Source organism: Myotis yumanensis, unplaced genomic scaffold (assembly GCF_028538775.1).
Source record: "Myotis yumanensis isolate MYYU_CA2020_CCGP unplaced genomic scaffold, mMyoYum1.0.hap1 SCAF_4, whole genome shotgun sequence".
Classification (NCBI taxonomy): Eukaryota; Metazoa; Chordata; class Mammalia; order Chiroptera; family Vespertilionidae; genus Myotis; species Myotis yumanensis.
Window position 1 is genome coordinate 106,754,150 of NW_027223755.1, and position 61,293 is coordinate 106,815,442.

General features: G+C 56.3%; 5 protein-coding genes across 10 annotated transcripts in view; 4 read left to right on the forward strand and 1 right to left on the reverse strand.

Moving 5' to 3' along the window:
* FBXL19 (F-box and leucine rich repeat protein 19) overlaps positions 1-5,026 on the forward strand; it is a 21,177-nt gene extending 16,151 nt beyond the window's left edge. For 2 of the 5 annotated variants that reach the window (XM_070413595.1, XM_070413597.1), the window contains 2 exons: positions 4,191-4,409; positions 4,518-5,025. In XM_070413595.1, coding sequence (XP_070269696.1) covers positions 4,191-4,409; positions 4,518-4,696 — 398 coding nt within the window. In that variant the 3' untranslated portion in view covers positions 4,697-5,025. Of the gene's footprint in view, positions 1-4,190; positions 4,410-4,517 lie in introns of all 5 variants that reach the window. The other 3 variants (XM_070413596.1, XM_070413598.1, XM_070413599.1) reach the window with 2 other exon arrangements.
* Positions 5,027-6,645: 1,619 nt separating this feature from the next.
* Positions 6,646-12,173, forward strand: ORAI3 (ORAI calcium release-activated calcium modulator 3). The gene is made up of 2 exons (XM_070413600.1): positions 6,646-7,070; positions 10,420-12,173. The coding sequence occupies exons 1-2, from the start codon at positions 6,843-6,845 to the stop codon at positions 11,077-11,079; spliced, it is 888 nt and encodes a 295-aa protein (XP_070269701.1). The 5' UTR covers positions 6,646-6,842; the 3' UTR covers positions 11,080-12,173.
* A 2,687-nt stretch (positions 12,174-14,860) lies between these two features.
* On the forward strand, positions 14,861-34,770 carry SETD1A (SET domain containing 1A, histone lysine methyltransferase). Its single transcript, XM_070413601.1, is given in 19 exon segments — positions 14,861-15,214; positions 15,425-15,520; positions 17,233-17,503; positions 18,791-18,912; positions 19,144-19,373; positions 19,650-20,496; positions 20,649-21,428; positions 21,879-22,055; positions 22,164-22,251; positions 22,921-23,078; positions 23,233-23,320; positions 25,130-25,468; positions 30,076-30,905; positions 30,907-31,096; positions 31,513-31,685; positions 31,775-31,885; positions 32,060-32,179; positions 33,746-33,883; positions 33,956-34,770. Coding segments are annotated over 19 exon segments (5,082 nt in total). The 5' UTR covers positions 14,861-15,064; the 3' UTR covers positions 34,130-34,770.
* A 516-nt stretch (positions 34,771-35,286) lies between these two features.
* On the forward strand, positions 35,287-38,434 carry HSD3B7 (hydroxy-delta-5-steroid dehydrogenase, 3 beta- and steroid delta-isomerase 7). 2 transcript variants are annotated; one of them, XM_070413604.1, is made up of 7 exons: positions 35,287-35,387; positions 35,743-35,911; positions 36,116-36,271; positions 36,556-36,664; positions 36,740-36,839; positions 36,955-37,117; positions 37,426-38,434. In XM_070413604.1, exons 2-7 carry the CDS (start codon positions 35,746-35,748, stop codon positions 37,839-37,841), a joined length of 1,110 nt encoding a protein of 369 aa, XP_070269705.1. In that variant the 5' UTR covers positions 35,287-35,387; positions 35,743-35,745; the 3' UTR covers positions 37,842-38,434. The 2 variants fall into 2 exon arrangements, with proteins under 2 accessions (XP_070269705.1, XP_070269703.1); XM_070413602.1 differs by having other exon boundaries at positions 35,289-35,387; positions 35,740-35,911.
* A 105-nt stretch (positions 38,435-38,539) lies between these two features.
* On the reverse strand, positions 38,540-60,059 carry STX1B (syntaxin 1B). Its single transcript, XM_070413605.1, has 10 exons — positions 59,637-60,059; positions 49,250-49,324; positions 48,951-49,050; positions 48,797-48,871; positions 46,369-46,442; positions 45,023-45,131; positions 44,765-44,838; positions 42,308-42,445; positions 42,099-42,209; positions 38,540-41,843 (listed from the first exon to the last, which is right to left on the reverse strand). Exons 1-10 carry the CDS (start codon positions 59,664-59,666, stop codon positions 41,763-41,765), a joined length of 867 nt encoding a protein of 288 aa, XP_070269706.1. The 5' UTR covers positions 59,667-60,059; the 3' UTR covers positions 38,540-41,762.
* Between the last annotated feature and the right edge of the window lie 1,234 nt (positions 60,060-61,293).

Here is a 61,293-nt window from a genome sequence, read left to right on the forward strand (position 1 = left end):
CACCTCTTCACTGGGGTCAGGCCCAGGTACCCTGCCCAATAATAAAGTCAGCTTTTATTGTTGAACACATTTTGGGCCTGGGCCTGGGCCTGGGCCTGGGCCTATATAGCACCCTGGAGACCTCAGCCTGAATCAGCCTCATTCCCCACCCTGGTGGAACCCCAGTCATGCAGAGAGAGAGGGGCTCAGAAGTAGAAGGTTATATAGCATGATGTGGTAGGCTAAGGGCTGTGGTGGGGGTGAAGGAGCAATGCAAGAAGCCCTCCTTAAAGGAGCTAAACTGAGTCCTGAAAGGGACAGGGTTTTTCCAGGGAGTTTGAGGCAGAATAAGTAGTTTTGTGGGGCAGGAGGCCTATATTGACTGAGGGGGATGCTGGGAGCTGAGGCTGGTCAGGTGAGCAGAGGTCTGGTCACCTTGGGGGTCATACGAGGTGTGGGGTCCTGAAGCCTGGGGCCTCCTTGTCTAGCCAAGAAATAGGATGCTTACAGTAGCATCCTCTCTGGTCTGCACCAGTCTGTTCTTCACTCCGAAGTCAGGGGAACCATCCAGAAAGACAAATGTATCCATTTCACTCCTTGCTGTAAACTCTTTTTTTGTTGCTTCCTGGTGTTCTTTGGATAAAGATCAGTGTTTTACTGTATTCACTAAGGCCTGCCATAGTCTGGTTCCTGCTCACCCATGAGGTTCCTACATTTTAGCCACCTCAACCTCCTTGCCAAGTTCCCTCCAGCCCCAGGGCCTTTGCCTACTCTTCTTTGCCTAGAATGCTCTTATCTTCCTTCATCTAATTAACACCTAATCCCCTTTCAGGCTGCAAGGTAAATGCCACTTCTTCCTAGAAGCCCTCCATGATTCTCTTCCCCATTGAACTCAGGTCCCTCTTCAACTTTGAGAGAGTTCCCTCCCAGTATAGAAATGATTTGATTAAAATCTTTCCTCTCACTAGGTTCTTAAGCTCTGTGAGGGCAAGGACTAGCTTTCACAGCTCTTTCATGGCTCCCTTCTTCCTACCCTCCTCCACCGCACCCCTTCACAGCAGCCCTGGAAAAGAGGTAGAGAAGCAACTAGGATTCTTTGCATTTTCTGGATGAGGTACCAGAGGTCCAGAGGGGTTGAGTGCTGCAGGTCACACAGGCAAAGCCAGACCAGAGCACTCACCCATCGCCTACTCTTACTGGAACTGGACCGAGCCAGGAAGATGTGGGCTCATGGAAGGGTGGGCATTGGGAGCAGTGCATTCCATGAGGCGAGGAAGTGCCGGTTGGCTGGCAGACTGACCCCATCTCCTTCTGCCTGAATTCATTTCAGTTTAAGCACCTTTATCAGGAGTTTGCAAAGATGAGCCTTCTGGGCCCTCGAGGCCTATTGTGCATGTTGGAACTCTACACCTACTTTTCTGATCTTGGCCGCCTGGTTTGTACAGCATTCCTGGAGCAAAACTTAAAGTTCTACTTCTTGCTTTTGCCCCTGCTATTTTCTGCCTGGCATACTCTTCTCCCACCTCTCCACAGGGTTAGTCCTTGAAGGCCCAGCTTAAATGCTGCCACCTCAGTGAAACCCTCACTGATGCCTCCTTTTCCCTGTCCAAGCCAGGGGGCCTCTTTCCTCTGCTTTCCTCTAATGGCTTAAGCTGCGGCCCAAGGTTGATGGCATCTGTAATGTATTCCCTCTCTAAGCTCTCAGCTCCTCGAATGAAAAAAAGGAGCGGCTAGAATTCAGAGCTTGCCAAGTCAGGTACTCACAGAGGCAGCAAGTGATGAGATTGGTGCAGGACATTAGGAAGTAGCCTCTAGCAACCCATTCCCAGCCAATTGTCAGGTGAAAGGGTAGCCCAGTGATGTCAGATCTTACAATTTTCAAGGAAAAGCTCAATATCTAAATCTGTATATATAAAAGCCAAGCGACCAGAAATACTGGCACTGCAGCCAGCCAGCCAGCCCAATGGGGAGGAGGGGGGAAGGCCCCCCACCCCCCACCGGCCCTGCCCACCCCCAGCCCTGCACCCACCCCATCAGGGACGGGGTGGCCAGCCAGCCAACCAGCCAACCTCCCTCGGCCCCAGCCAGCCCCGCGCCTGATTGCCCCCTTACCCCCACCAAGGGCGGGGCTGGCCGGCCAACCTGCCATGTCCCCTTCCCCACCCCCCATATCCCCCGTCCCTGCCAATTGGGCCCCGATGGGGGCGCCAGCTGGACCCCACCTGTGCATAAATTCGTGCACTGGGCCTCTAGTTTCTTTATAAAAATGTCCTTTGCCCTAGCTGGTTTGGCTCAGTGGATAGAGCATCGGCCTGTGGACTGAAGGGTCCTGGGTTCAATTCTGGTAAGGGCAGGTGCCCGGGTTGCAGGCCTGATCTCCAGTAGGGGGTGTGCAGGAGGCAGTCAATCAGTGACTCTCTCTCACCATTGATGTTTCTCTCCCTCTCCCTCTGTGAAATCAATAAAAAAACATTTAAAAATAAATAAAAATGTCCTGTAGGCCCGGCCCTTGTGGCTTAGTGGTTGAGCATTGACCTGTAAACCAGGAGGTCATGGTTTGATTCCCAGTTGGCACATGCCCGGGTTGCAGGCTCAATCCCCAGTGGTGGTGTTGGGGGGTGGGGGGGGCGGGCATGCAGCCGATCAGTGATTCTCTCTCATTGATGTTTCTATCTCTCCCTCTCACTTCCTCTCAAATCAACAAGAAAAAAATATGTATTTTTTAAATGTCCTTTTGGTAGGCTTAGTCACTTAGAAAATTTTTAGCATATGCAGATTCCATAAAACACTTGTGTAGGCTAGGTTCATGAGTTTGTGGCATCTGATCTCGTTTATCTAAGGGCTAGGCTGGTGCCCAGGAGGTATACAGCATGGTGGTAGATGTTTGGACTTGGAGCCACCAGGCCTGCTGTCCTAGCTTTGTTACTTCATAGTCATGTGACTTTGGACAGATTGCTTAATGGTTTGAGCCTCCATTTTCTCTTCAGTAAACAGGAATGATTATCAGAGAGCTTATCTCCCAAGGCTGTGCTTCTTAAAGCATGATCTCCAAACCAGCAGCTTCAACATCACTTGCTAGAAAAATAAACTCTTGAGGCCCCAACTTAGAGCACCTAAACTCTGGGGGCAGGGCCAGCAATCCCTTTTAACTAGCCTTCCAAGGGACATCGTTTGAGAGCCACTGGCCTAGGGGCAGGCAGCCATTTAGCCTGTGTCTGGCGCACAGTGAGTGCTCAATTAGTGGCTGCTGGTGCACCATAGGCGTTTAGTTTTTTAAAAAACAGAGAAACTGTAATGCCAGGAATATGGTAAATTCAATAAAAGGGAAGCAGACCATGCGCTTGGGGTGCAGAGTGGAGCAGTGTAAGCTCATGTACCCCGGAGATAAAGGAAAAGGCTGAGTTAGACCTGAAAGCCAGTGACACTGGCCAGCAGCGGACTGAGCACGGGGCCACAGGAGAGCCTCAGGGCATGGTCACCTGTGGAACTGGGTCCAAGTGTTTGGGGGTGAGGGAGAGGAGTGAAGAGCTGAGAAAGTGGTAAGACCTTGTAGGAGCTGCAGTGTTCCACCAAGGAGATTGAACATCTTTGAGGTGCTCTCAGAGTTTTTAGCACAGAAGGGGTGTGGGCCCACCTGTATTTGAGAATGGCTCTCTTTGGATTCCGTAAAGCAGAGGCGAGACTAGAGTGAGTGAGGAAGCTGGGGCAGGAGTTGACTCAGAGTGGTGACAGGGGGAATGGAGAGAAAGGGATCCAGTTGGTGACTTTACTGATCATGGAAGGAGAGGAAAGTGGGAGAGCAGCCTACAATGGCAGTCCTGGTAGGGATGTCATTTGTTAGATGAATGACTATGTATTGAGCACCTATGTCCCAATTGTTGGGGTTAAAGCAAGAACAAGACAAACAAAGATTCTTGCCTTCATGGAACCGACACGAGTGGAAGGAGAGGGGGAAAAATATATGCCAGATGGTGGGAAAGCAGGGAAAAATAATCTTGTGGAATATTACAGTTTCAAGTGGAGTAATCATGGCAGGCCTCACTGAGGAGGCAGTGTGAGCAATGAACAGATGAGATGAGGACAAGAGCAAGCTACGCAGAGAGCACCAGTCGGGGCTCACACAGTGGCAGCAGATTTAGGGGTGGTGAGGAATATGGTCTAGGGGCCTAGGTGCAGGAATGGAAGTGCTGACCTTTGATCTGCCTGCCCAGGGCAAACGGAGAGCCGTGGGCGGCTGCAGGGGGTAGCAGAGCTGCGCTTGGCAGGCCTAGAGCTGACAGATGCCTCCCTGCGACTCCTGCTGCGCCACGCACCCCAGCTGAGCGCCCTGGACCTCAGCCACTGCGCCCATGTCGGGGACCCCAGTGTTCATCTCCTCACGGCCCCCACCTCCCCACTTCGAGAGACCCTGGTACACCTCAATCTTGCTGGTAAGCATGGTCCCCTGTCTGTCTATCCTGCTAGCCTGTTGATTCCCATGACCAGTGCCCATGCCCTACTCACTCTCCTGGTGTTGGCTACCATTACCCTGTCCCCAGGTTGCCACCGCCTCACTGACCATTGCCTTCCGCTGTTCCGCCGCTGCCCTCGCCTACGCCGCCTAGACCTGCGCTCCTGCCGCCAGCTCTCACCTGAAGCTTGTGCCCGGCTGGCAGCTGCCGGGCCCCCTGGCCCCTTCCGCTGCCCAGAGGAGAAGTTGCTTCTCAAGGACAGCTAGTTGGGTGCCTCCCCCTGCCCCCAACTCTTCAGGAGCCTGGACCTCCGGCCTTCATTTCACTCCTGCCAGGAGGCCAGGTTACCCACCTCATGACTTGGGATTCCTGAGTTTTCCGACTTGGGATTCCTGCCCAGGGACTTGAGCCAGCCTCCCCACTCTGCCCCCTGCACTGATATTTCTGGGGGTCTCTTTCCCATCCCCTCCCCCTTCCACCTGCTTCATTGTCCATCCCCTGGGGGGAGTGGGTCAGAGGTACTGGGGTTGCTGAGCCAAAGGGATGGTGGGCGGGGGGTAAGGTGCAAGTTTGAGGGAGGGAGAATGGGGGAAACACATCTGCATACAGGATACTGGGAGCCAGGGGCTGGGGGAGGTGGAGGATGGGCTGGGGGAGGGGGGCAGAAAGCAGACCACCAAGGGTGCAGGGAACAGACCAGATACTTGGAGTTGGGGGGTGGAGGGGCAAAAAGGGAAACCAGAGGAGCAATTGGGAGTCCAGGTGTCAGAGGTGGGGATACTCGGGGAACCAGGGAAAGCCAGGGCTAAGGAAGGGGTGAGGGGCGAGAGCAGGTGTGGGGGCAGTAGCACCCCCCTCGGGGGGTTACTCCTCCTCTTACTCCCCAGTTTCAGTTCCTTCCCCCAACCTTGACTCCTTGAAAGTCACTGACAATGGCAGCTATTGCGAGGAGTGGGGGCCAGCTGGCCTATCTGCTGTTCAGCGTGGCCCAGGGGAGTGGTGAGGGGTACCCCAGCCCCCTACCTGCCTCCCCGTTCAATACTTGAACATTCATCTGTACTGAAGTGTTACTTGAACCTGGGGAATCTCGGACTCGGGGGAGCTGGAGTGTGAGGGCCGGACCGCTTGGACTGAGACTGGACCGGTGGGCGCTGTGCCACCACCAGGCTCTTTCTTGCTTTACTGTATTGAGCAGTTCCACCCCTCCTGACCTGAGGTGGAGTGGGGTGCCATCCCAGCGATGGGGAAGATGAGACTCCTTCAGTTTGGCTCTTCCCACTCATCGTCATGGAAACTTGTATCCCATTTGCCCAGGGAACTGCCACTCCTGGTTGCCATGGAAATAGCAGCCAATGGACACGTCCCAAAGCCAGGGCTAAGGCTGGTAATGGCCCCTCTTGGTTGCCGTGGGAACTTAGTAACAGTCTTGGCCCACCCCTGCCCCTTCCTCCAGTGTGGGGGCGGGGTTAGGGGAGCCGGGGCCCGCCCCTCAGCCCAGGCCTCGGGGTAGCTGGGTTGTACCATGTAGGGGAGGGGGGAATTTATCCACATACCTCAGGTAACAGGGAGGTGCGCGGGTGGGGGGAGGGACTGGGCGGATCAGAGGTCGACGGGAGGGGGTCCTGGGGGTCGCGCAGGCTTGAGGTTGGGGCCGCTTTGGGGGAGGGGAAAGAGGCAGCCCGGCGAGGGGCACGTGGGGGACCCAGCCGGGGCTGGGCCCCGGGTCTGTACTATATGGTTTGCTATAAAACTCAAAATCTTCCAGCTGGGGTGACTGAGTTCCTGTGTCTGTGCGGCGTCGGGAGAGGGAGGTAGGGCAGGGAGGACCTGCGTGCTTACCCTTGGGGGCTCTCGGAGGCAGGGCTGTTGGGGTGCACCTGGGAGTCTTGGACACCCCTGACTTCCCGGAACTGAGTTCACAAGGCCCCCTCCAGCAGATGGGCTCACCTTTCCCGAGTTTACAGTTTAGGTGGAGGACCGGAGCTCTGGGTAGTCCCGATGTACTAGGAGTGGTCCAGGGGCTGGGAACTCCCAGGCGCAGGCGGGGTTGGTAACCTCAGTGGAGCTAGGGCGCCTGCATGACATTCTAGCTGGACTCGTGTCACAGGGGTCCCTGGAGATCTCTGCGGACGCCCCCGGGCTCCACCCCATCATGTGGCCGCCCCGGCTCCGCCTCTGCCCCAGTTCCTGTTTCGGCCCTGCTGTCCCGCTTCGCCCCGAGGGCTCCCGGCAGACGCCTACTCTTTCTGCTCAGTCCCGCCTGCCTCTTCCTGGGCACCTGCCGCCCACATCTCGGCTCGCCCCGCAGGGGGATGGGGTCTCTTCCCGGCCTGGACCGACCCTCCTGGACGCCCCGAGGCTACTCGACCCCGCCCTGACTGCCCAGGCCCCCTGGTGCTGCGGCCCCCCAGGATGAAGGGCGGCCAGGGGGACGCGGGCGAACAGGCCCCGCTGAACCCAGAGGCCGAGTGCCCCACGGGCTCCGCCACGTACCGGGAGTTCGTGCACCGCGGCTACTTGGACCTCATGGGGGCCAGTCAGCACTCGCTGCGGGCGCTCAGCTGGCGCCGCCTCTACCTCAGCCGGGCCAAGCTCAAAGCCTCCAGCCGCACGTCTGCCCTGCTCTCGGGCTTCGCCATGGTGAGGGGAGGGGTGGGGCGCTCGGGGTGGGGGTGAGGAAGGGGCCATAGGCAAAGTGAACGGGTACCCAAGGGAGGCTGGGCAAAGGAAAAGGGATGACTGGGTTTTCAGAGGTAAAAGAGGGGAACGAACAAGTTCCCAAGGGATGACAAATCCTTTTATAATGGGGGGGGGGGGGGGCGGGGGGTGTGAACAGACCCCTGGCATAAACTGGGCCACAGGGAGGATAAACAAGTGCTAAAAATGTCATGGAGGATACAAATCACGTCGTGGGGACAGATAATCCACCAAGGGGGCTGCATATGCAGGGGTGGGACAAAGGTCCAAAAGCCTGGCCGGCAGAAGTGATTACTAGACACCACTCCCACCCGGGCCATGAGAGGTTCAAAGGCAAATCAGAGCTGGGGAGGGACTGTATCAACGGGGGGGGGGGGGGGGGGGGGGGGGGAGGGGCGGGTTAGAGAAAACAAACAGATGGGATGGTCACCCAACTGAAAGTGGGGCCCATCCCAAGGAAGGCATCTACCCAGCAGGTACAAAGGCTGCTGAGTGTAGCCCAGGAAGTTTTGAGAGGAGAGGATGCCTGTGAGGAAGTCTGTGGGGGAAGAAGCTGATAAGGAAACTGATTACATGATTCCCGAGCTGATAAACTGGTGTTGTGGGAAGATGATGTCAGCTAACGGTCCCAGAGGAGGCCTCGGGAAGTGGGACTGAGGGAGGTCCCCGGGTGAGGAGTCAGCTCGTTCCTGCTCGTGGCCGGAGACCCTAGGCAGGTCTCCCCCACTTTGTGGGTCAGTGGGAAATTGGGAGATGGTGGAGGGTGTGCCCTCTGTAGTCTGCCAAGTGCCTGCCCTAGGATGAGCTGATTCTTGTCCTCAAACCCTAGATCTAAGCATGTTAGAGTAGAGCAAGATACACATCAAAGATGGCTTAGACGACCTGTTAATTGGCTGGCAGGAGAGAAGTGTGTGTGTGTGGGGGGGGGGGGGGGCAGGCATCCTTATAGGAACCTGTTTTGGGGGGCAAATTGAGATGGGGATAGAAGGGTCAGAGCACTAGGTGATTTGGGTTAGTCCCTACCCTCAGTGCCACAGCCTCTGTATTTAAAATGATCAGAGGGAAAGTCTCTATCCCCAAGGCTCATTCTAGGCCTATGATTTTTTTTTTTTTTATGTGGGGGCCCAGGATCCACAGGCCAGTCTACCCTTCCTAACGTGGAATCATCTAGGGACAGGGAGTTGGCTCTCCTTCCCCTGTGCAGACTGGAGAGGAAGAGGCAGTCTCATGGACCCATCTAAGGGAGGTCCCCACCCCCATCCACCCCATGGTTCAGTCTGGCCTGCTGCTGGACTTGCATGTTGCTGGGGTGACAGCTTAAAGGCCAGGATCTTCTCTGCAGGATCCAGAGGCCAGATGAGTAGGTTCTGGGGGCAGGACTGGCTCCAGTCGTGCCCGGAGAAAACAAGCCTGCGTCAGGCCATGGAGAAAGCAGGAGTAGGCCTGGCCCAGGTGCCGGTCTGTGGGCGACACCTGCTAATACCCTTCATGGCCCAGTTTCCCAAAACACTCATCCTTGTCTTTCTACCACCACTCTCCAGGCTCTTCACCTTCCTCCTTCCCTCAGCCCCAGAGCAACCTAATGGGTCCTGCAAGAATTATTGGGAAAAGATCCAGATTCTGGAATTCAGGTGGCCTGGGTGAAAATAACATGCAAGTAGTATTAATCTGTCATTAAGTACCAGGCACTGTGCTTAGGGCTTTCATGAGTATTACCTACTATCCTACGAAATAGGTACCACTATTAATGGCGATTTTGCAGATGAGAAAACAGGATCAGAGATGTTATATCACCTGCCCAGAGTCCCACAGCAAGCAAGTGGCAGGATTTGAACGTTGACAGTCTAGTTCTAGAGTCCAGATTTATACCCACCGTGAACAGGACCCAGGCAGGTAATATGGAAGCCAAGTTGGTTTTGTGGGGACTGTGGCTATAAAGAGACCCTGCCCTGGTCAAAGGCAGCAGCCACGACTCAACTCTAGCTGATAGTTGTCATGGAAGAATGTGGACCGGGTGTAACCAGATCCTCCAAATTTTTAAGAGGATCTGGAAATTGGGATATTTCTATGAAATATCTTGGGTTTTATTTATTTTTTTATCCTCACCCGAGGATTTTTTTTTCATTGATTTTTAGAGAGAGTGGAAGGGAGGGATGAGAGAGAGAGAAGGAGAGAAAGAAATATCGACATGAGAGAGACACATTGGTTGATTGCCTCCCTCCTGGATGAGGTCCCTTTCCGGACCCAGGGGATGGAACCTGCAACTGAGGTATGTGCCCTTGACCCTTGACCAAGAATTGGGAATCGAACCTGCGACCTTTGGGTCTCTCTAACCACTGAGCATCCTGCCAGGGCAAAATCTCTTGAGTTTTAAAAATTGGCAACTTAATTCTTGGGTTCATGGTGTGCCAATTTGCAAACTGGCCTTGGACTTTAGTGTTAACTCTAATAATAACAGCAAACACTTAGTGCTTACTATGTGCCTTGCACTATTCTTATCATTTGATGTCTATTAATTCAATTTTCACAATTTTATAAAGCAGATAGGTGCTATTATCAATCCCCATTTTCCAGATGAGGCAATTGAGGCACAGAGAGACTAACTCACTTGCTCAAGACTACACAGCTTGTAGATCTGAGAATGACCCCAGGCAGCCCAGCTCCAGAATCTGCTTTTTAACCCCTATGTTTATAACGAGGTAAGATTGTCAGAAAAATGTCATCCAGCTGTTTTAATAGCGAGGTGGGGGAACTAAGGCCCAGACAGGCCAGAGCCTTCCCAAGGCTGCCCATTCGTTCACTCGACAAAGACTGAGAGTCTTTTTTTTTTTTTCAATCTTCATCCAAGGATATGTTTTTATTGCTTTTTAGAGAGAAGAAGTCTATGGCCATACCACCTGGAATGGGTCCGATCTCATCTAATCTCGGAAACTAAGCAAGGTTGGGCCTGGTTAGTACTTGGATGGGAGGAAGATGGGGGAGAGAGAGAGAGAGAGAGAGAGAGAGAGAGAGAGAGAGAGAGAGAGATTGATTTGAGACACTGCTATTGCTATTGGTTGCCTCCCGTATGCACCCCAACCAGGGATCAAACCCAAACCTAGGTATGTGCCCTGACCAGGAATCAAACCTGCAACCTTTTGGTGTATGGGACGACACTCTAACCAACTGAGCTACCTGGCCAGGGCAAGACTGAGAGTCTTTCTGCCAGGCACTGTTCTAGGTCCTAAGGATACAGCCTTGCTACTGCTCAGGAAGTTATAGGCACTGAATCCATCCCCTCTTGTCCCCACAGGTGGCCATGGTGGAAGTACAACTGGAGAACAACTACGAATACCCACCAGGCCTACTGGTGGCCTTTAGTGCCTGCACCACTGTACTAGTGGCTGTGCACCTCTTTGCACTCATGGTCTCCACCTGTCTGCTGCCCCACATTGAAGCTGTTAGCAACATCCACAACCTCAACTCTGTCCACCAGTCTCCACACCAGCGACTCCACCGCTACGTGGAGCTGGCCTGGGGCTTCTCCACTGCCTTAGGCACCTTCCTCTTCCTCGCTGAAGTTGTCCTTGTTGGCTGGGTCAAGTTTGTGCCCATTGGGGCCCCCATGGGCAAGCCAGCACCTGTGGTACCTGCCTCCCAGGTGCCTGGGACTCTGCCACCAATGGCCACTTCCCTGAGTCCAGCTTCTAATCCACCCTCTGCTTCAGTAGCCCCTCCACAGGCTGCGCCATCTGAGGCCTGCCCACCCCAGCAAGCATGTGGTGGTGGTGGGGTCCATGGGCCAGGATGGCAAGCAGCCATGGCCTCCACAGCAATCATGGTACCCGTGGGGCTGGTGTTTGTGGCCTTTGCCCTGCATTTTTACCGCTCCTTGGTGGCACACAAAACAGACCGCCACAAGCAGGAGTTAGAGGAGCTGAGTCGCCTGCAGGGGGAGCTACAGGCTGTGTGACGGGTGTGTTAGCCACCAGTTAGAAGCACTGCCTTCTTCAGGGGTCAGCTGGAGGCGCCTGGTCTAGACCACTGTTCCCTGACTGCCTGGAGGCACTTCTTGTGGCCACTCTTAGGTAGAGACCAGATTCCTGACCTCAGGGTCCTTTGGGCTGGGCCTGGGGGCAGCTCCCACATTCCCCGGGATTCTCCTTGTTAGCCTGTCCCGTGAGTTTTGTTCTACACCTGGGAGGAGCAAGGGAGAAAGTGGAAGGTCTTCAGTCTAAGGTTCATACACAAAGTGGAAGAAAGGCAGGGAGACCCTGGTCAGACCTGTGGTGCTGACCCCTAGCCACTTGCCCCTATACAGGATGTGGAGGTCAGATTACACGCCCACCCAACTGCCCTAGAAGGCAGCCAACCCTTCCCTTATTTTTATTTGTTAATTTTTAAAATCCTCACCTGAGGGTATTTTTTCATTGCTTTCTAGAGAGAATGAAAGAAAGGGAGGGAGGGCGAGAGAGAGACATCCATGTGAGACAGACACATTGACTGCTTGCCTCCCACATTTGCCCCAATTAGTCCGGGATGAACCTGCAAGCGGTACATGCTCTTTTTTTTTCTCTTCCTTTTGATTTCAGAGAGGAAGGGAGAGGGAGAGAGAGCTAGAAACACCAATGATGAGAGGATCATTGATCAGCTGCCTCCTGCAAGACCCATGATCTCCTGGTTCATAGGCTGATGCTCAACCGCTGAGCCACTCTGGCCACACCTATCAGTCTTGATGGGTTTCACACTCTTGCTTTAGTTGTTCTAGAGAGGGATTGGGTGTTCCGCCCGGGCATAGGTCCAGCCTGTTCTAGAAGGAGCCTCCCTATTTTTGGAGGTTCAAGTGCCTGTCCAACTCCCCAGACCCACAATTAATGCTTCTATATCTGCTGTGCCAGTCTTGGGGGTCTTTGGAGACTGAGGGCCTGTGTTCCCAGCTTGACTCCCTGGCATGGGATGGGGTGAGGAGGTTTTAAGGGGGGTCCAGTCCCTAACCCTTGGGATACAGAGCTATTCTGACGCTGAGTTTTTGATGCACCTTGTTTATATAATAAATTGTGTTTCACAGATGCGTCTGTGGCTGTGAATGAGGGAAGGGGAGGCTTTCTTAGAATCGGGCGCCTTGTTCCTAAGAGACCTGTAGAGACTGGGTGCTGGGCAAGGGTGTGGGAGAGTAGGTTCCAAGTGTGGCCCCCTTCTGGCCAGTAGCCTCTGAATGTAGAGCCTGAGTCATTCCAAGGCAAAGGGCTTTTGCGCTCTTGTTCCTGAGCCCAGGGTCTCTCTTTCACTGAGGATTTAGTATGTTTCTTTTACTCAAGTTTTTTCCTTTGTGTGACTATTACATAGTAGGGGCTTTTCACAGGTTATCTCATTTCACCCTCATAACCACCTAAAGAGACAAGTCTTCCTTATTTCCATTTCAGAGGTAAGGGACCTGGGGTCCAAGAGGCTGAGGATCTTGCCAGAACCACACCGCTCGTCAGTGAAAACTTGGGTTACCTTTGCCATCACATGGGGAATCTCTTTCTGTTTGACTTGAGAAAAGGAGCCAATACCTTTCAACTCGGACGAGAAAGCAGTATGATCTCATCACCCATGCTTCCATGTGAATTCATTTTTTCAGCCTCGTTTTCCTCGCAAATTTAAAAGGTCCCAGTCCTTTCTCTTCTATTCTTATGGTGTGACATCTTGAACAAGTACCCCCCTTTCTCTTTTCGTACTGCTTAAAATGATAAATGTGCATGGACAAGGCTTCAAGGGCCTTTCCTATGCTTTTTTTTATGCCTACATTAATCCTGCGTGACATCAATATCCATTTCAGAGTAAGGATCTGAAGCTCTGAGAGGTCAATGATTTGCCCAAGGTAATGCAGCGAGAGATGTAGACAGAGATGTCTGGGACCTAGCGCACCCTCAGCTCAGGCAGAGGGGCCTCCTGGGTATGCCATTACCTGGAGACCAGAATACCCAGCGTCCAAGACAGAAATAAAGGGTGCCCAGCCCCTGGCGACCGCAGGCCCCCGGTCCCACCGTAAGCCTGGAACGGTGCTGCCCTCGAGCGGCGAGACCGCGTAAGGCTAGCCAACACCCCCCGCCCCATCCCGTTGAAAACGGCGGGCACTGGGACCACGATGCGCCCCGCTCACCTAGTTCCTGTAAAGCCGAGTTTACTTTTTACAGGACCCACTCGAGGGTCTGCAAGCCCCACCGCGTTTATCATCCAACTTTGAGACTAGTAGTGGCCGAGTACAGGCAAAAGGCGGAACCCTCTGCAGGTCTCAGTCTCCCCATCTGCCAAGTGGGCATCTTAAGCAGCCAGTGGCCCAAGGGGGATCGCGAAAGGAAAACGCTCCCTGCATTATGTGCGGCGCCAGGCCAGCAGCCTGAGTCACCGCTGTTGGTTGTCGTTTCCATCTCACAGGCGCCCCTCCCAGGCCGCCCGGTTTCGGTGGGTCCTCCAGGAAGAGCCCCGCGACGCCGGGCCGCACGCTGGCCACGCCCTCTGCGCAGGCGCCGCGGCCCCGCCCACAGGCTCGCAGATTCGTGAGGCCGGCTCCCCGGGATTACTCAGGCCGGAAATCCTCATCAGACTCTAAGGAGCTTTGGGCCATAGCCACTTTCCTCGGGTCGGAGTTGGGCAGTCCCCCGAATTGTATTGGAAGAAAATCCAGAAAAGTGGCTGACTTGCCAACAGGGCTTGCCTAAACAGGCATTATTTTCTTGACTTCACCCAAGCGGGTAAAGGGAGGCAAGAGCTGGGGCCAGAACCTGTGGCGAATCTGCAGCCTCTGGGACGTTTGGCCGCGCAAGGAAGGGGCAGGCAAGAGGAGCAGAGGAGCCCGCGTCTCGTCCACCCATTCGCCCCGCCCGCCTGACGAATCTGCGCCCGTTCAACGCGCCACTCAAATCTCCCCAGCTCTGCCTGGCCGCCTCCCCTTCGCCCCGCCCCCTTTTCCTCGGGGACTAGCCGCTGCTTTCGTCGCCGCAGATTCGTCAACGGCCCCAGGCCAGAGTAGCTGGACAGTCGTGGTGAAGCCCACTCTCCGGGGGATGCGGCCAATCTCCAGGCCCCCTAGGCTGCAATTCTCAAGCCTCCTAGGGCGCCGGCCGAGGCGAAACCGCTATCCTCGGCCCCGTTGGTCTCCCAGTGGCGTCCGTGGCGAAAGTGCGAATGTCGACGCTGTGCCTGCTGGGCCTCGCGCAGGTGGCGGTGGTGTTTGGTGCGCGCGCCGGGGAGGTGGTGGTGGGGGGGCGCCGCCGCCGCCACCGCTGCGGGGCCGGGTCTCGCGCTGCCGCCGCCGCCGCCGCCGCCTCGCGCCACTAAGGTGCCGCGCGGGGTGGGGGGGAGGGGGAGCCGCTCGACACGAGCGGGTGAGTGGGGCCGCGCCGCGCGTGCGCGGGGATGGGGGGGGGGGCAGAACGCACCGGGGCGGGAGGAGAGGGCAGCGGTGCGCGTTCCCCTACCCCCCCCCCCCCGCCCAGATTCGGGGCCGAAGCCGGGTCTCGGGCTCGGTCTCGCGGTGTTTCCAACGCCCCGAATAGGTGCCACCTCTTGGCGAGAGGATCGGGGCGCGGGGACCCGAGCGGGTGTGTGGGAGCGGGAGCCGGGCTTGGCCCGGGCCGCTGGCCGGTGAGGAGGCGGGAGGGGGCGGGGCCTGCTAGGGGGCGGGGGAGGGGTCTTGCTCGGAGGGCAAGTGGGGCGCGCGCTGGGTAGAGCTGGGGGCACGAGATGGGCCTGGTGGGCTGAGGGCAAGAGTTGAGAGGTGGAGAGAATGTGTTGTTACGCTGGGAGAGTGTACTTGGAAAATCCGGGGGAGCCACGGGTCCTGGTGAGGTGCGGACCCCGGGGTGATGAGCGAACCTGGAGTCGGGGCTAGGCGGTGCGGGGCAGCAAGGGAATCAGGCCCCCGAGCTGAACCCCCTTGTGGATTGCTCTCGTCACAGTGTAAATGAGCAAAGATGGATCAGGAAGGTGGGGGAGATGGGCAGAAGACCCCGAGCTTCCAGTGGCGAAACTACAAGCTCATCGTGGACCCTGCCCTGGACCCTGCCCTGCGCAGACCTTCTCAGAAGGTGTACCGCTACGATGGAGTCCACTTCAGTGTCAACGTGAGTGCCCAGCCTGTCCGGCCCCCCGGAGCCTCCCGGCCCCTTCTCCTGGGGGCTGCTCAGCGCCCAGCACTCCCCTGTCCAGAGCCTGCCTCCGAAAAAGCGGTTCACCAGAACCCAGCTGCTTTGCATATGGGTCTCCAAACGGGCTTAGAGCTCAACGTGTGGTTTCACCTTGAGCTGTCTTTCTGTTCCTGCTTTCCTTCCTAGGACTCAAAGTATATTCCAGTCGAAGACCTGCAAGACCCCCGTTGCCACGTCAGGTCCAAAAACAGAGACTTTTCCCTCCCGGTCCCTAAGTTTAAGGTACGTGTCTGCTGGTGCCGTGGTGTGGTGGCCCTTGGAGGGTGTGCAGGCTCCATCCGGGCCGTCTCGTCTGAATGTCGCTGAATAAGAGGGTTTTCCAGCGACAGGATCACGGCCAGGTCTGACCGTCTGTGAGGCTGTGGGACTGAGTTGTTCTGGACAGGAAATCTATTTATCTTCCAGAAAGGCGTGGGTGAGGTGTCCCAAGCAAGGGGTTGACTCCTTGAATGACATAAAGATGTATTTAGCTGCTGTACTTACCACTCTGTATTCCTAGACAGTATATGTATTCCTTGACAGTGCTCTGGTCTGATACCCCAGTTTCCCAACAGATAAGGGGGTGATAAGGCCAGGGGCTCCATCCCTGGAGTCCTCGGTTCCTCCCCTCTCCTTTGGCCATTTGATCCTCCACCTTGTGTCAGAGGATTCCCATGTCTCTGTCCAGGCAGGATACTCATCGGGCCTTGGGCTGGGCCTAGAAAACGGGTGGTTCTTGGTCCTCCTCACTAATTCTTTCTTCTTCACTTTTAAATAAGTCATTTGCGGGGTTCCCTTACCCCTTTTTTCACTTTGTGCACTTTCCCTGGACAATCTCTTTCATATCCATTATCTTGACTATTACCAAAATGTTCATGACTTCTAAATCTCTGTTTCTAGCCGAGATCAGTCTCGAACTTCAAACGTGTATGCCTGGTAGTGGGAAGCTCCATCTGGAGGCCCCACAGACATCTCAGGTTCGAGACATCGCAAGCAAATGATCTTTACTCCTTTAATCCTGCTCTCCCTCCACCTACTTAGCTGCACAAGCTAGAAACCTGGCAGTCATCCTAGGATTCTCCTTTCCTTTATCTACCGCATAATCTGTCACAAAGTTCTGCCGACCCTTTTTCCTAAACCATTTTATCTGAATTATTCTATTTCCATTGCTATATCTTTCACACATACTCTTGTATTCATCTCACCTGGTTTCCTGGCTTCCATTCTCTTCATTTCATGTCCCACCCTGCTGTCATTGTCGCTTTAATTTTACTGTTCTTTTATTTTACTTTTGCTGCCAAGTCCATGTTTTTGTGCATTGACATTGATGATTATTGAGCTGGTCAAGCTTCATCTCCTGCCTTGATACCGCTCACCTGTGTTCCATCCTCTATACACTCCTCAGTTTCTAGGAAATGCTAAGTTATTTCATAATTTCATGGCCTTTTACCAGTAAGTCCTTGTAATGTTGATGAACTCCTATTTATCCCAAAAGCCCAGTACCAATGACACCATCTGTATGAATGCTTCCCTGCTCCTCACTGGACTCCCAGACACCCCCTGTACCCCTCTGCCGACACTCACCGCCGTGGCATGATTGTATGTGTCTCTGTCGTGCCTATTTTTCTGACCAGGAATCTCCTTTTTTTTCCATCTTTATATTCTTAGTGCCTGGTCCATGGTAATTACTTAGTAAAAGCGGAGTTAGTGAGATTTCTTTACATCTAGTTTCTTCCATGTGTGTTTATGTCTCAGTTCATACCTTTCTTTTCCTGGTTCTTGCCATTATTCTGTGGTGAAAGAACTCGAGAGAGAGAGGGATTGAGACTGATGAATCCCTTGTTGGGGTCCCCTGCCCTTGCCCCTGAGTTTCCCAGTCCCCTCTCTCTCGATCTCATGGGTCTCTCTGAAGTTTCCCAACAAGACCCCAGACTTTGCTCTTGTCCTCTCCACAGCTGGATGAGTTCTATATTGGGCAGATCCCTCTGAAGGAAGTGACCTTCGCCAGACTGAACGACAACGTGCGGGAGACCTTCCTGAAGGACATGTGCCGGAAGTATGGCGAGGTGGAGGAGGTGGAGATCCTTCTCCACCCCCGCACTCGCAAGCACCTGGGCCTGGCTCGCGTGCTCTTCACCAGCACTCGGGGAGCCAAGGAGACGGTCAAAAACCTCCACCTTACCTCCGTCATGGGCAACATCATCCACGCCCAGCTCGACATCAAAGGTGAGGGTCCCCCGCCTGCTGCCAGGCTGGGCTCTGGCAGAGATTGGACATGCGAATGCCGGTTGAAGTCAGCTGTGTGATCAGGTTCATGATTCCTCATCGGAAACTCTTGGGGCCGGATGGGTTTCTGAAATCAGAATTTTACAAAGGGATTGTGGGACACGTATTTTTTGTGTGTATTCAGCATCATTTGGGCTGCACCAGCATATGGCTATTTTTGTAAGAAAGTGTATGAGGGTCACACTAGGTTGGACAAATAAAAACTAGAGTAAATAGCCCTGGCTGGTTCCGCTCAGTGGAAGGGTCTCAGGTTTGATTACCGGTCAATGGCACCTACCTCATTGCAGGGCGTGTGTGGGAGGCAACCAGTCGACATATCTCTCACATCAATGTCTCTCTCACTCTGTATCTATCTTTTTCTCTCCCGTCCTACCTCTTTCTCTTCCCCCCACTCCTCTCCCTCCCTTTCACTGTCTTTGAAAAAAATCAATGACAAAAATATCCTCAGGTGAGGATTAAAAAACAAACTAGACTAAATAGCTTCAGCTCAGGTCAGGTTTTGACACTAAATTCCCCAAAATACTAGGTTTTGAAACTTTGGATGGAGAATTAGAGACCTGTGTGTATACTAGTAGGTAAGTGGAGGAAGCAGTCTGTTAGGAATCAGGGAAGGGTGGTGGCATGCCGTAGCACAGTGCCAGCTAAAGGAGACAGCTGTTAGTTGGCATTAGCCAATTTGCAAGTGGGAATGAGGACTAATATTGCCAAATAATGTGTGCTTTTTTATTTGAAAGCAAGAAATCAAGGTTTTTGTATCATCTCATGATTTTAAAATGTTACATTCCCCTCTCACCCCCCAAAAAATTTTTAAGTGACTATGTGAGGCAAATAAAACTTGGTTTTTGCAACCCTAAGTTTATAGGATGAAGAATACGATAGGATCTAGCATTAGACAACCTGGGTCTGAATTTGAGTTCTGCTACTAATTGACTTTGTGCAGGTCAATTTTCTTTAAACCTGTAAAGTATAGGTGTCCTGATGCTTTTCCCGTCTGGTGATCATGCAGTGTAGTAACATGTAGAAGAAACTGTGACGTGTTGTATATATGCCATTTGTAGTAGTTGTTACGTGGAGATGAGGTAGAAGGTCCCAGATACAGAGATAGGGAAGAATTGAAGTCCCCAAACCCAAGATCAACTTGAGGCCTGAGGAGTAAGTGGGAAAACGTATTGGGAAGGAGTTGTTTTCTCTCTCTGACTCTGTTGGTTCCCATTTCTCTCCCTCTAGGACAACAACGAATGAAGTACTATGAACTGATCGTCAATGGCTCCTACACCCCTCAGACGGTGCCCACTGGGGGCAAGGCCCTGAGTGAGAAGTTCCAGGGCCCTGGTGCAGCCGCTGAGACGGTGAGAAGCTGGTGGTTGCCATAGCCCTAGCCATGTGGGCACAGTCCCTGAGTGCCAGGACCAGGCTTTGGGAGGCTCTGGACTTCACTGCTAAGTATAGGAAGAGCCAAGAAAAGATGCCTAGATGCTTTCAAATGACAGGCAACTGGGATTCTCAGTTTGGGGAAGGGTGAGTTGTTAAATGGTAATTGATCTCTTTTCCTTTCTCCCTGCTCCACTCTCCCCCTCCAGACTGAGTCCCGCCGCCGCGCCTCCTCTGACACAGCTGCCTACCCAGCAGGCACTGCTGTGGTGGGCACGCCTGGCAACGGCACCCCCTGCTCCCAGGACACAAGCTTCTCCAGCAGCCGACAGGACACCCCGTCTTCCTTCGGCCAGTTCACCCCTCAGTCCTCCCAGGGAACCCCCTACACGTCTCGGGGCAGCACCCCCTACTCTCAGGACTCTGCCTACTCCAGCAGGTACCAGCGTAAACACCCTTTGGGACCCCCAGGTTCTGGGAGCTGCCACTGGAAAGAAGAAACAAAGTTGAAAAGGGAGTTGGGCAGAATTTGTCCTAGTTTGTCTGTGGATTCAGCCAGCGAATCCCTGTCCTCGGGGAACTCGCTCAGCTAGGAGCCCAACAGCATTTAGATCTTCCTTTCGGGACAGCGTAGAAGGGCTCGGGACTGAGAATTGGGACCCTGGGGTTGGTCACACAGGGCTGAACCCAGCTGACTCCTGCATCTTTCCTCCAGCGCCACTTCAGCCTCCTTCAAGCCCCGGCGGTCCGAGAACAGCTACCAAGACTCCTTTTCCCGCCGCCATTTCTCTGCATCTTCAGCCCCCACGACCACCTCTGCAGCCATCTCTGCCACCACTGCAGCCACCGCCACCTCCGCCACCTCTTCCTCCTCGTTGTCCTCGTCCTCCTCGTCCACTTCTTCCTCATCCTCTCACTTTCGTGGTTCTGACTCAAACTACCCAGCATATTATGAAAGCTGGAATCGCTACCAACGCCATTCTTCCTACCCACCCCGCCGGGCAACTCGGGAGGAGCCCCCCGGGGCACCTTTTGCTGAAAATACAGCTGAGCGCTTCCCACCTTCCTACACCTCCTATTTGCCCCCTGAGCCCAGCCGCCCTGCTGACCAGGACTACCGGCCTCCTGCCTCAGAGGCTCCACCCCCGGAGCCTCCAGAACCTGGTGGAGGTGGTGGTGCTGGGGGGCCCAGCCCTGAGAGGGAAGAAGCTCGGACCTCCCCCCGCCCAGCCTCACCTGCCCGCTCCGGCTCCCCAGCCCCGGAGACCACCAACGAGAGTGTGCCCTTTGCTCAGCACAGCAGCCTGGATTCCCGCATTGAGATGTTGCTGAAGGAGCAGCGCTCCAAGTTTTCTTTCCTGGCCTCTGACACAGAGGAGGAGGAAGAGAACACGACCACAGGCCCTGGGGCTAGAGACACGGGGATTGAGGTGCCTTCTGGTTCCGGTCACGGGCCCTGCACGCCGCCTCCAGCCCCAGCTAATTTTGAGGATGTGGCACCTACAGGGAGTGGGGAACCAGGGGCGACCCGGGAGTCTCCCAAGGCCAACGGACAGAACCAGGTGAGGTTGGGGTCAACCAGCGGGGATACCTGGATCAGGGAGGCAGGGTTGAGCCCAGGGGGTGAGGGAAGGGAACTAGACGAGAACGGATTTGAGGAAAAGCCCAGGGAACAGGCAGAAGCTCTCTGTGACCCTCCTCTGCACCCCTACAGGCGTCTCCATGCTCTTCTGGAGAGGACATGGAGATCTCCGATGACGACAGGGGCGGCTCACCCCCTCCGGCCCCAACGCCCCCCCAACAGCCTCCCCCTCCTCCCCCACCACCCCCTCCTCCCCCTCCCTACCTGGCTTCCCTTCCCCTTGGTTATCCCCACCAGCCTGCCTACCTCCTCCCACCCCGACCGGATGGGCCACCGCCCCCTGAGTACCCCCCACCTCCTCCGCCGCCCCCCCACATCTATGACTTTGTGAACTCCCTAGAGCTCATGGATCGACTTGGGGCTCAGTGGGGAGGAATGCCCATGTCCTTCCAGATGCAGACCCAGATGTTAACTCGGCTCCACCAGCTGCGGCAGGGCAAGGGATTGACTGCTGCCTCGGCTGGTCCCCATGGTGGGGCCTTTGGGGAGGCCTTCCTCCCATTCCCACCCCCACAAGAGGCAGCCTATGGCTTGCCCTATGCTCTGTACACACAAGGGCAAGAAGGCCGAGGGGCATATTCCCGGGAGGCTTACCACCTGCCTTTGCCCGTGGCAGCTGAGCCCCTGCCCTCTTCACTCTCGGGAGAGGAGGCCCGACTACCTCCAAGGGAGGAAGCAGAGCTGGCAGAGGGCAAGGCCCTGCCGGCAGCAGGCACTGTGGGCCGCGTGCTGGCCACCCTCGTCCAGGAGATGAAGAGCATCATGCAGCGAGACCTCAACCGCAAGATGGTGGAAAATGTGGCCTTTGGCGCCTTTGACCAGTGGTGGGAGAGCAAGGAAGAGAAGGCCAAGGTGAGGGCCAGTGCCTGGGACTAGGGAAACGGGGCTCCACACAGCTCAAATAGGAGGAGGGTCAGGCACGTGGACAAGACTGGGGCACTGGTTGGATGGGATTGAGGCCCAGAGAGCAGTAGGGAAGCGTGAGCCTGAAGAACTGTGTCCTGGCTGCACTGCTTCCTTGCAGTGGACAAGGCCCCTCGGCATCTGTGGGCTTCAGTCTTCAGTGTCTTCGTGTGTAGAGTGGGAAGGATAGGAGCTGCTTCCCAAGGTGGATGGGACTCAGTGAGCAGACTTGTGAGGAAGTGCCTCTGCAGGGGCTGGTGCAGGGAGGTGGCACAGATGTGCATCAGATGGAGGAGTGAGTAGATGCAGTTCTCTTTTCCTGCGGCCTGGGCGTAGTTCCCAGGCAGGAGGCAGGAGGGAGCACCTGGGTTCTGAGGCTCAGCCCCCTCCTGCCTGCAGCCATTCCAGAACGCAGCCAAACAGCAAGCCAAGGAGGAAGATAAAGAGAAGACAAAGCTCAAAGAGCCAGGCCTGCTGTCCCTCGTAGACTGGGCGAAGAGTGGGGGTACCACAGGCATCGAGGCCTTCGCCTTCGGGTCAGGACTGCGGGGGGCCCTGCGGCTGCCTTCTTTCAAGGTACCGGGACTGTGGCCTTGCCCGGGAGGGTGGGGACAGGGCATCCCCCTCCTTGGGTACAGTGAGTGTCTGAGGTCTAAACGGGCTCTGTCTCTCCCCATCCCACAGGTAAAACGAAAAGAGCCTTCAGAAATTTCCGAGGCCAGTGAGGAAAAGAGGCCGCGGCCTTCCACTCCCGCCGAGGAAGATGAAGATGGTGAGTGGGAAGGAGAAAGGGGAAAGGTTATTTAGATTCTGATAGGAAAGCAAGAGGCAGGGATGAAGGTGTCTTAAAGGCAAAGAGCCAGGTGGAGGTTTTGGTAAAAGGTTAAAATAAAGCAGTTTTGAGAGATGTGAAAAGCTTCAGATGGGACAGTCCTGGATTTTAGTTACGGTTTTTACACTGGTATGTTGATTTAAGTTTTCTGTATTTTAATTTTCCTTTTATAAAATAGGAATAGTAACTTTCACATCTAAAGATCACAGAATTTCAAGGTTAAATAGGTTAAGCTCTTGTATGTCTTCTTACCAATTTGCCTAAGTTTAAGCTATTGGTTGACAGCTTGTGTCTGGGAAACTTCCTTATTGAGTCTGATCTGCTTGCCTGGAAGCCATTGGCCTTAGCAGTATTTTCTTGGGCCAGGCATCTGCCCAACCCAGAAAACAGTGAAAGATAAAACGAGTGTGATATGTTTAAAACTGTAAAATATAAGGTATTGCTGAGGGTTTTGTGCTAAACTTCAACTTCCTGTCTATAAAACGAGGCCTGTCTGGTGGGCCTGGGGGAGGATCAGGACAGTGTATGCGCAGCTCCTTTCACAGGGTCGAGAAACGGTAACTTACTGCCGATGGTACATTGTCCTAACTGCCACTCACCCGGGCCTAGACCCTGAGCGAGAGAAGGAGGCCGGAGAGTCAGGACGGCCAGGGACCAAGCCCCACAAGCGAGATGAAGAGCGAAGCAAGACCCAGGGCAAGCACCGCAAGTCCTTTGCCCTGGACAGCGAGGGGGAGGAGGCATCCCAGGAGTCCTCCTCGGAGAAGGTGAGGAGCCAGGGCACCCGGTCCCTGCCAGGAGCCTCCTTCCTGTGCTCCTGTGCCCATGGCCACTTCCCTGCGGGCTGGAACCAGGCGGCTGTGCCTTCTAGAGGACCAGTTGTCCTTTTCCTGTTAGTCCATGTTTATCCCTTTCCTTGAGGAGGAGGAGGAAGATGAAGAAGATGAGGAAGATGACGATCATGAGGAAGCCATGGATACTGCAAAGAAGGAGACAGAGGCCTCAGATGGTAAGCACAGACAGTACAGTAGAATTCTGGGCGGGGAGAAAGGGGTCTGCCACCTGCCTCCTCCTTTTCTGAACCCATGTGTTGCTGCTGGATTTGTTGGCCACCGTTGTCCTCCCCCAAAACAGCTACCCTTTGGTACCCTCAGCCCATTGTAAACAACGACCCCGACACCCAGAACGTTCTCTCCTGCTTACCTCTGCTCCTGAAGCAAGGCTTCCCCTGAAGACAACCCAGTAGAGCCTATTTCTTTTCCCAGGCCCTTGAAATAAGAGGTTGCATTCTCTTGCTGTCCTTTGATGCTATCAGAGCGAGCCTTTCCATCTTTGAGCTCTGCTCTTCCTTTAGGGCTCAGCCACTGAGCCATGCCTCCCTCTCCTGCCGCTGCCATTACCAGACAGTTGTGCTCTTTGGTTGAATACCTGTGTGTTCCTCCACATTTACTGAGGCTTGGGGACATGGTTTAGTCTTTCTTTTCATCCCTTTGTTTAGAAATATATAGGATAGGGGAAAAGTCAGGTTTACAGTTGTTTGTACGGAAAATAATCCAAAATAATAATAAAAGAATAAACTGTGTTTCACATACTCGCAACTTATAAACCTACTTTTGATCCACCCTGTACATTGAGCCCCTGTTCTGCCAGGCACTGTCCTAGGTGCTGGGGACACATCAGTGACCAGGAGGGGGAGACTTGGCAAACAAGTGAACAAACAGTAGCACCTGAGATACAGATATGTGTTTTGAAGAAGATAGAATAGGTTAATGAGGCAGAGAGTAACAGGGGGGGAGAACTGGGGAAAGATGGACTGTTTATATCTGATGGTGCCATTTCTGCAGAGGCCAGATCGGGGAGACTGATGGTCAGAGAGCCTCTTTTCAGTAAAGTGCGGGCAGAGTTCCCTGCCAGGAGCGCATGTGTGCGGCCCCTGCACATCCACTTGGTCCGGACGCCTTCCGGTTTCACCACCTCCGCGTTTCTCGAATTGTCTCCTGAGATCCTGCTGGCCTGCCTTTCTCACTTAGAGGCTGCAGCAGTTTTGAATGATTTTCCTGTCTCCGTTTCCATTCTTCCCTCCTTTCCCAGCCATTTTCCAGCCTGTTGATGGAAATGCACCCTGGACTCTCTGTAAAGTCCTTTCCTGGCTCCCTGTTTTCCACAAGGTGGCTCCTCAGCCTGACACTGGAGGCCATTTATAATCCAGCTATTGCTTATCTGTTTGGGGTCATTTTCCAGACCCTCCCTGGCCACCAGTACCTTCTGTTCTAGTTTACCCAATTATGTTCCTCAAAGACTGCAAAATTCTTAATTTCTTAGAGCCCGACAATGTATTATCATGTCCTAGAAATACAGAGCATGTAGCAGCCCTAAGCTTATTCTCCCCTGGAATCCATTCAGAGTCTGTTGCCCAGGAAGTGTCTGTAAGAACCACTGTGGGAAAAGCTTTGGTAGTTTGAGAGGACTGCTCACCAGTCTCTCAGTGCCCCATCTTCTCTTAACCTTTGACATCCCTGCTTAGCCCACGTCTGGTTGGTGAACTCCTGCTTGTCTTTCTTGACTTGGGCATCTCCTTCTCCGGGATGCCCTCCTTGACTCAAGTCAGGCAGAAATCAGGGTTTCCCTTTGCCAAGCTCCCAGCCCTTCCCACTGAGGCTTACCACACTCTGAACAAATTGTGTGCTCACCCAGCTCCTTGGGGCTGGGGCCTCCCAGCACCGAGCACAGAGCCCCGAACAGCCACAGCAGTGAGTCAGTGACTGAGCCAAGTGAGGGGTCTTCCCATCTCGCCTGATTGCCCCTTCTGGATTTCCAGGCGAGGACGAGGGAAGCGATTTGTCCTCCAAATGTTCTCTGTATGCTGACTCAGATGGTGAAAATGATAGCACCTCGGACTCAGAGAGTGGCAGCTCGTCCAGCTCCTCGTCGTCCTCATCTTCCTCCTCATCCTCCTCCTCGTCATCCTCATCTGAGTCTTCTGAAGAAGAAGAAGAGGAAGAAGAGCAGCCAGCAACCATCTCGTCAGTGTCACCGCCACCTAGAGACGTCCCTGTGCCCCTGCCAGCACCTGTGGAGGAACCCAAGCCAGAGAGGATCGCAGGCTCCCCCGTCACACTGCTCCCTGAACAGGAGAAGTCTCCAGCAAGGCCTGCAGGTAGGTGGTGTGAGCGACTACATTCAACAGGTAGTTGGGTCAATAGAGCTGAAGAAGGAGCAGTAGGCTGGAAGTGAGGTAGATATTTGAGAGTAGAGAGAGTATGGATGTGAAAATATGTGTGCCCTAGAACAGCCGTCGCCAACCTTTCGGACCTCGCAGACCACCAGTGGTCTGTGGACCACCGGTTGGCGACCGCTGCCCTAGAGGATGTTTGGGATGAGAGAAGGGGGCCAGACAGGTGGGCGCCCTAACCGGTTTGGCTCAGTTGATAGAGCATCGGCCTGCGGACTGAAGAGTCCCAGGTTCGATTCCGGTCAAGGGCATGTACCTTAGCTGCAGGCACATCCCCAGTAGGGGGTGTCCAAGAAGCAGCTGATCCATGTTTCTCATCGATATTTCTAACTCTCTATCCCTCTCCTTTCCTCTCTGTAAAAAATCAATAAAATATATTTTTTAGAGAAAAAATAAGAAGAAAAAAGAGAGACAGGTGGCAAAGGGGAGCCAGCAGAGGCTGAACAGGAGTGGTCAGATGGGCGGGAAGGAAAGTGGGAAGCTTGGAGTTTCTGAAGGAGGGAGTGGCTTGTATCAGCAGGTCACACGAGAGTCTGTACGATAGGAAAGGTGTCTGTTGGATTGGCAGTTAGGTCACTGGTGACCTTATCAATTTCATAGAGTGGATCAGACTGGAGCCAAGTTATGGGAGTGAGGACAGGCAGTAGAGATAACCAATCTTCTGCGAGGGTAGACTAGTCTTGTGAACCAAAAGAGAGTTGAGGGTCGTAATTATATTAGCATTTATTGAGTAATGAGCCTGTCACATTGCAATTTTATTTTCTCATTCAATTTTCATAACATTCTTTTTTAATATATTTTTATTTATTTCAGAGAGGAAGGGAGAAGGAGAGATAGAAACATCAATGATGAGAGAGAATCATTAATCGGCTGCCTCCTGCACATCTCTTACTGGGGATAGAGCCCAAAACCCAGGCATGTGCCCGTGACCAGAATTGAACCCGGGATCCTTCAGTCCGCAGGCCGACACTCTTATCCACTGAGCCAAACCAGCTAGGGCTTTTTTTTTTTTTTTTTTTTAATTATTATTTTTTGAATCCTCACCAGAGGATATTTTTTCCATTGATTTGCTGAGAGAGTGGCAGAAAGAAGGAAAGACAGAGAGAATCACCGATGTGAAAGAACCACATTGATTGGTTGCCTCCTGCATGCGCCCCGACCAGGGCCCGGGCTGGGGAGGAGCCTACAGCCTATGTACGTTCCCTTGACCGGAATTGAACCCGGAACCCTTTGGTCCACAGGCCAGTGCTCTATCCACTGACCCAAATCAGCTAGGGCAATCCTCACAACATTCTTATTCCCATTTTACAGATGAGGACTTCGAGGTTTATTGAGATACTCAAGTTACCCAGCTGGGATTGGAGAGACAGCAAGCAGCAGGGTTGTGGAGGGTTAGCTTTACAAAGTAGGTGAACTTGAGCATGTTCATACACTGAAGGGAACAGGGAGCAGGTAGATGAATTGGAGAGAGGAATGCTTGCTGGATTAGCATGGGGGGAAGGGGTGTACTCTAGGTCTGAGGATAATCTATCTGTAAATAGGAGGTAAGGAGATGTGGGGTTTCATGCCTGAAGGCTCCTTTTTCACTTTGCAGTAGGAAAGTAGGACATTTTCTGAGGCTGAGGGGCTGGGTGGAGTAGGAGCCTTGGGAAGAGAAGAGAGTGGGAGTGAGGATGAAAGCTGACTGGATTTGCCACAACTCAGAAGCCCTGCTGAGGCTGGGGGTTATGGGTCAGGGAGGAGAGAGGGCCGGGTGGGGTAGATTCAGGATTGGGGGTCTACAGGGTAGAGGTGGTAGAAGGATGTAGGAAGTTCTGTGAAAGGAGAGGACAAAGTGAGGGCCCCTGCAATTAGGGCCTGAGAAAGAAAGACGCTAACGTAGCAGGAGGGCGATAGGCTGGAGGGAGATAGAAGGGACATTGAGAAGGTCCAGTGGGCCCTGGCCAGTGTGACTCAGTGGTTACAGCGTCACCCTGCACCAAAGGGTCTCGGGTTCGATTCCTGGTCAAGGGCACGTACCTGGGTTGCAGGTTTGATCCTTGCTCAGGGTCGGGGTGCATGTGGGAAGCAATCAATTGATGTAGCCTCTCTCAATCGATGTTTCTCTCACTCTCCCCTCACCCTCCCTTCCACTCTCTGAAGAGCAATGGAAAAAATACCTTTAGTGGTGAGGATTAACAAAAAAAAAAAACAAGAAAAGGTTCAGACTGAAAGGACCTGGGGAGTTGTGGTCAGAGGGTAAGGAGTGTAAGTTTCAAGGTGGAGCTATTCCAGAAGGTGACAAAGTCAGGTGTGTGACTGGAGGGTAGCTGAGGAGGAAGGAGGTTGCTGGAGATGTGAAATTGGGTAAGTAGGTGGGATATCAGAGTTCCGGAAATAGATGGCAAGGGTGGGAGAGGAGAAGGCAGATCCCTTAGTTTTTAGGAAATGATAGGGAAATGCAAGTTGCCAGGGACACACTGATGAGAGGACTGTGTGGTCCGATGGCAGGAGCCTGGGACAGGGTTTGTCTGGTGGAATCCACAGACGGACCTGCTGCCTTTAGGACTTGCTTTTCTTCTGTCTTCCAGTCTGGTTCATTCTTCTGCAGATGGACTTCCTCTGCCCCACAGACACACCCACTCCTGCGCTAGAGCCTTACTCTCAGGGAAGTTTCTGGTTGGGCTGGCTGGGGTCGGGTAGCCATCAGTTAATGAGGGTCAGTCATGCAGTAGAAACCGGCTTCTGGGAATTGTGTCAACTAGGAAGGTGCCCCCAAAGCCCTCTCCCTAAGTGAAAGGCGTGGCCCGGGAAACGTGTGCAGAAGCGGAGCCAGGAAGGGCCTTTCTTCTCTGTAAGAGGGGAGGCTATCCCAAAACGCTGGAGAGAAGTGATGAGAGGACTCAACCTGGAGAACCTGGGACAAGCACCCCAGGGCCTTGCTAGCTTCGGAGTGGACACCAGGCGGTGTCCAAAGCCTTGGGACATGCAGGCTGAGGGCTTTGCTGAGGTTGCCACATTGGGGAGCATCTGCTCAGGTTGGACACGTGTGGAAACTGCCTGCTCGGGCCGGGCCTGGTGCTGGCTGCCCTCAGCTCTGAGTGGTGGAGCTAGATGTGAGCCCCAGTGCGGAGCGTCCAGGTCAGCGTAGGGCCGCGGGGAAGAGGACAAACGGCTCTGCCGGCCGGGGGCAGCTCTTACTCTGCATTTGCCAGCTGTGTGACCTCGGCATGTTGCTAACCTCTCGGCCTCGGTGTCCTTTTCTGTCAAATGGCTCAACAACAGCACCCATTCCCTAGGGCTGTTGTGAGAATTAAATGAGTTAATATACGTAAAGGGCGTGGGTTAGTGCTTGGCATCAGATAGGAGCTATTAGTCTGTTGCAGCCAACCAGAAGACAGACCATTGGGAGCCACCATCTTCTGGTTCTGAGAGGAAGGTGTTACCATGTTTGAGGAAGTCAGGGGACCTTCACAAAGGAGGTGGCATTGAACTGGGCCTCAAAGCTGCATGTCAGCTTTCCCAGCAGGCAAGGGGAGAGGCATTCCAAACCAAGGGAACCTGTAAGCAAAGGGCCAGAGGTCGGAAAGGCCATGCTGGGGCGGTGAAATCTGGGTGAGAGGGCAAAGCGTGAGGATTGTCTGACGACTGCCCCAGGGGAGGGCTGTTGTGTATTGAGCGGTGTTGAGACCCCTGTGATCTGCAGCAGACTTGGGGAGGCCGGGGGGGGCAACAGAGGAGGATGTGCTTCCTCCTGTGGCAGTTGTTGGAGAGACAGCATGGCCTGTTCAAGGATCGTTTCCCCTCCCTAACTGCCCCTCATCCTTGGATCTCAGCGTTACCTTCAGCTTCTTTAGGGGCACTTCTTGGCCCCTCCTCACTTGGGCGAACCCCCAGTGATGTTTGGGGGAAAGTGGGGACGAAGGCAAATTTTATAAAATATTTTACCACAAAGATTCAGCTTCTTATATTGTATCTTTTTCACCTCACTAAACAGAGAATACTGTTTGTGGTTGAAATGATGGATACTTTAATTCAGACCTGGCTCATTGTGTCCTCGTAAATGCAGCTGGCAAAAATCGTCTGGGTCTGTGTGCCTGCTTGTCGGATGTAGTTCTGTCACCACCAGTCTTGGTAAAAAGGCTGGAGTCCGAGTGTTCGTCGCCGTAGAGCCCCCCCACCCCCACTCCTCACAGTTTGGCTGTGCATTGTTTCATGTCATTGTGTCCATTGCACTTAAACTCCGAGTGCTGTGCAAGTGTCTGCTCCGTGTGTTCTCCACCCCGACACAGGTGGTGCTCAGGGCATGTGGGATGTGTGAGTGACAGGTGTAGAATCCCACCCTGGCCGTGCGGGTGAGAGGCAGGCAGCGTGTTCCCTGAGCGCAGGCGTGTCTGCTGGCAGCCGAGGAGAGCATGAGTGCAGCCTGTGGAAGGGCAGCTGGGTGTGGACTCCCCGGTGAGGCTGGCCAGCCTCAAGCTCCTAACGAGTCTCAGTCTCATGATGTTGGGCCAAGAAGCTGACCCTTTCCCTTCCTGTGCTTCCTTCCCCAGGTGCCACTGAGGAACCAGCACCCAGTGTGCCCCAGCCTCCCCCAGAGCCCCCGGCTGGGCCCCCTGCTCCCTGCCCCGACGAGCGCCCCTCCTCTCCGATCCCCCTCTTGCCCCCACCCAAGAAACGCCGGAAAACCGTCTCCTTCTCTGCTGTGGAGGAAGTGCCAGCCCCAGAACCTTCCCCAGCTGCCCCACAGCAGGTCAAGGCTCCTGGCCCCATCTCCCGCAAAGCCCCCCGGGGTGTGGAGCGGACCATTCGCAATTTGCCCCTGGACCACGCATCTCTGGTCAAGAGTTGGCCCGAGGAGGTGTCCCGAGGAGGTCGGAGCCGGGCCGCAGGCCGAGGCCGCTCTACCGAGGAAGAGGAGGCTGAGCCAGGGACAGAAGTGGACCTGGCGGTGCTGGCCAACCTGGCCCTGACCCCAGCCCGACGTGGGTTGGCTGCCTTGCCTATTGGCGATGACTCAGAGGCCACAGAGACATCGGACGAGTCGGACCGCCTGGGCCCTCTGCTCAGCCACATCCTCCTGGAGCACAACTATGCCCTGGCCATCAAGCCTCAGCCCTTCATACCGTCCCCTCGGCCGCTGGAGCCAGTTCCTGCCCCTGCAGCCCTCTTCAGCTCCCCAGCAGATGAGGTCCTGGAGGCCCCTGAGGTGGTGGTAGCTGAGGCAGAGGAACCAAAGCAGCAGGAGGAGGGTGAGGAGGAGGAGGAAGAGGAGGAGTCTGAGTCGTCTGAGAGCAGCAGCAGCAGCAGCAGCAACGGGGAAGGGGCTGTCCGGCGGCGCAGCCTCCGTTCCCACACTCGGCGCCGGAGGCCACCACCGCCACCCCCCTCCCCCACCGCCTCCCACCTTTGAACCCCGCAGTGAGTTTGAGCAGATGACCATCCTGTATGACATTTGGAACTCAGGCCTGGATTCGGAGGACATGGGCTACCTGCGGCTCATGTATGAGCAGCTGCTGCAGCAGACGAGCGGGGCTGACTGGTTGAACGACACCCACTGGGTCCATCACACCAATATCCTGAGCCCGGAGGCTGCCTGCCCAGGAAAGGAGAGGCCCGGGGGTGGGGCGGGCTCTCCTGAGGGCACTCAGCGGGGCAGTGCTCTCTTCAGACGCCTGGTGTCTGCGCTCCTCTTCCTCCCTGTCCACTTCTTTTCGCCACCGACCTTCGGCCTGGGTCCTTCTCCTCTGGCCACCTGGGTGTTTTCTCTCTGCCTCCTGCCTCTTGTCTGCCTCCCAGAATTTTTCTGGCAGAAAAGGTGGCCTAAGACTTATTTCTCTCATCTTTCTGTCCTCCTCATACCAAGTGTGCTCAGGGCCTCCCACAAAGGTCAGTTACCCTTTCCCTGGGCTGGGACTGGAGGGACGGGAGTGGGGCCCCAGGGACCTGGCCAGTGCGGAGCCCGTTGTCTTCCTTAACTCACCCCGCACTCACCAACCTGAGCGCCCCCAGACGCAAGCGGCGGCCCCAGGACGGGCCCCGGGAGCACCAGACGGGCTCGGCCCGCAGCGAAGGCTACTACCCCATCAGCAAGAAGGAGAAGGACAGGTACCGGGACGTGTGCCCTGTCTCAGCCCGGCAGCTGGAAGGGGCGGACACTCAGGTGAGCCCTGCCCTGGCAGATGGCCCTCCGGCATCCTCTTCCCATTGCTGCTCCCGTCACTTACCTCCTCCTCCGTCCTGCTCTCGCAGGGGACTAACCGTGTGCTTTCGGAGCGCCGATCTGAGCAGCGGCGGCTGCTGAGTGCCATTGGCACCTCCGCCATCATGGACAGTGATCTGCTGAAGCTAAACCAGCTCAAGGTGAGGAGCGGGGGCTCCAGCAGGAGAGAGACTCAGTGGAAGGGCAGCATCATGGGGTCCCCTAGGGTGCGGAGGGGTGAGTGGCTAGAGCACCCTCCTGCCCTGGAGAGCTGCAGGGAAGCCAGGGGACAGGTCGAGGGGGCATCCAGCAGCAGTCTACCTTCTGCCCTCTAGTTCCGGAAGAAGAAGCTCCGATTCGGCCGGAGCCGGATCCACGAGTGGGGTCTGTTTGCCATGGAACCCATCGCAGCTGATGAGATGGTCATTGAATATGTGGGTCAGAACATCCGCCAGGTGAGGAGTCCCACACCCAGCTCCCAACCCACTGGCACCTTGGGATGCTGACATGAGACCCATCCCATCCTCTGGACAAAGCCCCACATACCCTCTTGCCTCCAAGGCTTAGCCATTGAAACCACTTCCTCCCTCCTTCCCTCCCTCCCTCCCTCCCTGCCTCCTTCTATCCCTCCCTCCCTCCTTCCCTTCCTCTCTCCCTCCCTTCCTTCTGTTCTAGTAATGGGTACTAGTAAAGCAGTCAACTAGATGTTAATGATGCAGCAAGAACCAAGGCTAATAGTATCTCTCCCTTTAAGGACCTCAGTTTAGTGGGGAAGACAGACATTGAACAAGTAACTACAATAAAGGATGGTATTTGCTTGTTACAAAGGGGAAGTTCAGAGAGACTGGGTGGTTGGAACACAGTGATGTTTACACCGGGAGCCTAGAGGATGTCGCGCTCCCCAGGCTCAGGTGAGGGAGGTACAAGGAGGGCACTGTGGCTAAGTGGAGAAACTTGGGTCAGGCAGGGACATACAGCAGGAGGGGCAGCGGAGGCCAGGCTCCCCAGAAGGTAGGAGCCACATGAATAAGTTTGGACCGATGGGGAGAGGAGGAAAGTTGCTGTGAAGTGTTAAACAGGAGAGGACTTGGGAGGTTGTGGGCTCCCTCTGGCTGCAGTGTGAAGAGAGAACTAGGGACAGCAGTGCGGTGGGAGTGGGGGCTGTTGCAGAGATCCCAGTCAAAGGTGGGGTTCTGGGCTACGCAGTGGCAGCCAAGGTAGCAGGAGTCTGTGGGTCCAAGGTAGCTGGCAAGACAGGCAACCACGTTGGCTCTGCAGAGTGAGAGCAAGGGGGGCGGTGAGGCCATTTCTCAGGGCGCTGCCTTTAACAGCTGGGAGTAGGAAGGGCTGCCAGTGAGGTGGGGCGTGAGGAGGAGGAGCAGATGTGTGATGCAGATGAGTTCCGATCGGAGCTTCTAGAGGACACCCAGCAGTTCCTCTGAGGTGGCTTTGGCTGCAGATGGAAGTCTGGGAGGAGTCCCCGGCACCGAGCCAGCCGCTGAAGCCCTGGGAGAAGGGCGCGGAGGTTTTAGCGCCCGTTTTCTGGGAAATAGCAGTTGCTCCTCCTGCAAGAATCTGGGTCCTAATGTGGACAACCAGCAGCAGCCAGTGGGAGCCTTTTTTGGAGAGAGGGTCCTGGGAGAAGAGATGAGTAGAATTCAGTCCGTGAAATGACCACTCATCTTGGGAAGTGCCACAGCCCCACGGTAGACGGGGGGCCAGGCAGACACTCCAGGAGCAGCCAGTGGCTGCTTCTGCCCAATGCCCAGTGCCCATGTCCCTGGGGTCCTCTTGGGTGGCTGATGATGGCAGTGAAGGTGTCGGGCTGGCCACTAGAGGGAGGGCTCCTGGAAGCAAAGTCAGGAGTGTCCACAGGCTGGGTTAATGGGAGCCAGAGAGAGCGCTGCAGATCCAGGACAGGTCACTGTGGCCCCAGGATGGCAGCTGAGAGGCTGCAGACCCCAGTCACAGAGGCTACCCTCTGCGGGGCAGTCCCTGACCGTCGCCCCCCATCCTGCCAGATGGTGGCCGATATGAGGGAGAAGCGCTACGCGCAGGAGGGCATTGGCAGCAGCTACCTGTTCCGGGTGGACCACGACACCATCATCGATGCTACCAAGTGTGGCAACCTGGCGAGGTTCATCAACCACTGCTGCACGGTGCGCTGGGGCCTGGCCGGGGCGGTGGGGTCCAAGCAGAGGGCACACAGCTCACTCTGCTCCCTCCTGCAGCCCAACTGCTATGCCAAGGTGATCACCATCGAGTCCCAGAAGAAGATCGTGATTTACTCCAAGCAGCCCATCGGCGTGGACGAGGAGATCACCTACGACTACAAGTTCCCGCTGGAGGACAACAAGATCCCGTGTCTGTGCGGCACCGAGAGCTGCCGGGGCTCCCTCAACTGAGGTGGGCAGACGGGCGCCCACACCCCTATTTATTCCCCTTGGTGCCCTGAGCTCCCAGCACCCCAGCCTTAGTGGGCTCAGGAGGGCCCACACGCCCCCATCTCTGAATATGGAGTTGGGCCCCTGAGCCCTGCCAGGGAGCCTCAGTCCCTTAAGGCAGTGTCTGTCACCCCTGCCGCCCACCCCCCAATTTTTTTCTTTGCGGAGAAGAAGCTGTAAATGTTTTGTAGCTGCCAGAGCTGTTTCCTGTGGAAACCTGGGGTGCCAGCCTGTATAGATCCTGTTCTCGGGGCTGCACAGCCCTCTTGCTTTGTGTTCATGGGGACTTCCCTTCTGTGCCCTGCGTGCACCCCTCCCCAGTTTAGGGGTCTCTAGGGGCAGTGGCCATGTTCTCCCCCCGGGGAGGGGGGCCCTGTGCCTCCCAGTCCTGGGGACTCCGTGCCTGGAACCCTGCCTCATCTTCTGTTCCTGCCAGACCCTGTGGGTCACCCTTCTACCCTGGTGTCTGTAAGCTCTGGTTGGGCCAGGCCAGGATGGTGGGGGGAGCGGGCCCTTCCTGTTGGGCTGGATTGTACATATGTTAATAGCGCAAACCCAATGCCACATTTTTATAATTGTGATTAAACTTTATTGTACAAAAAGTGCTTGGTCAGTATCTTTGGGAGAGTAGGGTGGGATGGGGGTTGAGGACAGGGTGGGGCAAGTGAAGAGGGGAAAATGGGTGGCCTGGAGTTGGGGTGGGGAGAGGGGCTATGGGGCAAGAACCCAGACCGGCAGACAGCCACCATTGCTCTGGGCCACCTGATAGGCTGGCACAGCCCCCTAGAAATCCCCCGGCAAGGCCAGCCAGACCTGGCCAAGGTCAGGCCTCCCTTCCCAGAACCACAGCTGCTGCTGGGCTTCTGGCCTCCTGAGAAATCCAATGTGAGGCAAGGACTGACATCCTGCAGGCGTGAGGTCACTCTGCCCATTCCATCCCTTCCCCCAGCCCCTCAGTGCCCATCCAGCAGGTTTTGGCCTTCCTGACCCCCTTCCCCAAGTTCTTGGCTGGAACCGGGTGCCAGTGGAGCGCAGTGGCCACCAGGGGGGGCCCTGTGGCAAGAGAGTAGGAGAGGAGGGGTGGAGGCTGGGCTGGTCTGTTCCTGGAATGGCCAGGAGGGAGGAGCAAGCGGAAGGGGACAACCATTTATCGCTGGCCGGAAACGAGAGAAGACCAGCTCTGGTGGCTAGTTTGGGCACCCTGGGACTGTGGCTGCAGGTAGGCAGAGCTGATGTCTGAGGTCCCCTTCCCTAGCCCCAGCCCTGCCCACCTCCCGCTCCTCTCCCTCCCTCCTCCCCTCCCCCCCCCCCCCACTCTGTTTTTATCCCAGAACCTCCCCTCCACCTCAAACACTGAGTCCTTCCTGTAAGCCCTCACCATATCTCAGTAACCGGTTAGCAGGGTCAGAGGGCAGGTAGCCTGGCTGCTCACCCACCAGGACAGTTGTGGCCCCTGGTCACTGCTCCAGTCCACTAGGCCAGTGGCCCCTTCAAGGAATAACCGGTGGGCTGCTGGTGCCGGGCAGCTCGCACACCGCAGGCAGCTCAGGTGAACCAGGGTCTCTCCCTAGCAGGACATGGCAGACTCGGCACAGGCCCAGAAGCTGGTATACCTGGTCACAGGTGGCTGTGGCTTCCTGGGGGAGCATGTGGTCCGAATGCTGCTGCAGCAGGAACCCCGGCTCCGTGAGCTGCGGATCTTTGACCTGCACCTGGGTCCCTGGCTGGAGGAGCTGAAGACAGGTGATCGTGGAGGGGAGCTGGGGGGAGGGTGTGGACTCCCTTCGCTGTGGTGGAAAGGGTGATGCCTGTTTGTGTTCTCCAGTGCGCAGGAATGGGGTGGGTGAGTCACACTGGAAACATGTGGCTCCCAGGGGTGTAGGCTGAACCAAACAGCTGATGTGGGCTCAGCTCTGACGTTGCCTCTGGCTGCCCTCCCCCTACCAGGGCCAGTGCAGGTGACTGCCATCCAGGGGGATGTGACCCAGGCCCACGAGGTGGCAGCGGCTGTGGCTGGAGCCCATGTGGTCATCCACACAGCCGGGCTGGTGGACGTGTTTGGGAGGGCCAGTCCTGAGACCATCCATGAGGTCAACGTGCAGGGTGAGATATCCCCCCGCCGTTCTAGTCACGTAATACCGGCCCATGGCCTGATTGTCTGTTTGAGTTCCTCCCCCCGCTCTGACCTTGACCTCTGTGATTCTCCTGCGTCAAACAGTCCTGTGTGCACTCCTGTCCCTGTAATGGAAGGCCAGCCCTCGCCAACCTGTGTGGCTTTCCCTGGGCCTGGGGAAGGAAGCCATATGCCTTCATCCAGATTGGGGATGGGAAGGGGAGAGGGACAGAGGGAGGAAGCTTCAGTTTGGACACACACCCCGCCTCCCCAGGCACGAAGAATGTGATTGAGGCTTGTGTGCAGACTGGAACACAGTTCCTGGTGTACACGAGCAGCATGGAAGTTGTGGGGCCCAACATCAAAGGCCACCCCTTCTACAGGTGAGCTGGGGTTCCCCCCTGATACTTTCAGAGCCCATCTCCCCTCAGCATTAAGAGTCTTCTCTCCCCTATTAGGGGCAATGAGGACACCCCCTATGAAGCAGTGCACAAACATCCCTATCCTTCCAGCAAGGCCCGAGCTGAGCAGCTGGTTCTGGAAGCCAATGGAAGGAAGGTGAGACGAGGAGCTGCAGAGCCACGGCCAGCTGGGCACCTCCCGGCTATTTCCAGCTTGAAGAGGGCAGGCTGCTGGGTCCTAGGTCTCAGCAGTGCCTACCTTTTGTTGCCAGGTCCGTGGGGGGCTGCCCTTGGTGACATGTGCTCTGCGTCCCACCGGCATCTATGGTGAAGGCCACCAGATCATGAGGGACATCTATTACCAGGGCCTGCGCCTGGGAGGCCGGCTCTTCCGGGCCGTCCCAGCCTCTGTGGAGCACGGACGGGTCTATGTAGGTGAGGCCTGGGCCAGGCAGGGGGGAGGCTAAGAACCTGCACGGTTCTGGGAGGGGTGCCGTGTGTACCCTGCAGAGAAAAGAACAGCCTGTACATGGGCTAGGGTAGATGAGGTGTGGGCCACAGGGAAACAGTATCCTTGCAAGTTGGGAAGGCAGACACAACAGTCATAGGCTGAGGGAGAGGAGCGGGCAGCATCTATACAGGCCCAAAGAGGAGGTGGCTTGTATGTGGGCTGGCCCGGGACAGCAGCAGCTACATGATCACGGGGACACTCGGGGGCATGTCCTTCCCACTCCCTCTGGCAGGCAACGTGGCCTGGATGCATGTGCTGGTGGCGCGGGAGCTACAGCAGCGACCGGCATTGATGGGTGGCCAGGTGTACTTCTGCTATGACAAGTCACCCTATAAGAGCTACGAGGACTTCAACATGGAGTTCCTGGGCCCCTGTGGACTACGGCTGGTGGGCACCCGCCCGCTGTTGCCCTACTGGCTACTGATGTTTCTGGCTGCCCTCAATGCCCTGCTGCAGTGGCTACTGCGGCCGCTTCTGCTCTATGCGCCCCTGCTCAACCCATACACCTTGGCTATGGCCAACACCACCTTCACCGTCAGCACTAACAAGGCTCAACGCCATTTTGGCTACGAGCCCCTGTTCTCATGGGAGGAGAGCCGGACCCGCACCATTCGCTGGATGCAGGCCATGGACAGTTCAGCCCAGTGACAGTGGAACTGGGCCCGGAGCTCAGCGTAACACATCCATCCAGGCCCCGATGGAGAGGGAAGGCTGCACTCTAGAACTGGCGGGTCCGGAGCCAGACCAGCTGCCCTGGAGCCCTCATGCTAAGCCATGAGCACTGCGTCCGTGTCCTGCTGCCTCTCCGTTCTAGGGCAGGATGTCTTCGCTCTCACCCCAGGCCTGCTGTCTGGTTGGCGGGGTTGTGATTTCCCTGATGCTCTCACTGCCATCCCATTGGCTTTTCAAGCAGGAAGTGAGTACAAGTCCCACAGGCCTCCTGCTGGCCTCCTGCCGCCCAAGCAGGACCCTCGGGCCTGGGCTCAGAATGAAGAGGCTTTCTGGCTCCTCCTACCACCTCTGTCCCCCGGGAGGACCATATCCCCATTATTGTAAAACATTTATCACCTTAAGGTGTTTATCTTTTCATTCTCCTCAGTGAAAGCTGAGGAAATCTGTATTTTCACTTCTTCCCACCCCTGTACCCAAATGTAGGTCCTGCAATATTGTGAGGTCTCTGCCTGAGGGTGCCCCAGAAACTCTGTACCTGCCCATGCCCTGGATTAAAACTCCTTTATCTACATCTGTGTCCAGTGCCTGCCCAGCTCCCTGGCCTGCCTCCCCGTGTCGCCCCTCCCTGCGGCGCCCGTCCCATTGGGGACAGAAGGAAGTGAGCACGCAGCACGCCCGCTGTTGGATTGGTTGCTATTTCTCCCGTTCCACGGGGCCCAACCCGGCCCAGGGTGGGGGTAGGGGGCTCTGGGGACAGGACATGCAGGGCTGGGGAGAGAGGGCAGAATTTTCCTGTGTTTTATCCATTTGCAACTTGGTCACCAATAGAGAGAAATGGGTCTCTGAGGGCGAACAGGAGAGGGCGGCCTGGCTCTGGGCCCCCAGCCAGGCCCCAAGAGTCCTGTCCCCTCTGGAGAGGCGAGGGAAAGAGCTCTAGAAACCAAAGGAGAAACAGAGGGGGCGGGGCTCATGTCAGCAAACACAGCTACATCACGTGACACGCCAGCGACACGGAAACACACGCCAACGCACACGGCTGCACAGCGGGCAGGGGGCAGGTGGGGTGGAAGGGACCGGGGGCCACCATCTTGTCCTTTGCGGGGCGGGCTGGGGGGCAGGGTGAATGCATAGAACACATCATGTACACACGCTCAAGGCGTGGCATGAGCGTGCATCGACCCACAGGCACATGGGATGGACACGCGCAGTGTGCTTTGTGAGAGGCAGAGCTAGGGCGAAAGGGGGAAGGGAAAGGGAAGCGGTGAGCCCTGGCCAGGCCCGGGACCACCCACGGAGCACACATGGTTGTAGGTGTGGAGGGTGGGCAGCACACACTCCTCCCAGACCACGTAAAAGACACCCTCCCAGACAACACTCCAGAACACACGGGACACAGCAGCCAACACGCAAACACATCATATGAGGCTGGGACTTGTGGAGGCTGGCGCACAGCAGACCTCGGGATCCTCTGGTCTGACGCTGGGATGGGCAGCTGTGGGCCTAATACCATGCCAGGAGGCAGCTGCCTAGCTCCAGCCCTGGCTCCAGCCTCCTGGTGGCCCCAAGGCTGTGGGAGTGCGGGAAACACCTGGGCGGAAGGGTGTCCTGGCCAGGCAACCGGAAGGAAAGAGGGAGGGGGGGGAAGTGCTGGGGTCCTCTCTGACGTCCCCAAAGAAGTGAGAAGGGAGCGGGAGGGCTGCCGGCAGACACAGGGCCACTTCCTGTCCTGCAGAAGGGCATTCTGGGAATGCAGTCGGGCGCCCCTCTTCAGGACAGCACAGCTCGAGGTTTACACATATTGGCCACACACAAGCAGAGCCCAAACAGCCAGGCAGGGAAGAGCTGGTGTGGGGGTGGGGAGGGTACTGTGTCCCAGGTCACATCTGCATTGTCTCTCTCACACACACACACACACACACACACACGCGCGCGCGCACTTCACATAAAGTGGAATCCTGGGAAATGATCTGCACACAACCCTGAGTCCTTTACCCTGTGCACATGGATGCCCACTCCATGTTCCTCAGCCACGAAGTGCGGGGGCTTCTGACATTATCCTGTGCTGCCCACCCTCCACAGTTATCCCACACATCAGCCACCAAACGCACGAACCCACCTGTGCATGTGTCGCCTACACAAGGGAGGAGCTAGCCCTTTCCTCATCATCAGAAACCCAGGCCTGTGCCCACCCTCAAGCTCACCCTGGTTGGGGAGCAGCGATTGCAGACATTTCAGCAAATGTGTCCAGGGGATGGATCCCAGGATGAGCCCATCCCGAGTGGCTGCTGCCACACTGGCCACTCCAGTGCACCTGCGACAAACAGCTCCCCAAACCAAGGTCCCTGAGACGGAGCCCAGAGGATCAAATGGGGCGAGGGAGACCCGTATCCTGAGGTGAGTGTGCGGAAGGCAGGAATGCTCATTCCCTAGCTGTCTGGGGTCACTCTCCACACTGGCCTCATCAGTAACGTTCTCACGCTGGCCCTTCCAGGAGGCATTCATGTGCAAATGGGGGCAGGCCTGTAGGGGCGCCATGCCCATGGTAGCATGCACGTGTGCTGCTGTGTGCCTGGGTGTGGTCACCTACACGAGGCCGCCTGAGCCTGGGCATGATGAGCACACGTGTCCCAGCCCTCACGGGTGCGGGCCTGTCCTCTGGCCGGGACACAGAGGAAGAGAAGCGCCTGGGCTACGTGTCAGGTGCTCTGACACGTGGCAGGGCAGGACGCGCCAGTTGCACAACGTTGATGTTGCAGCGTGTGGCCATTACCAGATGCTGGCAGCAGCTCCGGGGAGAGAGGGAGGGGCAAATCAATCTGCATAGACAAGCCTGGATGGGGCGCGAGACCTTAAAGAGAAACGTGTGCGCATATATAAACGGGACCGAAACACCGTGGAGCAAGCCTCCGTGCCAGTGCACACACACGCTCACACGGACCGTCCACACAGCGTCCTGTGCCCGCCCAGCCGTGTCCAGGGAGCAGCATGGATGCTCTGTCTGGGGAGACCTGCCAGCACTTCAGGCAGATCCTGAGACACACACAGTTCTCGCATCACCTGCTGGGAAACGCACATGTATATGCAAGCCAAGCGAGGTTATTTATACGTGTATGCTTCCACTCACGTTGGCTCAACTCCAAGGCTCACCACACACACACACGCGCGCACACACACACACACACTCTCTCTCTCTCCCCCGGGACCCAGGCCTGGGGTGACTAAACCAGGAAGATTTGCTCCACATCTCGGTGGGGTCCCTGCCATGGCCCGTGAACTTGGGCCTACCTGGATCCTCTGGGAAGGACCACCTGCACACGCACAGCCTGCCCCGTTTATAGCAGGTGTGGGGGAGGGGGTGTCAGTGGAAGAAGCGCTATTGCATTAGATTCAAACACTCAAACACAACATCCCATGTACACAAATTATGTGTCCACAGATGTGTGGACACACACACCTATTCACAGAAGACAGAGCAGGGCGTGGTGGGCTGCTGTGTGATCCCGGCCACAGTCTACACAACAACCGAGCGAAGGGGAAAGCTAAGACGACACACAGACAAGGTGAGGGCAAGAAGGGTGCTGTGGTGCTTCTACACACATCTGTGAACGCACACACACACGCTGGGGTGTCCACTCGTCTCGAGCACGTGCCGGCGGCATGCATGTTGGTGTGCATGTGTAATCACGCCTGCTGCTATTTATGTGGGGGGAGGGTCCATGGTGCAGTGAGGTCCAGGGACTCCAGGGTCTGATGGGGGCGGGGGGGGAGGTTAAGGAGAGGGCTGCCTGGGTCTGTCTTGGGGGTGAGCCTGGAGCAGGGGATGGAGTGAAAGGGGTAGTGGGGGTATTGCTCCCGATGTGGTGGGGGAAGGGTCTGGGGGAGGTAGGGGTGGTGGGCCTACAAGCCCAGCGTCCCCCCAATGGATGACGCCAAGACCACCCCCAGCACCACACAGCAAATGATGATCATGATTTTCTTCTGCAGGCAGAAAGGGCAAGGGGACAGGAGGCGGCGAGAGGGGCAGTTTAAGAGAAAGAGAAACAGACAGAAAGATGGGGGGAGGGTGTGAGGGAAAAGAAGAGGGGAGAGAAAACAGAAAAACCAAGAGGTCAGAGCCAGAGATAAGGCCTTTCAGGGAATTTCATCACTTGCCTCAGCCCTGGCCAGAGCCCCGCCCCACCCCGCCCCCCAGCTCCAGCCCAGCTGCCCACAGGCCCTCCCGGCCCCGCTCACCCTCCGGGCCTTGCTCTGATATCTCACGGCTTTCTTCGTGTCAGACACAGCTCGCTCCACGTAGTCCACGGAATGTTCCACGTTGTATTCAATTCGGTCAATCATCTCGCCCTGCAGAGGGTATGTGCATGGGGAGGCGTGGGCTGGGCGGAAGAGGGAACCCGGGAGGGGGGCGGCTTCCACGTGGCGTGGCAGGGCAGAGGCCGTACCTGGCTTTCCACGAGCATGGCCATGTCCACAAACATGTCGTGCAGCTCGCGGATGCTGGTTTCCAGTTTGATGATCTCGTTGTGCCTCGTCTCGATCTCATTCAGCGCCTGCTTCGTCATCTGGGAGTCCATTTTGATCTAGGGCGATGGGGTTGCGGGGGCAGCTGCTGAAGACCACCCTTCACTCCCATAAGAGCTCAGAGCCTGCAGCCAGAGCACTGGGTCCAACCCTAGCTGTCACTCACTAGCTGCAACCCTGGGCAAATGATCTAACCTCTCCAGGCCTCAGTTCCCCCACCTAGAAAACGTGGATAATAATAGTGCCCACCTCGTGGTCGCTGTGAAGATTAGAGGAGTTAATATGTGCACATTGATAAGAACAGTGCCTGGCATACAGGAAGCACTGAAGACAAGTTTGTTAAATTACAAGAAATAACACTTGCCCCCAGCCCTCCACCTTAGCCCAGGGCCGCCTCTATCACATGCACCACAGAAGCTCTGGGAAGGGAGACAGAGGTCCAAGGCCCCACCAGTATTCGGGCCCCTGTCTGGTCAAAGGAAGATAGAAAAATGGAAGAAGATACAGCAGAGAGAAAGGGGTGGGGGTGGGGGGTGGGGGTGGGGAGAGAACAGCAAGCAGAGAAGGAGGCCCAGAGGAGAAGGCAGGGTGCCCACAAGTCCCCTGGAGACTGTGACATGAGAAGGGGAGAAACAATAAAGGGGTGCACTGGCGCCTCAAGAGTCGGTGGAAGAGAGACTCCTCCCCAAGATGCCCGGCCGAGCCCGGCCGCTCCCTTCTCAGAGACTCACTGTTCAGACCACACCAAGCCACTCCTCTGCTCTGAAACCTGCCAGGGCTCCCCTATCCAGAGGGTACACACCTTTATCTTTTTTAAAAATATTTTTTTATTGATTTCAGAGAGGAAGGGAGAGGGACAGAGAGATAGGAACATCAATGATGAGAGAGACTCATTGATCAGCTGCCTCCTGCACGCCTCCTACTGGGGATCGAGCCTGAAACTGGGGGACCAGAATCGAACCCAGGACCCTTCAGTCCACAGGCCAACGCTCTATCCACTGAGCCAAACTGGTCAGGGCCACGCCTTTATCTTAGCAGTCAAGGCCCAGGCTCCTTTTCTACCCTCATCTCCTGCTACCCAACAGGAGCCAGAATCATCCAATGGCTGTTTGGCAAGTGGTCCACTCTCCCTGTCTTTGTCCAGTCTGTTCCTTTGTCTAGGGCAGTGGTTCTCAACCTTCCTAACGCCACGACCCTTTAATACAGTTCCTCGTGTTGTGGTGACCCCCAATTTCATTGTTACAAACTGAACATAATTAAAGCATAGTGATGAATCACAAAAACAATATGGAATTATATATGTTTTTTCCAATGGTCTTAGGCGACCCCTGTGAAAGGATCGTTTGACCCCCAAAAGGGTTGAGACCCACAGGTTGAGAACCGCTGTTCTAGAGTGTCCATTGCCCAAAGGCTCCTTGTCTCTTAAGGCTCAGCTCAATGCCACTTCCCAGGAAGCCTTCCCTGACTGTAGAAGTCAATTATCATAGCGCCTGTCTGCATCTTGCACAGCCCTCAAGCAAGGTGTCAAGCACCCTGCATTGGCTGGTTAACTGGCAGGGCTCAGCTCTGCCTCCTTAGGACACTCACCAGCTTCCCTCGGTCCTCAGACAGACAGACAGCCTAGCAGAGCTGCCTGAGAGCTCCAGGCTAGTTGCCCACAATCAATTTGCTAGAAGCTAATTTAACAAAGGCCAGTTATCTAAGGAACAAAATGCTAGAAAGTCCCTGAACATATTTTAACCTGGTCTAGAAACCTTACGTAGAGCCATTCCACCACCAGAAGCATAAATAGACAGAACTGGCAGGCCAGGGTAAAATTCAAAAGAGAAAGAAGAACTACAGCTGGGGGAAGCCCATCCATTCACATACAAGATGACAAGGGCAGGACAGTGTGCAAAACTAAAACAGGGTTTTTTTAGAAATTTTCAAAAGGCAGGCACATTAGTCATTGGGTGAAAGAGCCTGCATCAGTAGGGCGTTCTGCATCTTAGCACTGAAGAGTCCAGATCTGCACCTCCACCGTGGATTCCAATACTGGCTCTGCCCCCAGCTATGTGACCTCACCTAGTTACTTAACCTCTTTGGGCACCATTTCCTCCCCCGTGAAATGTGGCTCCCTCCGAGGGCTGTGGTGAGGACCGAATGAGGTTAGTAGGTAAATGTGAATGTGTAAAGTGCTTAAAACAGCGCCTGGCACACTACTGTTTGCCATTTTATGGGGGTGCCTTCCTGCTCTGCTCCCATGGAATTCCCCAGCTCCGGATCCAGGCCTTGCGATGCCGGTTATTCCAGGTGGACTTAGGCCCTTCAGTCTAACCTACGTTTGGGGAGGAGGTGCAACTGCTTTACAGAACAGACCCACCCCCGCCCGCGCTCACATCATCAGTGAAGATGGCCAACTTCCCGCTCTCCAGCATGTCTTCCAGTTCTTCGTTGGTTGTGGTCCTTCCGGCTGTGGGGAGGAAGGACTCCATGCTCAGGGGCTGGGCCAGCCTGCGCTGAGGCGGTGGGATGGGGCAGGGACCCGGGACACCACCCTCCCCTGGGGCCCTAGGCCAGGCGCCCCTCCACCGAGAGGAAGGGCCTGGAAGGGGGCTTGGGCAGGCCTGGGGAGTCTGGAGGGGAGGCGCACGCACTGATCTCCAGCTGCCGCTGGATCCTGTCCTTGCAGCGGTCCCTGTACTTGGACTGGGTCGCGTTATATTCGGTCATTACTTCCACGAACTTCCGGGAGAGTGTAGAATGCTGGGGTGGGGGTACACACATCAGGAGGCAGGGAGCAGAGACCAAGGGGGAGCCCTTAGTGCACAGGTGGAGTGGGGAGGAGGGGTGATCACGCCCCACCCCAATCCCTCACCAGAGCACAGTCCCCTGCCGCTTGTCTCCCTATCTTACACCCAAACCAGCGGCGGCCGGGGCCAGGGCATTAGGATGTGACCCGAAGCCGCCCTCGGCTGTAGCCCCGCCCCGCCGTAACCCCGCCCATCGTCCCCGCCCCCCGCTTTAGCCCCGCCCCCCGCCAACACGACCCCTCCCCGGCTCCGTCCAGGCCCCGCCCCCGCCCCCGCAGTAACCCCGCCCGCGGGCCCCGCCCCCACCAGCATGACTCCCTCCCCGGCTCCGTCCAGGCCCCGCCCTCGCCCCCGCTGTAACCCCCGCCCGTCGTCCCCGCCCCCACCAACACGACCCCTCCCCGGCTCCGTCCAGGCCCCGCCCCCGCTGTAACCCCGCCCTTCGCCCCCGCCCCCGCCGTAGCCCCGCCCCCACCAGCATGAAACCCCGGCTCCGTCCAGGCCCCGCCCCCGCCCCCCCGCCCTTCGCCCCCCGCCCCCGCCGTAGCCCCGCCCCCACCAGCATGAAACCCCCCTCCCCGGCTCCGTCCAGGCCCCCGCCCCCGCCCCCGCCCTTCGCCCCCGCCCCCGCCGTAGCCCCGCCCCCACCAGCATGAAACCCCCCTCCCCGGCTCCGTCCAGGCCCCGCCCCCCGCCCCCCGCCCTTCGCCCCCGCCCCCGCCGTAGCCCCGCCCCCACCAGCATGAAACCCCGGCTCTGTCCAGGCCCCGCCCCCGCCCTTCGCCCCCGCCGTAGCCCCGCCCCCACCAGCATGAAACCCCGGCTCCGTCCAGGCCCCGCCCCCGCCCCCCGCCCTTCGCCCCCGCCCCCGCCGTAGCCCCGCCCCCACCAGCATGAAACCCCCCTCCCCGGCTCCGTCCAGGCCCCGCCCCCCGCCCCCCGCCCTTCGCCCCCGCCGTAGCCCCGCCCCCACCAGCATGAAACCCCCCTCCCCGGCTCCGTCCAGGCCCCGCCCCCGCCCCCCCGCCCTTCGCCCCCCGCCCCCGCCGTAGCCCCGCCCCCACCAGCATGAAACCCCGGCTCTGTCCAGGCCCCGCCCCCGCCCTTCGCCCCCGCCCCCGCCGTAGCCCCGCCCCCACAGCATGAAACCCCGGCTCCGTCCAGGCCCCGCCCCCGCCTGGCCTGCCCACCTGGGTCTTGCGGATGCGCAGGTCCGCGGAGGAACGGTTCAGCCCCTCCTCCTGCTCGATGCTTTGCTCGATCGCTGCGGGAGAGAGGATGCAGTGACGGGCCGCAGACCCGGGGCGTGCGGGGCGGGGGTCCGGGACGAAGGAAGGGCCGACACCCCGAGGCAAGCCCCAGGCCTGTGAAGAGATGTCACACCCGTGGCGAAGGCAGACAGTAAAGGATCCATGGTGAGGGGCAGGAGGCCGAAAAGTAAAGGGACAGGCGTTTGAGGGGGTCAGGAGGGCAGGTGGGATGGAGGTTGAGGGCCGGGGAGTCACCAGGCCGAAGGGCACTGCTTGTTCCGTCGTTGGCTTGGGTCTCGGAAAGCCCGTAGCTGTAACCACGGCCCATTCCCGCGAGGGAGTGGGGCCAGGCCACTGTGAACGCCCGTGTGCAGCGCTCGCCGCATGCTCGGGAGGGGCCGGAGCCCACCCCGGGGTTTTCCGTGGAAGGCGAGCACTTCCAGGTGGCTCAGAGGCCACCATTTCCTTGGCAAATTCTGTGTGAGTGGATGGAAGCTCCACAGGGAAAATAGCGCTCCCCCTGCCCTACCAGGTACCCTGTCCCGGAATTCCCACTTCTAAAGGATTCTGGAAAAGCGCACAGATTAACTGGGGTTTCTGCTTCCGGGTCATGCCCTCCTGACACTTATTCAGATTTTCTAAAAAAGAGCTTGTGGTAAGATGTCCTGTGCTCGGAGATGCAGCGGGATGAATGGCCACCGGGTCCCCTCAGCCCTGGAAGGGCCTCCAGCCCGGCCCTGAGAACATCACTGCTCCGTTCCGCTGGCAGCAGGGACCTATGGGGCTGGACGGCACCCCCCGCCCTGCGGCAATGCGGGCAGTGACTGAGGCCCAGCTGCTGCAGGAAAAGCACAAACACGCCCCAGGGAGGTCAGACTCTGGTCCGGACTCGGATCCTATTGCCCGACGTGGGACTGGAGCCCAGCCCTGGGCGCAGGGGTCCTTTACTTGACAGCCTCACTGACTTCTTACAAAAACCCTGGGAGGTCAGTGATATCGACCCACGTTTCAGACAGAAACCGAGGTTCGAATGGGCAAAACAACCCAACGTCGCCCACAAAACCCGAGCTCGTGCCGCCACATAGCTGGAGGAAGACGGAGAAGAGAAGCTCCTCTTTCTGGGGTCTGGAAGGTCAGCTTCTAGAAGCTCCTGCCACTTTTCCCAGTTTCTTGACCTCTTCCTGAACCCCTAAACCATGGAGCCCTCCTCATGGTCTAACAGAGAGACTATTAAGGTGAGAGCTTGATGGGCCCAAGGAGATCACGGAGCCCAGGGGTTTATTTCTAAGCTGTGTTCCATGGAACCCTGATTCTGAGAAGGAACTTGATGGGAGTGTTCCAGCCCCAGTTCAGCCAGAACAGCCGGATTTTTATGTGCTGTATATACTGGGGTTCTTTGTAAGATTTCATTTGGAAAGAAAGGATTTTGCTACAAAAAAAAAAAAAGCCAGCTTTGAAACTGCTTCCATTTTTCTTACTGAGGGCAGGGTACTTGTCCAAATGAGTGATGATGTCAGTTGGGCTCTCTGCCTGGATTTGTATTTCATGTGCTCCCAGTTTAGGCCATTTTCCTTTCCCGCACACCCTCCTGAGTGCAAAAGGTTTGTGTTTACAGATCAGCCCTGGCTAACGCACGGCCTCCTGTTGAGTCCAGGAGGGTGTCAGGTCTCCGTCCTCATCCCTGGACCGAGGTCACAGCACGCAGGCCCAGGCATCTGCCACGGCTCCCGTCCCCCACAGCCCCGCAATGTGCTCGGACAGAGGAGGCGCGTGGCCAATGTTGTCTGCTGCTGGATTGCCATGAGCATACAAAGTAGCATCACGGTCACACTGCTATTCCCCTGGCACCGGCCGACAGGGAGGTTCCCAACCCACAATGCCTTGGGGGAAGGTGGTTATTACCAGCACCCAAGTCCTTAAATTAGAGTGAATACATGAGCATTTGGCAAGTCCCTCCTGAAAGCTTGCCAGCCCCTGATGTCAGCCACACAGTCCAATCTGTCCTGAGCCGAGGATACCAATTCAGAAGCATTTGCTGAACCCACCTACTGGGTGCTTGGGACTATGCCTGGCACCTGTTCTGGGGAAACGAGGCCTTAGTGAAACTAAAGCCACTTGGGAGGCCATATTTTTCTGATGGAACCGGCAGAGCTCATATACAATCTGGACAGCCCACCCCCTCTCCCTCGTTTCCCTGTCGTGTCTCTTTCTTCAAGGAATCTGGAGCAAGGAGGGAAACTGGGGCTGTGTGCTTCCTCACTGTGTAAGAATCTGGCTCCTAGAAGTGTAGACATTCCTGATAGAAAGGCCTGTTTGGTCGCCGGGAAGCAGAGCTTTTTCTCCTTCGTCGGGGGATTGCAATCCTCACCTTTCAATTTGGACCGAACCTTGTTGGCCGTCTTCTTGATGTCTGCAGTGAGGTCCTCCAGCTCCTGTTTGGTCTCTGAGGAGGGGGCCGGGGTGAGTGAGAAGTCTGGGTGGACCCCAGCCCCAGCCCCCAGCCACTCCGCAGCGGCACTCACTCTCATCCGGGTTGGGGGCGGCCAGGATGGCGCTGTGCTGTTTTTTCACTTGCTCCACATCCTCCGACAGCTTCTCAATGCAGCCCCGGATCTCTTCCACCTGGGGCGGCAAATTGGCGATGCCCAGTCAAGTCTTCAGGCCAGACAGGGCATCCGCAGGGCTCACTCGGGGTTCAGGGAAATGGGCAGACCCAGAGGGACTGGTAAAAGGCCAAGGGGTGGAGGACTAGAGAGTGGGGAGGGGGCAGTTGTTGGCTGGGGGCCAGGTTCTGGGTCTGGGGTGTTGGAGACTCAGTTACCTGTTCAAAGAACTCATCCATGAAGTGATCCCGATCCACATGGACCACCTCCTCCTCATCATCACTGTCTTTCGCCTGTGAGACCAAGCAAGGTGGAGACCATGAGCAGCCCCACCCTGGCCCTGCTGCTGCCAGCTCTCGGCTCAGAGCAGGCGTCTGGGAGGGGCCACAGGCAGGGTGCATGGCCAGCCCCCAGGCGGTCAGGATGAACACTGGCCATGGGGTGGAACAGCACACCAGGGGCCAGGTGGCTGATGGGAATGAGCAAAAGGCGCCTCTCAGGGGTGGATGTGGCCCTGGGAATGCACAGGACCTGCTATTAACCAACCAGCACCGAGGTGTTTCAACACTGTAACAACCCGCTGAATGTCGGCCTGCAGTGATCGGCTCTGGGCTCTGAGAAGGGTCTGGAATGGAGTCCCAGGAGCCGGACCTCCCCACCATCCCTCAGCCACTGGGGCCAGGCCTCACTGTGCTCCCTCTTCTTCCCGGCCTGCGTGCCCCTCTCCCTGCCACGTCCCCTCTACAAGGTCAGTTCACTGCCGGCTGCGGGGTGGTGCCGGGTTGAGCGAGCAGTCAGGCCCCATGAGGGCTGGAGGAGACACAGCAGCACCCCGACCCCCTCCCTCCTGAGTCTTCCTCCTCCTGCCCACCCGCACCCCCTCAGCTTGCTCTGCCCCCGCGGCCCCGCTGACTCCCCGACTCTCCTTGGTATATTCACTTGCTTTCATCCAGCCTCTTCCCACTTCACACCCACCTGCTCTCACTTGCTTGGATTTCCTAGTTGCAACCTGCAGCTGCTCAGCCCTCCACCCCCAGGGCTCACAGACACAAAGGGATTTACACACCCACACCTCCACCGAGAGACCAGTGACACACACCAGGCACACAGACAGGCCCACTGACACCCACACGGAGACAGTAACAGGCTGGCGTTCACCCACACGCAGACCCAGGGCAGAGCTGCGTGCTGCCTCGTGTGGACACCGCGGTCACCCGCACCCGGGGCATCCGGGAGGCCCCCCTCCCGAGCCCGGTCTCCCAGCCCCAGAGCCTCAGAGCCTCAGGTCTGCACACTCGTTCGGAGCTGGGAAAAGGGGAGGGGCAGGGAGGCTCACCGGTGCTGCCCTCCTGACTCAAGGTTCTCTGCGTGGGGCAGAAGTCTGAGGGCAAAAGCTGAGCCCGCCCAGCTTAAGTACACCTGCGGCCCTAACCAGCCCCTCGGGAAACTTAAAGGGTTCACCCTGAGTCCCGGGAAGAACCTCACACCACTCAGAATCTACTAGTCAGTACCAGAGCCTGAGTGAAATCAAGACAGGATCCAAAAAGCGTCTGCCTAGGAGGGCTGGGGGGGTGAGGGGGTGGGGGTCTAAAGAGAAGAGCTCCCATGGAACCTCAACAGGGTCCAAGCAGATCGCAGACAGACCCTGGCAGAACCAGACGGGCTCAGACCGAACCAGACTCGGCACAGACAGATGCCAGACAGCTCAGATCGAACCTAGACAGCCAGATGGGACCTAGCTGCAATCCAGACAGCGGGTGAAGGCGGGATCCGCAGAGCCCGGATGGCCCTGGAAAGAACCGCAAGCCCAGGGAAGACCCAGCCCGACTCTAGAAGCCAACAGCTTCCTGCCCACGCCCTGCCCGGAAACTCCAGGAATTCTCCCGCAGGCGGCCCCTCACCATGTCGGAAAGTGTGTTCCGCACTTACATTTAATTTCCAGAGAATCCCAAAACCCACCAGGAGAGGGAGGCTCCTCCATCTCTGCCCACAGCTGCCCCAGAAGAAGGGTGGCACCAGGTAGGGCTTGGGACTCTGATGGGTCTCAAGCCCCCACCTGACCCGGGACCACCCCACAGACCTTGGCCCTTAGAGACTTGGGGTGCTTGGCTCGTCTCTGAAGCCCCACCAGCCTCCCATGATGCTTTGTCCTCAAAAAGCCAGCTGTCGCCCTAGCCGGCTTGGCTCAGTGGATAGAGCTGTCAGCCTGCAGACTGAAGGGTCCCAGGTTCGATTCTGGCCAAGGGCACATGCCTGGGTTGTGGGCTCCATCCCCAGTGGGGGGCGTGTAGGAGGCGGCCAATCCATGGTTCTCTCTCATCATTGATGTTTCTCTCTCTCTCCCTTCCTCTCCCTTCCTCTCTGAAATCAATAAAAATACATTAAAAAAAAAAAAAAAGCGAGCTGCCCCATGAGGACTCCTTCCCCTGGCACCAAAAGCCGGGCCTCTGCTCCTTCTCTGCCTTCAGGCACTCAACAGCCCAGCTGCCCTCAGGTCGTGAGGCCTCCCCTTCCTGCACTCTCTTTCCCTTCCCCTTGCTGACTTAGACTTCCTGAAGCCCAATTTCTGTCTCTCCTATTGTTCCCAGAGCCAGTTCCTTAGCTTCTGCCCTGAGGCACGAGACCTGCCTATTTCCCTGTCCTTGAGACAGGAAAAGAGACAGAGGCCCCAAGTATGACCTATTTGGTGTAATAATTACAGAGCCGAGCGCTAACAATCCGCTACAGTTCACAAACACTTCTGCATCGATAATCCCTTTTGATCCCCACAGCCCTGCTGAGAAAGGAAGAGCAAATACCACTGTCCCCATTTCACAGATGAGGGAACAGGAGTCAGAGGGGAAAAGGAAAGTGGCGCTCAGGCTGAAAGGAGTGGGGAAACCGTAGGATCTAAGACAGGCCTCCCCCACACGCCTCCACAGCTGGAGACGGGGCCACCTCCTGCCAGCACCTCTGCCCCAGCTATCTCCCTCTCAAGGTCCAATCTGGGGGAGGCTCTGTGCCCTGAAATCCTGGCAAAATGTTGCCATTTAAGAGCACCTTTGCATAGACCTTACCATCTTGTTATCTCATTTAATCTTCATTAAAACTCCATGAGAACCATTGACCAACATTATAATCATGGCAAACATTTACATAGCATGTTATGGATACCATTCTATGCACTCCGCATATATTTATCCATTTGATTATTTTTTAAATATATTTTATTGATTTTTTACAGAGAGGAAGGGAGAGGGATAGAGAGCTAGAAACATCCATGAGAGAGAAACATCGATCAGCTGCCTCCTGCACACCTCCTACTGGGGATATGCCCGCAACCAAGGTACATGCCCTTGACCGGAATCAAACCTGGGACCCTTCAGTCTGCAGGCCGACACTCTATCCTGAGCCAAACCATTTAGGGCCATTTGATTATTTTTTTTAAAAATGTGTTTTATTGATTTTGGGGGGGGTGGCGGAGAGAGAGAGAGAGAAATATCGATGTGAGAGAGAAACATCAAGCGGCTATATATGCACCCTGACTGGGGAGCTAACCTGCAACCTAGGTATGTGCCCTGACCAGGAACCAAACCTGCAACCTTTCGTGCATGAGGCGACGCTCCAACCAACTGAGCCACACTGGCCGGGCTCTCCCTCTAATTCTTACACACAGCCCCCTGAGATAGCCATCACAGCTCCCTTTTGTAGATGGGGAAACAGACACAGAGAGGCTAAGGAATTTGCCCAAGTCAGTAGCTAGAAGGCCACATGACTTCCCTCTGAGCCTCAGCCTCTGCATTTGCTGGGTGGCAATAATGTCTACCCCAAATGGGGGGCAGGAGGGCAATGAAACCAGGCGGGGAGCGGGGGGATGCCCCATCTGCCAGAGAGGAAATGAACGCTAAGTGGGGGCTGGCTATTACCCCTTCCCCTCCCAGGTTACAGATGACGAACAGGCTCAGAAAAGCTGCCTACCTGTCTAAGGCTTCGCAGCAAGTAAGACCAGAGGTGGGGCCTGAACTGTCCGGTGCTAAATGCCAGGCTCTTTCCCCTCCATCCTTCCCTTCCTACCTGGCCTCAGAGAGTCCGTCCCGCTGTGTCCTCACTCCTGCTGAACTCCCGAGGCCAGGACAGAAAAGCATAAGAGGTGCCTGGCGGCAGGAGGAGCTCACACAAGGAAGCCAGGCATTCTCGCCTCCACTCGACTCGCTGTGTGATCCTAGGAGAATCTCAGCCCCTCTCTGGGCCCCAGTTCAGCTGTGAAATGGGTGGGCTGTACAGGTGCTCAGCCCTTCCTGCTCTGGGGTGTACGTGTCCAATAATGAGCACAGCCTCCAGGTCTGGAAGCTGGCCAGCCTAAAAGAGCAAGGCTGCGGGCAAATGAGACGACCTAGGAAAGAGGATCGAGTGTGCCTCATCCTCTTTACTGGACAATCCAAGCCTCTGTTTCCTCATGAGCAAAATGAAGATAAGAATTATATGCACCTCGCCCCGGCTGGTGTGGCTCAGTAGGTTGGAGCATTGTCCGTGCACCTAAAGGTCATTGTTCGATTCCCAGTCAGGGCACATGCCCAGGCTGTGGGTTTGATCCCCAGCCAGGATCCGTGTGGCAGGCAACCAGTTGATGTTTCTCTCTCTTTCTCCCTCTCTAAAATCAATTTTTAAAAATCATGTCGCCCTGACCGGTCTGGCTCAGTGGATAGAGCGTCGGCCTGTAGACTGAAGGGTCCCAGGTTCGATTCCGGTCAGGGGCATGTACCTTGGTTGCGGGCACATCCCCAGTAGGGAGTGTGCAGGAGGCAGCTGATCGATGTTTCTAACTCTCTATCCCTCTCCCTTGCTCTCTGTAAAAAAAATCAATAAAATATAAAAAAAAAAAAAATGTTTAAAAATCATGTCCTTGCCCTAGCTGGTGTTGCTCAGTGGTTCGAGTGTCAGCCCCTGAGCTGAGGGGTCTTGGATTTGATTCCTGGTCAAGGGCACATACCTGGGTGGCAGGTTCCATCCCAGCTCCAGTTGGGCAGTGTGCAGGAGGCAACCAATCGATGTGTCTCTTTCACATCGATGTTTCTCTCTTTTCCCTCCTCCCTCCCTTCCACTCTCTCTACTGGTAAAAATCAATGGAAAAAATATACTCAGGTGAGGATTAACAAAACAACAAAAAATAGTATGTGCTTGTGTGAGGATTTTGCTCAGTGGATAGACGTCGGCCTGTGGACCAAAGGGTCCCAGGTTGTTGTTGTGTTTTTTTTTAAATATATTTTATTGATTTTTTACAGAGAGGAAGGGAGAGGGATAGAGAGTTAGAAACATCGATGAGAGAGAAACATCGATCAGCTGCCTCCTGCACACCCCCCACTGGGGATGTGCCTGCAACCAAGGCACATGCCCTTGACTGGAATTGAACCTGGGACCCCTCAGTCCGTAGGCCGACACTCTATCCACTGAGCCAAACCAGTCAGGGCAGGGTCCCAGGTTTGATTCCGGTCAGGGGCACATGCCCGGGTTGCGGGCTCAATCCCCAGCGGGGGGTGTGCAGGAGTCAGCCAATCAATGATTCCCTCTCATCATTGATGTTTCTATCTCTCTCTTCCTCTCCCTTCCTCTCCGAAATCAATAAAAAATATATTTTAAATAAATAAATTAATTAATTAAAATTTTATTAAAAGAAAAAAAGAATTAGCCCCGGCCAGTGTGGCTCAGTTGACCTACAAACCAGGAGGTCACAGTTCAATTCCCAGTCGGGCATATGCCTGAGTTGCGGCTCAATCCCCAGTGGCGGGCGTGCAGGAGGCAGCCAATCCATGATTCTCATCATTGATGTTTCTCTCTCTCTCTCCCCCTTTCCCTTCCTCTATGAAGTCAATAAAAAATATTTTTTAAATATATTTTATTGATTTTTTACAGAGAGGAAGGGAGAGGGATAGAAAGTTAGAAACATCGATGAGAGAGAAACATCGATCAGCTGCCTCCTGCTCGCCCCCCACTGGGGATGTGCCCGCAACCAAGGTACATGCCCTTGACCGGAATTGAACCTGGGACCCTTCAGTCCGCAGGCCGATGCTCAATCCACTGAGCCAAACTGGTTAGGGCTAAAAAATATTTTTAAAAAAGAATTATATATCTCTAGTAAATCTAACACAACACATATGTACTGATTACCAGGAGCTTGGCTCTGTTACAAGTGCTTTGAACTTCTTGTTTAATTTTACAGCCACTCCATGAACTAGAAACTATCCATAATCCCATTTGACAGATGAGGAAACTGAGGCATGGGGAGATTAAGTAACTTGCCCAAGATTATACAGCTGATGGGTGCTGATAGGGCGATGCCTAGATTTAAAGCCAGACACTTTGCTCTTTACAGCTCAACACCCCTCAAGCGCTTGAGGATGAAATGAGAGAGTAGAGTTCCTGGGCACCCGGGGAGCTGCCGTGGGAATAGGGGTAATCGGATCAGATCCAAGCCTCCAGCTTCAGTCCTTCCCCATTAGATACCAAGGGCCCTTGTGGGGTGTCAGCAGTAGGAGACAACAGAGACAGATGGGTAGATGGGAGGAGGAGAGGGACAATGTGAGCCAGCCAGTCACTGACCAAAGCGACCGATGGTGACAGGGCGACTAAAACAGAGGTGGAAAGAGACAGGAATTGGGTGACAGGGAAGTCACAGAGTGTGTGTGTGTATGTGCGTGAATACACATGGGCCCAGGTACACACACGTGCTCACACGTGCTCCTCAGGGGTGCAAGCATCGCCTGATCTAGAGGCAGCAGCCTGTCTCCCCTGTCGCCCCCCTTCTGCCCATCTGTGCCCCTGACCTGGGCCTCTCCTCCTACCAGCATCTGGGCTAGCCCTCCCACCCCACCTCTCTCCTCTGCCTTCCCTGCCTTCCCACTTACTCCCGTCCGCATCCTCCCTCCGCCCCACTGAGTCACTCATTCATCGAACCAGGATGTACGATCCGCCCAGCTCTCTCCCAGGTGCTCTGAGCACAGTGGTGAACAAGACAGGAAGAAGGCCCTGCCTCCAGGAGCCGCCGTTCCCGTGGGGGCAGACAGACAATGAAAACCGACCAAGACAATGTCAGGTTGTGCTAAGGAGCAGGAGAGAGAAGCCAGGGGAGTGATGGAGAGCCAGGAGCCAGGGGCGGCTTACACAGGACGGCCAGGGAGGCCTTCCGGGGGCTGACCCTTGAGCTAAGTCCTGAGGAGTCCACGGTGCCACAGCCTGGGGGACAGAATTCACGGCAGAGGGAAGCATGTTCCAGGCAGAGGGGAGAGCATTCAACAGAGGGACCAGCACTCTGGGCCGAGGGAACAACAAGTGCAAAGGCCCTCAGAAGCAGGGGTGCGGGGTGGGGGGGGGGTGGGGGGCTTGCTGTTTGAAGAGCAGAAACAAGCCCCGCGCAGCGGGCTGGCCCCGGCTCCGCACCCAGGGCGCTCTTGGTCTCGGTCCCTCTGGCACCGACAGGGCTACTCTTTCCTGTTCTCTCAGGTCTGCCTTTCTAAAGCACCTGCTGTGCCTGTCCACACCTGAGCGCTGCAGGTAGGACTCGGCCGGCCCTCGGGGCACAGGACTTGTCCTATAACAGCCCCCATCCCACCGGGCCTCAGAGTCCAGCCTCCCTCCGCGCAGGCCTCACCCTCCTCCATGTCCCAGGCTCCCCATCCCTCAGCCACAGCGTCTCTCCTAGGCTTTCTCTCTCCCACCAGCCTTCTCTGTCTCCCTTGCCCTCCCTCCTTTCCTCTTGAGCCATGTCCCTGGCCCCAGTTTGTGGATCCTGGGACACCAGTCCAGCTGATTAGCCCCGACTGCAGCCTCCACTCCAGCCAAGCACCTCCTAGTTCCCAACCAAAGGGGTTTGGTACAAGGCAGACAGAAAATCCTGGTTTGACCCTGGCTCTGCCATTAACAGCTGTGTGACCTTGAGCAAGTCAGGTTACCTGTGTGGCCCTCAATTTACTCTAAAATAAATTAGGGTCACATCCTGCCCATTTCAAGGGTTCAAGAGAAATAAACAAGTCAGCTGTGGAATTACAAACATTCATAGAGTACTGCTGGGCACCAGGCCTTCTTCTAGGTGCTTTTTGCATAGTAACTAGTTTCAACCCTTAGGATAACCCTGCAAATTGTCAATTACTCTGATTTCACACATGAAAAAATTGACCATCAGAGCGGTTAAGCAACTTACCCAAGGTCACACAGGAAGTAGCAAAGTCAGGATTTGAACCCAAACCGTCTGACTCCCCGATCTGTGCCCTCAACTGCTATGTGATAAACATACCCGACAACCCCTTGGGGACTAACTCTAAAGCACTGTTGGAAAGACAATCACCTGCTGGGCCGACATCCCCTCCCACCACTGCCCCCACCCCTCTCGGCCTCCCGGAGAGCCCTTTCCCAGGCCTCCCACGCCCTGCACCCTGCGCAGTTTCTCCTGCTTCCCAGCCTCCCTGCTCTTAACTCTGGCAGGGAGACCCTCAGCACTCCTTGCATCTGGCAGCTTCTTTCCTCTCCACCCACCCCCTCCCAAATCTCCAGTTTCCCAGAGCTGTGACTAACAGCAGAGCCAGCAGCAGGCACCCAGCCCTTCACCCTCCATACCACTTCCCACCCCTCCCGCCTCGCTGCCCCCAGGAGCCCGGGTGACAGAGTCCTCACCTCTGGGCAGGGTCCCCTGACCCACTCAGATGAAGACTCCCATCCCCTGCCTCCTCCTCCATCCCTTTCCCTTCCCTCCTCCCCTCTCTGATTCCACCACAGTCCACCACCTCACCCCAACCCACTTTCCATCTCTCTGCATTTTGGAGTCACGGACAGTCTTGGCAGCAGGGCTCTGGGTTCAAATCTGAACGCCTCACTTGCTAGTTGTGTGTATGGCCGTGGGCGAGTTGTTTAACCAACTCAGGGCTTTATTTCCTCAACTATAAAATGAGGGAGTCTCTCGGTCTACCCGCCTTTCCGGGAGCCAGGCGAGGGTCTAAAAAATCATGGACGGCAACCTGCTTTGGATGAAAACGACTTCTTGAGAGAAGGGCGGTTTGGAGCCCCGACGGAGCCAGCCTGCCCGGCCGCCTTTTATTAGCTACGTGACTTCGATAGTTACTTACCCTCTCTGGGCCTCAGTTTCCTTATCTTTAAAACGGGCTAACTAGTCCCAGCCTCCTAGAGTTGCTGTGACAATCAACATGAGTTAATACGTATAAACCTTAGAACAGTGTCTGGCACATAAGTGTTGGTTGTTTTTTATTATTGTTATTTTCCTGATGCCTAGTCAGTAAGTTTAATAAAGAAATAAACCTTCACCACTCCCTCCCTTGACCACCAATTCCTGCTTCCTTCCCACTTGCCAGCCCATCTCTCCCCAGAGACAGCAATCACTGGCCTCGAGCCGCTACCTCTCCTCTTAGTAACCTGGTTCCCCACCCCCAAATCCAGGGGGCTCTCCAAAGAGTTTTTACCCCCCCCATCCCCCCCCCCCACACACACACACCTCATGTTGAGACTCTGTTTCAAAGGCCAAAAAAGCAGAGTCCTGTGTCAACTTGGCAAACAGGAAACCCACATTCCAGGCTGATCCTCCCACTCACTTGCTTGGTGACCTTGGGCAAGTCCCTGCCCATCTCTGAGCCCCCGTTTCCCTGACCCGTCAAATGGAGTAAACGAGCCGGGGCTGGTGCTTTATTCAGCACAAGACGTGAGCCCACAGCAGGTCAGCTCTGCCTCCTGGAGCCCCCGGTCATCTCTCCAAGTCCCCCAGCCTCCTCCCCACCAGGCACCAGGCTCATCAAGGTCCCTCTCCCCAGCCCCTCCAATCGGCAGCCTTCACTGCAGACACCAGCCCCCAAGCACAACTCACTGCCCGGCCAGGCTCCCGGGGCCTGGCCTCTCAGGCCTGCGGACCGGGCCCACGGCCGCCTGCCCGGCTTTCAGGGGCAGCTCCCCGCAGAGCACAGTCCATGTCAGACAACCCAGTTCCGCCGCCTGTGCCTGGAACCTCCTCCTTCTCCTCTGCAACCCCACCTCCAACCTCCGGGGTCACCCCGCTCAGGCCCTGGCCCTCTGGCTGTCTCCCGAGCAGCCCCTTCCCTCCTGTGTCTGAGGTGCCCCCTTCCCGTGGAGCAACACGCACGTGCGCACGCACACACTCACGCACACACTCACACACACTCACGCACACACTTCATTCACGGCCAGGTGTGGGCATCTCGGTCCCAACCTGTGTCCTTCCCAGAGCACCCCCATGTCTGGTCCTGCTGGACTCAGCCTGGCCCAGCGACAGCCCATCCTTCCAATCCCGAAAATCCGCTGCCGGGCGGACAGCACCCTCCAGCTCCCTCCTGACATTCACTCTTCCCATCCCAGGTTAGACCAGGGCCCTCCTGGGAATGTGGGGTGTCCAAGGCCCTGGAGCCCTCTCCGGCCCCCAACACCTCCCAGCCACTGTCCCCAAAATGCAGGTTCACTGGGGAACATCAGGTGCCTCCAGAAATTGTGGTGCCCCTGCCACCCGCCTCCAGTCTCATAATTTGCCCCCACCACCCAGCACCTGCCCCACTCCACCCCCACGCGCTCCCCAAATATTGGGGTCCCTCCCCCCATTTCCCCCACCCCCAAGCTCACACTCCGCAGCTCCTGAGTCCGATCCTTCATCCTGCGACGGCTCCTCCTCCTCCTCGTCCTCCTGCCTGGGCTGCTGCTCCTACCTTCAGGCTCGGTGCTGGAGGCTGGGGTCTGGGGGCGCCGGGGGGAGCAGCAGAGCCGCTGGGGGAGGCGCCGCGGGCGGGGGCGGGGCCGGGGGCGGCGGGCGGCGGGCCGAGCAGGGGCAAGGGCCTGGACCGGCTCCGCTCTGCCGGGGCTGCGGTGGCGATGCGGCTGCGGCACAGGCTTGGATGGAGGGATGCGGGAGCCGAGGCGCGGGGGAGGGGGGTGGAGGGAGGTGAGGAGCCTGGGAGGGAGGGGGGAACCGGGAGGGGGCGGGGAGCAGGGGGCATGCGCAGCGCCCGGGTCTGGGGGCGCCTGGGGGTTGTAGTCCGGGGAGGGGGACCCAGGAAGAGAAGGGAGAGTCCTGGAGGAGGGTGGGGAGGAGCAGCGAGAGGAGCCGGAGAGATGCGGAGAGGAGGAGGTGCAGCGGCTGAGATGCCGGGGAGGGGGGGGGGGCGGGGGCGGAGCGGCAGCAAGAAGGGGTGAGAGGATGAACATCCTGGGAGAGGTGCTGTGAATCCGACAGCGGGCGAGACGGACAGATTTTATGTTTGTGTCTGGGAGTATCAGTGTGAGCCTGTGCACGACCCCCTCTGCGTGTGTGTGTGTGTGTGTGTGTGTGAGTGTGTGTGTGTGAGTGTGTGTGAGTGTGTGTGAGTGTGTGTGAGAGTGTGTGTGAGTGTGTGTGTGTGAGTGTGAGTGTGTGAGTGTGTGTGTGTGAGTGTGAGTGTGTGAGTGTGTGTGAGTGTGTGTGTGAGTGTGTGTGTGAGTGTGTGTGAGTGTGTGAGTGTGTGTGTGAGTGTGTGTGAGTGTGTGCGTGAGTGTGTGCGTGTGTGTGAGTGTGTGAGTGCGTGAGTGTGTGTGTGTGTGTGTGAGAGTGTGTGTGTGTGAGTGTGTGTGTGAGTGTGTGAGTGTGTGTGTGTGTGAGTGTGTGTGTGTGAGTGTGTGTGTGAGAGTGTGTGTGAGTGTGTGCGTGTGTGAGAGTGTGTGTGTGAGTGTGTGTGTGAGTGTGTGTATGTGTGAGAATGTGTGTGTGTGTATGTGTGTGTGTATGTGTGAGTGTGTATGTGTGTGTGTGTGAGAGAGAGAGAGAGAGAGAGAGAGAGAGTTTGTGGCCCTGCAGGAGACTCTCTGGACACTAGAAATAGCGAGACTGACCCTCTAGGTGGCTTTGTGATGTGAGGAATCAGCCAAGCCTCGCTGAGAAGGACAAGGGGCATTTTTTAATTTATTTTTATTTTTGCACAGCCTTTCCCACTCCAAGTGTGAGTCCCTGGGCAGCAGGGCGTCTCAGAGCTCTGCTTGTCTACCTCCAGGGACGGGATGCTCACTACCCAGCCAGACCTCCTGGCCGACCTTTAAGATAGATCTGCCTTTTAAAAGGGAAATTCATTCACATTGGGAGGGGAATCCTGATGCCCCTGACCATCCAGGACCTGCCTCCCTCTCCTTGATGCCCACCTCTCCTCTCCTGTCTCCATGTCTTAGCCTGACCTCACCCCTGTACTCCTTCCTGTAATGGGGCTTTGGCCCCAACAGGCCTTGAACCTGTGTTTGCCAAGCACCAGTGGCCTCT

Coding starts and splice junctions, on each gene's coding strand:
- HSD3B7 (XM_070413604.1), top strand. CDS start 35,746: ATGGCAGACTCGGCACAGGCCCAGAAGCTGGTATACCTGGTCACAGGT. Junction 35,912..36,115: donor GCTGGAGGAGCTGAAGACAG/GTGATCGTGGAG, acceptor TCCCCCTACCAG/GGCCAGTGCAGGTGACTGCC. Junction 36,665..36,739: donor AAAGGCCACCCCTTCTACAG/GTGAGCTGGGGT, acceptor CTCCCCTATTAG/GGGCAATGAGGACACCCCCT.
- STX1B (XM_070413605.1), bottom strand. CDS start 59,666: ATGAAGGATCGGACTCAGGAGCTGCGGAGT. Junction 44,839..45,022: donor CCAGCGGCAGCTGGAGATCA/GTGCGTGCGCCT, acceptor TCCTCCCCACAG/CCGGAAGGACCACAACCAAC. Junction 42,446..44,764: donor TGGCCATCTTCACTGATGAT/GTGAGCGCGGGC, acceptor CCATCGCCCTAG/ATCAAAATGGACTCCCAGAT.
- ORAI3 (XM_070413600.1), top strand. CDS start 6,843: ATGAAGGGCGGCCAGGGGGACGCGGGCGAACAGGCCCCGCTGAACCCA. Junction 7,071..10,419: donor TGCTCTCGGGCTTCGCCATG/GTGAGGGGAGGG, acceptor TTGTCCCCACAG/GTGGCCATGGTGGAAGTACA.